Raw genomic sequence first — 71,714 nt, forward strand, 5'->3', positions numbered from 1 at the left:
ACTACAAGATAAACCGATCCTGCAGGTTCGGACCTCGATGGAGGGGGAGAAGCAGCACCCTCGGCGTCAACATCACCTTCGGCGAAGTCCAACGGAGCCTCGAACGGCAACACAGTCGAGGATCTCTGCTCCGAAGGACGACGTCAGCACCACGCTCGGGCCATCGCCGCCAGGGTCTCCTCCAGGAGTCCGGCTCGAGCAGACAGCTCAGTCGGCCGCCCCAAAGCCTCAGCCAGCTGTCCCCTGCGGACATCAGCCCGGCTCATGGCCTCGGCAACTCGACTCCGGCGCTGGTCCCGCCAGTGGACGGCCCAGTCAGGCTTCGGCCGATGAAGTCTTCTTTTCGAGCCAACTCTGCATCTGTCCACGCTGACACCGCTGCCTCCGGCTCCAGCTCATCGAAGAGCGGCCGAGGGTTCCTTTAACTAAGCAAGAGAAGCCTCGGGCGGCAAGGCCGACCGAGCCGAGGGACTCCTACGCCTCCGGGATACGGATACCTCACTCGTCACCTTTGCACGAGGCAACTCACACTTGGTGAAGCGGTTTAGTTAGCTGACAGGCGAGTCCTAGTGCTCGGAATGAGGGAAAAACATGGCTTCACGCCAAAAATACATACATGTTCAAGCCCCGACAGCCACAATGAACAAACACCGGCACTCAAGGTGCCATTACAAACGGAACTCCGGTTCCGCCCCCGCGGGTATGAACAACCTCCACACCGGAGAGCCTGCGGGGCGGCAAGCTCCGGGAGACTCGCCAGCGACCTCTGCAGCAGCAGCCATGGTCCCAGGACGGACGCAGCCACCGGAAGGCTCTCGTTCGCATCCCCACTCGAGGGAAGCGAACCAGGCATTAAATCCAAAGAGCCGGAGGTCGGTCCATGGGTGGCGCTGACGGCCTCGACGGTGGAGAAGCTTTCTCCAGCTGCCACCACGTCAGCACCGACGACGGCGTCCGCCTGTCCACCAACGCCGCACCAGCGAGCGCGGGCCGCTCCAAAGCGCATCGGCAGGTCCTCGCTCCCGTCCTCACCACGAAAGCGAGGACAGAGGACGGAATGTTGCATCCTAGCTGGGCAGCAACAGTTCGCCTTCCCCGGCATGGCTAGAGGACGCCTCCTCCGCAGAGCTGGAGGATGGTTTCCACCACCAGAAGCTGGAAGAAGAGGTGGCCAGCCGACCCGTGCGGGAGGTAGAGCCCTGGCTCACCTCGCTCTCCGCCCCAGTAAGGATGATGAAGATCCTTGAAGCTGAGGGCGGGGCAGAGATCGCAGCCCGGCTTGCTTCTCCCCACCCAGGAGCTGGTGGTCACCGTCTTGGGTGACCACCGGTGGGGGGATGCGGCCGGGCTGCCTAATGAAAATCCTTGAAGCCGAGCGATGGCTGAAAGGTACCAACTTCCGTGAAGTTGCGTTCCTCCAACGACAGCGAGACAGAAGCGACGCGAGTGTTCCCCATCTGGGGGCTCGGAAGGTGGAAAGACGTGATGCATGAGGGGAGCGCGAAGACATGGTTGCCTTTCAAGGGGGTCACACTCCTTTAAAAGGCAATTCTCCCCACTTGCGTCCTCAGCCGTCGCGGGCTGAGTCTTCTCCAACACGCTCCAAGGTTTTCCCCCTACGACACGGGGGCTGGGTCCCACACGTCATGCAAACTGGCCCAGGGCAGAAGAAGCCAAACCGCCACGCACGGTGCGCGCAACTACCTAGCGGTTACGAGCATTCCTCCACTTTCGCCCAGGCCAGCGGGTGAAAGGGCGGGCCGCCATGCAGGCGGCATGCAACCGCACCCAGGGGGCGCACCCTTTCGACTTCAACGCGTCCAACATGGAGGTCCAGGCCCACACGTCATGTAACCGGCGCGCCGGTTACTACGCGCAAGAAACTGCACCGCCACTCGCGCCAGTACCGCGCCTTCTCGACTGTGGAACTAGTGCCGCGACTCGAGGCGACCCTGCGCATGACCCGACAATGCCAACCGAGCACATCGGTCGCGGGTCAGTCAGCCGCGGGAGAGGGCACGGCGGTCGATACGGCCAGAAATGGGCCAGCAGTAATGGCGATGGCAGGCGGGCGGAAGCGGCAGTCAAGTCGTCAGCAAGCTCACATCCCCTCCTGGGATAGCGAGAGGACCCTCTCCCACGACGTGAAGACGACGCGTCCACGTTCCGTTCCTCGAACGGCTCGCGCACGCACAACGGCCGCCCCGTGAACCACTCGTCCCGTCGCATTAACTCTGCGGCAGGACAGGCGACACCTTTGGCAGGCGAAGCAGGCGACGCTTCACCTCCGCCATAATGACCGCGTCAAAAAAGGTGCGCCATGTCATTCGATTTCGTATCCTTTTCCACTTCCTCTTTCTCTCTCTTGCCTCAGGGATCGGGAAAGGGGATACTCCGAAAGGGATCCTTCTCTGTGAAGGAAGCGGGCCCCGAGCCCCCCTACTGATCAGAGGTTCGAAGGCTGGCCCCTCAGAAGGGTTCAACAGCCGCCTTAGAGCACTCGGGCTCCGCGCCCACTACTGGTCAGAGGTTCGAAGGCCGGCCCCTCGGAAGGGTTCAACGGCCGCCTCAGGCCACTCGGGCTCCGCGCCCACTACTGATCAGGGGTTCATAGGCTGGCCCCCGAAGGGTTCGACAGCCACCTCAGACGCAGAGCGAGGGATGACACAGGGTACGTTCGATACATACCAAGGCTCGGGCTACGCTCCCGAGGTACCCTACGACATTTCCGAGACCAATGGGAACGATTTTGTAACGGAATCCCACCAGAGGGAGGCATCGAGCCCTCGGACCCCGTCAAAAGGGGACCGGTCCGGCAAATCACCCGCAGGTACTTTTGGAGCGTGCCTCCGGGCCACTAGCCGACCCCTAACAAATGGGGCACGGGCGTCCACTCGGATCACCCGTTAGCAACTCACTGGAGACACCATGTTCGGCGCCCTCCGAGGGCAACATGGCGCTTCCCCCCTCCTCCTTGCGGAAAGGCGACGCAGGGGCATATGTAAAAAGCCGAGTCTGTCCCTGACCGTTCTCTCGCTCTATGCGGAGGCTCGGAGGCTGCTCTCACAAACCCGGCTCCGGCCAAACCGTTGACAGCGTCAACATACCAGCCCGAGAACTTGGGACTCGACTGTGCACCCGGGCTACGGCCAGTTCGCATGACGGAACAACCAGACTAGCCAAAGCATTGTGAAACGCACTAAGACCTCGAAGGAGTCAAACCACTCCTCCGAGGCCTCGGGGGCTACACCCGGCGGGTGCGCTCGCGCGCACCCACCGGAACGAAACACAACCGAGAAAGGCCGGTCCCCTTGCAAAAAGTGCGACAAAAGCCTCCAAGCGAGTATCAACACTCCCTTCGAGGCTCGGGGGCTACTGTCGGGGACCATAATTAGGGGTACCCCCAAGACTCCTAATCTCAGCTGGTAACCCCCATCAGCACAAAGCTGCAAAGGCCTGACGGGTGCGATTAAGGTCAAGACTCGGTCCACTCAAGGGACACGATCTCGCCTCGCCCGAGCCCAGCCTCGGGCAAGGGCAGCCGACCCCGGAGGATTCACGTCTCGCCCGAGGGCCCCCTCAAGCAATAGACACACCTTCGGCTCGCCCGAGGCCCGGTCTTCGCCAAGAAGCAACCTTGGCCAGATCGCCACGCCGACCGACCGTATCGCAGGAGCATTTAATGCGAGGATCGCCTGACACCTTATCCTGACGCGCGCCCTTCAGTCGACAGAGCCGAAGTGACCGCAGTCACTTTGCCGCTCCACTGACCGGTCTAACAAGAAGACAGCGCCGCCTGCGTCGCTCCGACTGCTGTGCCACTCGACAGAGTGAGGCTGACAGCAGCCAAGTCCGACCTCGGGCGCCATAGGAAACTCCGCCTCGCCCGACCCCAGGGCTCGGACTCGGGCTCGGCCCCGGGAGACGACGAACTCCGCCTCGTCCGACCCCAGGGCTCGGACTCGGCCTCGGCTCCGAAAGACGACGAACTCCGCCTCGCCCGACCCCAGGGCTCAGACTCGGGCTCGGCCCCGGAAGACGACGAACTCTGCCTCGCCCGACCCTAGGGCTCGAACTCAGGCTCGGCCCCGGAAGACGACGAACTCCGCCTCGCCCGACCCTAGGGCTCGGACTCGGGCTCGACCCTGGAAGACGACGAACTCTGCCTCGCCCGACCCTAGGGCTCGGACCCAGCCTTGGCCTCGAACGACAGTCTCCGCCTCGCCCGACCCGGGGCTCGGACTCGACCTCGACCTCGGAAGACAGACTCGACCTCGACCTCGAAGGAGCCTCCACCTCGCCCGACCTAGGGCTCGGACCGACCACGTCACAAGAGGGGCCATCATTACCCTACCCCTAGCTAGCTCAGGCTACGGGGAACAAGACCGGCGTCCCATCTGGCTCGCCCCGGTAAACAAATAATGATGGCGCCCCGCGTGCTCCGTGACGACGACGGCTCTCAGCCCCTTACGGAAGCAAGGAGACGTCAGCAAGGACTCGACAGCCCCGACAGTTGTCCTTCCTCAAGGCTCCAGCGCTCCTCCGACGGCCACGACATCACATGAACAGGGTGCCAAGACCTCTCTGGCTGCCACGACGGCATGTACTTAGGGCGCTAGCTCCTCTCTGCTAGACACGTTAGCACACTGCTACACCCCCCATTGTACACCTGGGCCCTCTCCTTACGCCTATAAAAGGAAGGACCAGGGCTCTCTTACGAGGAGGTTGGCCGCGCGGGAGGACGCGCAAAGTCCCTCGCTCTCTCCCACGCGGACGCTTGTAACCCCCTACTGCAAGCGCACCCGACCTGGGCGCAGGACAACACGAAGGCCGCGAGTTTCCCCTTTTGCCTGTCTCCCTCCTCTTTTTCCCCCTTCGTGCTCCGTCTCGCGCCGACCCATATGGGCTGGGACACGCGGCGACAATTTACTCGTCGGTCCAGGGACCCCCCGGGGTCGAAACGCCGACAACATTAGTCATAGCACATGAAGGAGATATGATCAAAGGTATATAAATGAGCTATGTGTGCAAAATATCAATCAAAATTCCTAGAATCAAGAATATTTAGCTCATGCCTAAATTTGGTAAATGTTTTATCATCTAGAGGCTTGGTAAAGATATCGGCTAATTGTTCTTTGGTGTTAATATATGCAATCTCGATATCCCCCCTTTGTTGGGATCCCTCAAAAAGTGATACCGAATGGCTATGTGTTTAGTGCGGCTATGCTCAACGGGATTATCCGCCATGCGGATTGCACTCTCATTATCACATAGAAGAGGAACTTTGGTTAATTTGTAACCATAGTCCCTAAGGGTTTGCCTCATCCAAAGCAATTGCGCGCAACAATGGCCTGCGGCAATATACTCGGCTTCGGCGGTAGAAAGAGCTACAGAATTTTGTTTCTTAGAAGCCCAAGACACCAGAGATCTTCCCAAGAACTAGCAAGTCCCTGATGTGCTCTTTCTATCAATCTTACACCCAGCCCAATCAGCATCTGAATAACCAATTAAATCAAAAGTGGATCCCCTGGGGTACCAAAGGCCAAACTTAGGAGTATAAACTAAATATCTCAAGATTCGTTTCACGGCCCTAAGGTGAACTTCCTTAGGATCGGCTTGGAATCTTGCACACATGCATACGGAAAGCATAATATCCGGTCGTGAAGCACGTAAATAGAGTAAAGAACCTATCATCGACCGGTATACCTTTTGATCTACGGATTTACCTCCCGTGTCGAGGTCGAGATGCCCATTGGTTCCCATGGGTGTCTTGATGGGCTTGGCATCCTTCATCCCAATCTTGGTGAGTATGTCTTGAATGTATTTCGTTTGGCTGATGAAGGTGCCCTCTTGGAGTTGCTTGACTTGAAAGCCTAGAAAATACTTCAACTCCCTCATCATTGACATCTCGATTTTTGAACCATGATTCTACTAAACTCTTCACATGTAGATTTGTTAGTAGACCCAAATATAATATCATCAACATAAATTTGGCATACAAACAAATCATTGGCAATTGTTTTAGTGAATAGAGTAGGATCGGCTTTTCCGACTTTGAAGCCATTAGCGATAAGAAAATCTCTTAGGCATTCATACCATGCTCTTGGGGCTTGCTTGAGCCCATAAAGCACCTTAGAGAGTTTATACACAAGGTTAGGGTACTCACTATCTTAATAGCCGGGAGGTTGCTCAACATAGACCTCCTCCTTGATTGGTCCATTGAGGAAGGCGCTTTTCACGTCCATTTGATAAAGCTTAAAGCCATGGTAAGTAGCATAGGCAAGTAAAATGCGAATTGACTTAAGCCTAGCTACGGGTGCATAGGTTTCACCGAAATCCAAACCTTCGACTTGTGAATATCCCTTGGCCACAAGTCGGGCTTTGTTCTTTGTCACCACACCATGCTCATCTTTCTTGTTGCGGAAGACCCACTTGGTTCCTACAACATTTTGGTTAGGACGTGGAACTAAATGCCATACCTCATTCCTCGTGAAGTTGTTGAGCTCCTCTTGCTCGCCAACACCCAATCCAAATCCCTTAATGCGTCTTCTACCCTGTATTGCTCAATAGAAGACACACAGGAGTAATGTTCACAAAAATGGGCAACACGAGACCGAGTGGTTACCCCCCTTATGAATATCGCTGAGGATGGTGTTCACGGGTTGATCTCGTTGGATTGCTTGGTGGACTCTTGGGTGTGGCGGTCTTGGACCGTCATCATCTTCCTTGTCTTGATCACTGGCATCTCCCCATTGATCATTGTCCTCCTCTTGAGGTGGCTCCTCTTGATCTTCATTTTCATCATCTTGAGCTTGATCCTCATCTTGAGTTGGTGGAGATGCTTGCATTGAGGAAGATGGTTGATCTTGTGTATGTGGAGGCTCTTCGGATTCCTTAGGACACACATCCCCCAATGGACATGTTCCTTAGCGTGACGCATGGTGCCTCTTCATCATCTAGCTCATCAAGATCAACTTGCTCTACTTGAGAGCCGTTAGTCTTATCAAACACAATGTCACAAGAAACTTCAACTAGTCTAGTGGACTTGTTAAAGACTCTATATGCCCTTGTGTTTGAATCATAACCAAGTACAAAGCCTTCTACAGCCTTAGGAGCAAATTTAGATTTTCTACTTCTTTTAACAAGAATAAAACATTTTCTACCAAAGACTCTAAAATATGAAACATTGGGCTTTTTTCCGGTTAGGAGTTCATAAGATGTCTTCTTGAGGATTCCGTGAAGATATAACCGATTGATGGCGTAGCAAGTGGTGTTGACCGCCTCGGCCCAAAACCGATCCGAAGTCTTGTACTCATCAAGCATGGTTCTTGCCATGTCCAATAGAGTTCTATTCTTCCTCTCCACTACACCATTTTGTTGTGGCGTGTAGGGAGAAGAGAACTCATGCTTGATGCCCTCATCCTCAAGGAAGCCTTCTATTTGAGAGTTCTTGAACTTCGTCCCGTTGTCACTTCTAATCTTTTTTATCCTTAAGTCGAACTCATTTTGAGCCCGTCTCAAGAATCCCTTTAGAGTCTCTTGGGTTTGAGATTTTTTCTGCAAAAAGAACACCCAAGTGAAGCGACTATAATCATCCACAATTACAAGACAATACTTACTCCCGCCGATGCTTATGTAAGCTATCGGGCCGAATAGGTCCATGTGGAGTAGTTCAAGTGGCCTGTCGGTCGTCATGATGTTCTTGTGTGGATGATGGACACCAACTTGCTTCCCTGCTTGACATGCGCTACAAACCCTATCTTTCTCAAAATGAACATTGGTTAGTCCCAAAATGTGCTCTCCCTTTAGAAGCTTATGAAGATTCTTCATCCCAACATGGGCTAGTCGGCGATGCCAGAACCAACCCATGTTAGTCTTAGCAGTTAAGCAAGTGTCGAGTTCAGCTCTATTAAAATCATCTAAGTATAGCTGACCCTCTAACACTCCCTTAAATGCTACTGAATCATCACTTCTTCTAAACACAGTAACACCTATATCCGTAAAAAGACAGTTGTAACCCATTTTACATAATTGAGAAACAGAAAGCAAGTTGTAATCTAAAGAATCTACAAGAAAACATTGGAAATAGAATGGTCAGGTGATATTGCAATTTTACCAAGTCCTTTGACCAAACCTTAGTTTCCATCCCCGAATGTGATAGCTCTTTGGGGATCTTGTTTTTTCTCATAGGAGGAGAACATCCTTTTCTCCCCTGTCACGTGGTTTGTGCACCCGCTATCTGTCGGCGTTTCGACCCCGGGGGGTCCCTGGACCGACGAGTAAATTGTCACCGCGTGTCCCAGCCCAGATGGGTCAGCGCGAGATAGAGCACAAAGGGGGGGGGACAGCAAAGGGGAAACCCGCGGCCTTCGTCTTGTCCTGCGCCCAGGTTGGGTGCGCTTGCAGTAGGGGGTTACAAGCGTCCGCGTGGGAGAGAGCGAGAGCGAGAGAGAGAGACTGTGCGGCGGCCCGTTCTCCCGCGTGGCCAACCCTCTCGTACGAGAGCCCTGGACCTTCCTTTTATAGGCGTAAGGAGAGGGCCTAGGTGTACAATGGGGGGTGTAGCAGTGTGCTAACGTGTCTAGCAGAGAGGAGCTAGAGCCCTAAGTACATGCCGTCGTGGCAGTCGGAGAGGTTTTGGCGCCCTGTTCATGTGATGTCGTGGCCGTCGAAGGAGTGCTTGAGCCCTGTGGAAGTACAGCTGTCGGAGCTATCGGATCCTTGCTGACGTCTCCTTGCTTTTGTAAGGGGCTGAGAGCCGCCGTCGTCATGGAGCACGCAGGGCGCCATCATTACTTGTTTACCGAGGCGAGCCAGATGGGACGTCGGTCTTGTTCCCCGTAGCCTGAGCTAGCTAGGGGTTGGGTAATGATGGCCCCCCTATGACGTGGTCGGTCCGAGCTTGAGGTCGGGCGAGGCGATGACTCCTCCGAGGTCGAGGTTGAGTCCGAGCCCTTGGGTCGGGCGAGGCAGAGTCCGTCGTCCGAGGTCGAGGCTGAGTCCGAGCCCTGGGGTCGGGCAAGGCAGAGTCCGTCGTCCGAGGTCGAGGCTGAGTCCGAGCCCTGGGGTCGGGTGAGGCAGAGTCCGTCGTCCGAGGTCGAGGCTGAGTCCGAGCCTTGGGGTCGGGCGAGGCGGAGTTCGTCGTCCAAGGTCGAGGCTGAGTCCGAGCCCTGGGGTCGGGCGAGGCGGAGTCCGTCGTCCGACGTCGAGGTTGAGTCCGAGCCCTGGGGTCGGGCGAGGTGGAGCTTCCTATGGCGCCCGAGGCTGGACTTAGCTGCTGTCAGCCTCACTCTGTCGAGTGGCACAACAGTCGGAGAGCCGCAGGCGGCGCTGTTTTCCTGTCAGGTCGGTCAGTGGAGCGGTGAAGTGACTGCGGTCACTTCGGCCCTGTCGACTGAGGAGCGCGCGTCAGGATAAGGTGTCATTCGATCCTTGCATTGAATGCTCCTGCCATACAGTCGGTTGGCGTGGCGATCTGGCCAAGGTTGCTTCTCCGCGAAGCCTATCCGAGCTAGGCCTCAGGCGAGTCGAAGGCGCGTCCGTTGCTTGAGGGGACCCTCGGGCGAGTCGTGAATCCTCCTGGGTCGGCTGCCTTTGCCCGAGGCTGGGCTCGGCCGTGGCGAGATCGTGTCTCTTGAGTGGACGGAGCCTTGACCGGAATCGCGCCCATCAGGCCTTTGCAGTTTTGTGCTGATGGGGGTTACCAGCTGAGATTTAGGAGTCTTGGGGGTACCCCTAATTATGGTCCCCGACAGTAGCCCCCGAGCCTCGAAGGGAGTGTTAGTACTCGCTTGGAGGCTTTTGTCGCACTTTTTTGCAAGGGGATCGGCCTTTCTCGGTTGCGTTTCGTTTCGGTGGGTGCGCGCGAGCGCACCCGCCGGCTGTAGCCCCCGAGGCCTCAGAGGAGTGGTTTGACTCCTTCGAGGTCTTAGCGCGTTTCGTGATGCTTCGGCCGGTCTGGTTGTTCCCTCATGCGAACTGGTCGTAGCCCGGGTGCATAGTCAGGTTCCAAGTTCTCGGGCTGGTATGTTGACGTTGTCAACGGTTTGGCCGGAGCCGGATTTGCGAGAGCAGCCCCCGAGCCTCCGCACAGAGCGAGAGGATGGTCAAGGACAGACTCGGCTTTTTTCATACGCCCCTGCGTCGCCTTTCCGCAAGGAGGAGGGGGGAAAGCGCCATGTTGCCCTCGGAGGGCGCCGAACATGGTGTCTCCAGTGAGTTGCTAACGGGTGATCCAAGTGGACGCCCGTGCCCCGTTCGATAAGGGTCGGCTAGTGGCCCAGAGGCGCGCTCCAAAAGTACCTGCATGTGATTTGCCGGACCCGGTCCCGTTTGATAGGGTCCGAGGGCTCGATGCCTCACTCTGATGGGATTCCGTTACAGAATCGCTCCTACTGGTCTCGGAAATGTCCTAGGGTACCTCGGGAGCGTATCCCGAGCCTCGACCATGTATCGGACGTACCCAGGGTCATCCCTCGCTCTGTGTGCTCTGAGGCGGCTGTCGAACCCTTCGGGGGGCCAGCCTACGAACCCCTGATCAGTAGTGGGCGCGGAGCCCGAGTGGCTTGAGGCGGCTGTCGAACCCATCCGAGGGGCCAGCCTTCGAACCACTGACCAGCGGTGGGCGCAGAGCCCGAGTGCTCTGAGGCGGCTGTCGAACCCTTCCGAGGGGCCAGCCTTCGAACCTCTGATCAGTATGAGGGCTCGGATCCCGAGTGCTCTGAGGCAACTGTCGAACCCTTCCGAGGGGCCAGCCTTCGATCCTCTGATCAGTAGGGGGGCTCGGGGCCCGCTTCCTTCGTGGAGAAGGATCCCTTTCGGAGTATCCCCTTTCCCGGTCCCTGTAGCAAGAGAGAGAAAGAGGAAGAGGAAAAGGATACGAAATTGAACGACGTGGCGCACCTTTTTTGACGCGGTCATTATGGCGGAGGTGAAGCGTCGCCTGCTTCTCCTGCCAAAGGTGCCGCTTGCCCTGCCACAAAGTCAATGCGACGTGACGTGTGGTTCGCGGGGTAGCCGTTGTGCCTGCGCGAGTCGTTCGAGGAACGGAACACGGGCGCGTCGTCTTCACTCCGTGGGAGAGGGCTCTCTCGCTGTCCCAGGAGGGGACGTGAGCCTGCAGACGACTTGACTGCTGCTTCCGCCCGCCTGCCGCCGCCATCACTGTCGGCCCATTTCTGGCCATATCGACCGTCGCGCCTTCTCCCGCGGCTGACTGACCCATGACCGATGTGCTCGGTTGGCAGTGTTGGGCCATGCGCAGGGTTGCCTCGAGTCACGGCACCGGTTCCGCAGTCGAGAAGGCGCGGTAGTGGCGCAAGTGGCGGTGCAGTTTCCCGCACGTAGTAACCGGCGCGTCGATTACATGACGTGTGGGCCTGGGCCCCCATGCTGGACGCGTCGGAGTCGAAAGGGTGCGCCCCCTTGGTACGGTTGCATGCCGCCTGCATGGCGGTCCGCCCTTTCACCCGCTGGTTTGGGCGAAAGTGGAGGAGTTCTTGTAACCGCTGGGCAGTTGTGCGCTCCGCGCGTGGCGGTTTGGCTTCTTCTGCCCTGGGCCAGCTTGCATGACGCGTGGGACCCAGCCCCCGTGTCGTATGGGGAGGACCTTGGAGCGTGTTGGTGAAGACTCAGTCTGTGACGGTTGAGGACGCAAGTGGGGAGAGTCGCCTTTAAAAGGACGGTGACCCCCTTGGATGGCAACCATGTCTTCGTACTCTCCTCATGCATCGCACCCTTCCACCTTCTGAGCCCCCGGATGGGGAGCGCCCGCGGTTCTTCCGTCTTGTCGTTGTTGGAGGAACGCAACTTCGCGGAAGTTGGTACCTTTCAGCCATCGTTCGGCTTCAAGGATTTTCATCAGGCAGCCCGGCTGCATCCCCTCGCCGGTGGTCACCCAAGACGGTGACCACCAGTTTGATGGTGGGGAGAAGCGAGCCGGGCTGCGGCCTCTGCCCCTCCCTCAGCTTCAAGGATGTTCATCATCAGTGCCGGGGAGGGGTGTGCGCCGAGTTGGGGCCTGTCTCCGCGCGGGCAGCGGCCCGCTCCTTCCCTCAGTGATCGGGGGGAAGGGTGTTCGCCGTCCGCGGCGCCAGCAGCTGCCGCGTGTCTGGCTCTCCGGCCTGAGCGGCTTCGGCGCTGCTTCCGGTGCCACCTCCCACCGAGGCAGCCGAAAGAGGTTTCTCTGCCGACGAGATAGCCGGAGCCACCCGTGGACTGACCTCCGACTCTACGGCCTTGGTAGCTTGTCCTCGCCCCTCGAGTGGGGTCGTGGGCGAGGACCTTGTCGCAGCAGCGTCTGCCCTGAGGTCATCGCTGCTGCTGTTTGGCCACCCAGAGCGGAGGTCGTTGTCGCTGCTGCTGGAGCGGGCGGCTGTGAGCCACCTGGGGTTTCGTCGCCCCGCAGGCCCTCCAATGTGGGGGGTTGTTCGTACCTGCGGGGGCGGAACCGGAGTTCCATTTGTAATGGCACCTGGAGTGCCGGTGTCTGTTCATTGTGGCTGTCGGGGCCTGAACATGTATGTATTTTGGCGTCAAGCCATGTTTTTTCCTCATTTCGAGCACTAGGACTCGCCTGTCGGCTAACTGAACCGCTTAACCAAGTGTGAGTTGCCTCGTGCGAAGGTGACGAATGAGGTATCCGCATCCCGGAGGCGTAGGAGTCCCTCGGCTCGGTCGGCCTTGCCGCCCGAGGCTTCTCTTGCTTAGTTAAAGGAACCCTCGGCCGCTCTGCGATGAGCCGGAGCCGGAGGCAGCGGTGCCAGCACGGACAGAGGCAGAGTTGGCTCGGAAAGAAGCTTCGTCGGCCGGAGCCTGGCCGGGCCGTCCACTGGCGGGACCGACGCCGGAGTCGGGTTGCCGAGGCTGTGAGCCGGGCTGACGTCCTCGGGGGACAGCTGGCTGAGGCTACGGAGCGGCCGGAGAGCCGTCTGCTCGGGCCGGGTTCCCGGAGGAGACCCTAGCGGCGATGGGCCAGGCATGGTGCCGATAGGTTCCTTCGAGGTGGAGATCCTCCGACCGTGTTGCCGTCCGAGGCCGTGTCGGATTCCACCGAAGGTGGAGTCGACGCCGAGGGTGCTGCTGCTCCCCCACTGATGTCTGATCCTGCAGGAGCAGTTTATCTTGTAGTGTGCGTATGTTTTTTGGCGGCCGCCGAGGCCCAAACATATCGTCGTCGTGTTGTAAAGCTGTGTTTCTTTTCCCCTTGTTTCGAGTATCTGGACTTATTTGTCGGTAACAGAATTGTTTGTCCGAGCGAGAGTTACTTTTCACGGAAGGTGATGAGTGAGGTATCTGTATCCTGGAGGCGTAGGAGTCCCTCGGCTCGGTCGGCCTTGCCGCTTACGTGTACACTTACCCGTCCGTAGGATTCTGTTATCGATATAGTCGAGAAGGCACGAAAAATCGTTTCGGCAGAAAAGTTTTCGGGCATTAAGACTTGTTCGGTCAGCGGAATCGCTTATCCGAGCGTGAGTTACTTATCGCAGAAGGTGATAAGTGAGGTATCCGTATCCCGAAGGCGTAGGAGTCCCTCGGCTCGGTCGGCCTTGCCTGCTTACATGTACTCCGTCGTTTTCAGGATCCCACTTTCGAAGTAGTCGAAAAGCACGAAAGACGTTCTGGTAGAAAGACTTTTTCCGAGGAAAATTTTGACGCAGAAGGGGTGCCCCCCTTCTAGCCCTCGAGGGAGGGTCGGGCTTTGCCGAGGAAAGGCTGACCCTTCCTTGATGGTTAGACTTTGTTGGCGTATGTAAACGAGATGTATGAACGACTTGAAAACATCTTAAGGGTAGAAACGACGTAGCTGTCGGATGTTCCAAGCGTTGCTGTAGACCTTGCCTTGACTGTTGGCCAGCTTGTATGTTCCGGGCTTCAAAATCTTGGCGATGATGAATGGCCCTTCCCAAGGAGGCGTGAGCTTTTGGCGCCCTCGGGCGTCTTGTCGTAGCCGAAGCACCAAGTCGCCCACCTGGAGGTCTCGGGACCGAAACCCTCGGGCGTGGTAGTGTCGCAGGGACTGCTGATACCGCGCCGAGTGTAGTAAGGCCATGTCCCGAGCCTCTTCCAGCTGGTTCAGTGAGTCTTCTCGGTTGGTTCGGTTGCTTCAGTCGTCGTACGCCCTCGTCCTCGGGGAACCGTATTCTAAGTCTGTGGGCAAGATGGCCTCGGCCCCATAGACTAGAAAAAACGGCGTGAAGCCCGTGGCTCGGCTCGGCGTTGTCCTCAGACTCTAGACCACCGAGGGGAGTTCCTTCATCCATCGCCTGCCGAACTTGTTGAGGTCGTTGTAGATCCGCGGCTTGAGTCCTTGCAGAATCATGCCGTTGGCACGCTCTACTTGCCCGTTCGTCATGGGGTGAGCTACGGCGGCCCAGTCCACCCGGATGTGGTGATCCTCGCAGAAGTCTAGGAACTTTCTGCTGGTGAACTGGGTGCCGTTGTCGGTGATGATGGAGTTCGGGACCCCAAAGCGATGGATGATGTTGGTGAAGAACGCCACTGCCTATTCGGACCTGATGCTGTTTAGGGGTCGGACCTCGATCCACTTGGAGAATTTGTCGATAGCGACCAGCAGGTGCGTGTAGCCCCCGGGTGCCTTCTGCAAGGGATCGACGAGGTCCAGACCCCACACAGCGAACGGCCAGGTGATGGGTATTGTCTGCAGAGCCTAAGCGGGCAGGTGGGTCTGCTTTGCGTAGAATTGACACCCTTGGCAGGTGCGTACAATCCTAGTGGCGTCGGCCACCGCGGTTGGCCAGTAGAAACCCTGTCGAAAGGCATTTCCAATGAGGGCTCGAGGTGCTGTGTGGTGATCGCAAGCCCCCCGAGTGTATTTCTTGCAACAACTCCTGACCTTCGGCGATGGATATGCATCGCTGGAGGATGCCTGAGGGGCTGCGGTGGTAGAGCTCCTTCCCGTCACTCAGCAAGACAAACGACTTGGTGCGCCACGCCAGCCGCCGAGCTTCGGCTCGGTCGAGGGGTAGCTCTCCTCGGTGGAGATATTGCAGGTACGGGGTCTGCCAGTTTCGGTTAGGCGTGACCCCATTCCGCTCTTCCTCGACGCGCAGTGCCTCACCCTCGGGGGCCGAGGGTGCCTCGGGCTGAGCCGAGGGCACCTCGGGCAGGGCCGAGACCTCCTCGGGCTCTGGCGTGTCGTCAGTCTTGACTGAGGGTTGATGTAGGTCTCGGGAGAAGACGTCGGGAGGGACCGTTGTCCGCCCCGAGGCTATCTTAGCCAGCTCGTCCGCAGTCTCGTTGTATCGTCGAGCGATGTGATTGAGTTCGAGCCCGAAGAACTTGTCCTCCAAGCGCCGAACCTCATCGCAGTAGGCTTCCATCTTCGGGTCGCGGCAATGGGAGTTCTTCATGACTTGGTCGATGACAAGCTGCGAGTCGCCACGAGCGTCGAGGCGTCAGACCCCTAGCTCGATGGCGATGCGCAACCCGTTAACCAAAGCCTCGTACTCGGCCACATTGTTGGACGCCGAGAAATGGAGGCGCAACACGTAGCAGAGGTGCTTCCCGAGGGGTGAGATGAAGATCAGGCCCGCGCCCGCTCCTGTTTTCATCAACGACCCGTCGAAAAACATGGTCCAGAGTTCCGGTTGGATCGGAGCTGCTGGAAGCTGGGTGTCGACCCATTCAGCCACAAAGTCCGCCAAGACTTGGGACTTGATGGCCTTCCGAGGAGCGAACGAGATAGTCTCACCCATGATCTCCACCGCCTACTTTGCGATCCTACCCGAGGCCTCTCGGCACTGGATGATCTCCCCCAGGGGGAAGGATGACACCACAGTCACTGGATGAGACTCGAAGTAGTGTCACAACTTTCGCCGCGTCAGAATTACCGTGTACAGTAGCTTCTAAATTTGCGGGTAGCGGATTTTGGTCTCGGACAATACTTCACTGATGAAGTAGACCGGCCTCTGACGGGCAATGTGTGCCCCTCTTCTCGTCTCTCGACTACGATCACGGCGCTGACCACCTGAGTGGTAGCGGCGACGTAGATCAAGAGGGCTTCTCCGGCAGCGGGGGGCACCAGGATGGGCGCGCTTGTGAGGAGCGCCTTTAGGTTCCCGAGGGCTTCCTCGGCCTCGGGGGTCCAAGTGAAGCGCTCGGTCTTTCTTAAGAGGCGATACAGAGGTAGGCCTCTTTCGCCGAGGCGCGAGATGAAACGGCTCAGGGCCGCAAGGCATCCCATGACCCTCTGTACTCCTTTCAAGTCCTTGATGGGCCCCATGTTGGTGATGGCCATGATTTTCTCCGGGTTGGCCTCGATGCCCCGCTCGGAGACGATGAACCCCAGGAGCATGCCTCGGGGGACTCCGAAGACACACTTCTCGGGATTGAGTTTTACGCCTTTCGCCTTGAGACACCGGAATGTCGTTTCAAGGTCGAAGAGGAGGTCAGAGGCTTTCCTCGTCTTGACTACGATGTCATCGACGTAAGCCTCGACCGTTCGACCAATGTGTTCCTCGAACACGTGGTTCATGCACCTTTGGTATGTCGCACCCGCATTCCTCAAACTGAATGGCATAGTAACGTAGCAGTACATGCCAAAGGGTGTGATGAAAGAAGTCGCGAGCTGGTCGGACTCTTTCATCCTGATTTGGTGATACCCTGAGTAGGCATCGAGGAAAGACAGGGTTTCGCACCCAGCAGTGGATTCCATGATTTGATCGATGCGAGGCAGAGGGTAGGGAACCTTCGGACATGCTTTGTTTAGACCAGTATAGTCTACACACATCCGCCATTTACCTCCTTTCTTTCTCACAAGCACAGGGTTGGCAAGCCATTCGGGATGGAATACCTCTTTGATGAACCCTGCATCCATCAGCTTGTGGATCTCCTCGCCTATGGCTCTGCGCTTTTCTTCATCGAATCGGCGCAGAGGCTGCCTCACGGGTCGGGCTCCATCTCGGATATCCAGCGAGTGCTCGGCGACATCCCTCGGTATGCCAGGCATGTCCGAGGGACTCCACGCAAAGACTTCGGTGTTCGCGCGGAGAATGTTGACGAGCACTGCTTCCTATTTGGGGTCGAGCTCGGAGCCGATCCGGATCTGCTTGGGGGCATCGTTGCTGGGGTCGAGAGGGGCAGACTTAACCGTCTCAGCTGGCTCGAAGTTGCCGGCGTGGCGCTTCGCATCTGGCGCCTCCTTGGAGAGGCTCTCCAGGTCAGCGATGAGGGCCTCGGATTCGGTGAGGGCCTCGGCGTACTCCACGCACTCCATGTTGCATTCGTACGCGTGTCGGTACGTGGAGCCGACAGTGATGACCCCGTTGGGCCCCGGCATTTTGAGCTTGAGGTAGGTATAGTTGGGGACGGCCATGAACTTGGCGTAGCATGGCCTCCCCAGCACTGCGTGGTAGGTTCCTCGGAACCCGACCACCTCGAACGTGAGGGTTTCCTTTCGGAAATCGGAGGGAGTCCCGAAGCAGACGGGCAGATCGAGTTGTCCAAGGGGTTGGACGCGTTTCCCGGGGATGATCCCGTGAAAAGGCACCGCGCTGGCCCGGATCGAGGACAGATCGATCTGCAGGAGCCCGAGGGTCTTGGCGTAGATGATGTTGAGGCTGCTCCTTCGTCCATGAGGACCTTGGTAAGCCTGATGTTGCCGATGACGGGATCGACAACGAGCGGGTACTTCCCTGGGCTCGGCACGCGGTCGGGGTGGTCGCCCTGGTCGAAGGTGATGGGCTTGTCGGACCAGTCTAGGTAGACTGGCGCCGCCACCTTTACCGAGCATACCTCCCAGCGCTCTTGCTTGCGGTGCCGAGCCGAGGCGTTCGCCACTTGCCCACTGTAGATCATGAAGCAGTCATGGACCTCGGGGAACTCCTCTGCCTTGTGATCCTCCTTCTTGTCGTTGTTGTGGGCTCGGCCACCTTCCGCCGGTGGCCCGGCCCTGTGGAAGTGGCGCCGAAGCGTGACGCACTCCTCAAGGGTGTGCTTGACGGGACCCTGATGATAGGGGCACGGCTCCTTGAGCATCTTGTCGCACAGGTTGGCGCCTCCGGGAGGCTTCCGAGGGTTCCTGTGCTCGGCGGCAACGACAAGGTCCGCGTCGGCGGCGTCGCGTTTCGCTTGCGACTTCTTCTTGCCTTTCTTCCTCGCGCCGCGCTGAGCGGACGCCTCGGGGACGTCTTCCGGCTGGTGCCCCTGAGGCTGCTTGTCCTTCCGGAAGATGGCCTCGACCGCCTCCTGACCAGAGGCGAACTTGGTGGTGATGTCCATCAGCTCGCTCGCCCTAGTGGGAGTCTTGCGACCCATCTTGCTCACCAGGTCGCGGCAAGTGGTGCCGGCGAGGAACACGCCGATGACATCCGAGTCGGTGATGTTGGGCAGCTCGGTGCGCTGCTTCGAAAATCGCCGGATGTAGTCCCGGAGGGACTCTCCTGGCTGCTGGCGGCAGCTTCGGAGATCCCAGGAGTTCCCAGGGCGCACGTATGTGCCCTGGAAGTTGCCGACGAAGGCTTTAACCAAGTCGTCCCAGTTGGAGATCTGCGCAGGAGGCAGATGCTCCAGCCAGGCTCGGGCAGTGTCGGAGAGGAACAGGGGAAGGTTGCGGATGATGAGGTTGTCATCGTCCGTTCCACCCATCTGGCAGGCCAGCCGGTAGTCCGCGAGCCACAGATCCAGCTTCGACTCCCCCGAGTACTTGGTGATAGTAGTCGGGGTTCGGAACCGGGTCGGGAACGGCGCCCGCCGTATGGCCCGGCTGAAAGCTCGCGGACTGGGTGGTTCGGGCGAGGGGCTCCGATCCTCCCCGCTGTCGTAGCGTCCCCCACGCCTGGGGTGGTAGCCTCGGCGCATCTTCTCGTCGAGGTGGGCTCTACGGTCGCGGCGGTGGTGCTCGTTGCCGAGGCGACCCGGGGCCGCAGGCGCGGTGTTTCGCGTGTGCCCGGTGTGGACCGAGGCTTCCCGCATGAACCGGGAAGTCGCGGCGCGATGCTCCGGGGGGTACCCCTGCCTTCGGGAGGCAGAGCTCTCGGCCCGTCGGACCGCGGCATCTTCCAGGAATTCTTGAGCTCTCCCTGGATACGCCGCCCCTCGGTGGTGGATGGTTCCGGCATCGCTCGGAGGAGTATCGCTGCTGCAGCCAGGTTCTGGCCGACCCCACTAGAAGCCGGGGGTAGCCTCGCCCTGGCATCGTCGGCGATGCGGTGCTGGACGTCCTGGGCCAGATGACGCGCTTCTTCGGCCGGTGCTCGGCCTGCCCACTCCTGCCCGATATTTTGCCGAAGCTGCACAAGTTGTCCTGCTTCCTCGTCGAGCCTGGCCTGTACCTCGTGGATTTGCTCGAGCTGTGCGTCCTGACCCCCCGCAGGGACTGGGACCACAGCTAGCTCCCGAAGGATGTCAACGCGAGGCGCAGGCCTAGGGGGATCACCGTCCTCCGGCATACCAAGATGGTTGCCTTCGTCGAGACCCCCTAGATCGATGTGGAAGCATTCGCGACTTGGGCCACAGTCCTCGTCGCCGAGGCTGTGGCTGCTATCGGAGCCATCGGAGAGGCAGTAGTCACATGCGATCAAAAAGTCCCGCATGGCACTGGGATTATCGAGCCCGGAGAAATCCCAACCAGAGTCGGGCTCGTCATCTTCCTCGGAACCCAGAGGCCCATAGGTCGAGACGGCCGTCAGCCGGTCCCAGGGTGACCGCATATGATACCCCGGAGGGTTTGGACATGCCTTTATAAAAGCGTCCACCGCAGCAGGGTCGCTTGGTGGGTCGCAGCTGAATTTGAAAGGCATGGGACGGGAGACAGACGATACCTCTTGATCGACGGGTGGTGACGAAGTCGCGTCAGGGACGGACTACACTGTTGTCTCAGGTACGAGGCTAACGCCCAGCAAGTCCTTCACGAGCGTGCTGGCGTCGTCCGTCTGCTTGGGGTTGGCGTGTTGCGGGGAAACGGCGCTCGTCTTTGTCTCAGACGCGAGGTCGATGCCCGACGTGTCCTCCGCTGGGGCGCCGGCGCCGTCGACTCGCTCGACAGCCGACGAGGTGCCGCCTCCTGCTTGGCCATGCCTGCCCCGCCTCCTCCTCCGTCGGCGGGGAAGGTGACGGGACAGACCCAGATGTTGCTCTTCCGCCACGTGGGGAAGACATCGTCGATTCTGCCGCCGGCGGGCGGGCTGACAGCCGCCATTGTCGTCGTCGCGCGGCGGAGGAAGGAGTATCATGTCGTACCTGCCGTCGAGGGACATGAACTCAAGACTCCCGAAACGAAGCATCGTCCCGGGTTGGAGAGGTTGCTGGAGACTACCCATCTGGAGCTTGACGGGAAGCTGTTCATCAACACGCAGCAGGCCCCTATCTGGCGCGCCAACTGTCGGTGTTTCGACCTCGGGGGGTCCCTGGATCGACGAGTAAATTGTCGCCGCGTGTCCCAGCCCAGATGGGTCAGCGCGAGACGGAGCACAAAGGGGGGGACAACAAAGGGGAAACCTGCGGCCTTCGTGTTGTCCTGCGCCCAGGTCGGGTGCACTTGCAGTAGGGGGTTACAAGCGTCCGCGTGGGAGAGAGCGAGAGCGAGAGAGAGACTGTGTGGCGGCCCGTTCTCCCGCGCGGCCAACCCTCTCGTACGAGAGCCCTGGACCTTCCTTTTATAGGCGTAAGGAGAGGGCCCAGGTGTACAATGGGGGATGTAGCAGTGTGCTAACGTGTCTAGCAGAGAGGAGCTAGAGCCCTAAGTACATGCCGTCGTGGCAGTCGAAGAGGTTTTGGCGCCCTGTTCATGTGATGCCGTGGCCGTCGGAGGAGTGCTTGAGCCCTGTGGAAGTACAGCTGTCGGAGCTGTCGGATCCTTGCTGACGTCTCCTTGCTTCCGTAAGGGGCTGAGAGCCACCGTCGTCATGGAGCACGCGGGGCGCCATCATTACTTGTTTACCGGGGCGAGCCAGATGGGACACCGGTCTTGTTCCCCATAGCCTGAGCTAGCTATGGGTAGGGTAATGATGGCCCCCCTGTGACGTGGTCGGTCCGAGCCCAAGGTCGGGCGAGGCGATGACTCCTCTAAGGTCGAGGTTGAGTCTGAGCCCTGGGGTCGGGCGAGGCAGAGTCCGTCGTCCGAGGTCGAGGCTGAGTCCGAGCCCTGGGGTCGGGCGAGGCGGAGTCCGTCGTCTAAGGTCGAGGCTGAGTCCGAGCCCTGGGGTCGGGCGAGGCGTAGTCCGTCGTCCGAGGTCGAGGCTGAGTCCGAGCCCTGGGGTCGGGCGAGGCGGAGTCCGTCGTCCGAGGTCGAGGTTGAGTCCGAGCCCTAGGGTCGGGCGAGGCGGAGTCCGTCGTCCGGCGTCGAGGTTGAGTCCGAGCCCTGGGGTCGGGCGAGGCGGAGCTTCCTATGGCGCCCGAGGCTGGACTTAGCTGCTGTCAGCCTCACTCTGTCGAGTGGCACAACAGTCGGAGCGGCGCAGGCGGCGCTGTTTTCCTGTCAGGTCGGTCAGTGGAGCGGCGAAGTGACTGTGGTCACTTCAGTCCTGTCGACTGAGGAGCGCGCGTCAGGATAAGGTGTCAGTCGATCCTTGCATTGAATGCTCCTACGATACGGTCGGTTGGCGTGGCGATCTGGCCAAGGTTGCTTCTCCGTGAAGCCTGTCCGAGCTGGGCCTCGGGCGAGTCGAAGGCGCGTCCGTTGCTTGAGGGGACCCTCGGGTGAGTCGTGAATCCTCCTGGGTCGGCTGCCTTTGCCCGAGGCTGGGCTCGGGCGTGGCGAGATCGTGTCTCTTGAGTGGACGGAGCCTTGACCGGAATCGCACCCATCAGGCCTTTGCAGCTTTGTGCTGATGGGGGTTACCAGCTGAGATTTAGGAGTCTTGGGGGTACCCCTAATTATGGTCCCCGACACTATCAATTATCCAACTTGAGCCCCCGGATGCATAAACCTACAAAACAAATTTAGGCCTTGTTCTTAGGTACCCAAACGGTCTTGGGTCCTTTCACATTAGAAACAAGCACCTTGGGTACCCAAACACAAGTCTTTGACCCCTTGTGTTTGCCCCCAACATATTTGGCAACTATTTTGCGTGATTTGTTAGTTAAAACATATGAAGCATCAAAGGTCTTAAATGAAATATTATGATCATTTGATGCAATACGAGTTTTCTTCTTATGCAATTTAGCATGAGTTGATTGTCTAGAACTAGATGCCTCACTCTTATACATAAAAGCATGATGAGAGCCAGAGTGAGACTTCCTAGAGTGAATTCTCCTAATTTTGTGCTCGGGATAACCAGCAGGGTATAAAATGTAACCCTCGTTATCTTGAGGCATGGAAGCTTTGTCCTTAACAAAGTTAGACAATCTTTTAGGAGGGGCATTAAGCTTGACATTGTCTCCCTGTTGGAAGCCAATGCCATCCTTAATGCCTGGGCGTCTCCCACTATAGAGCATGCTTCTAGCAAATTTAAATTTTTCATTTTCTAAGTCATGCTCATTAATTTTAGCACTAAGTTGAGCTATGTGATCATTTTGTTTTTTAATTAAGGCTAGGTGATCATGAATAGCATCAACATTAATGCCTCTACATCTAGTGCAAATAGTAACATGTTCAACGGTAGATGTAGAGGGTTTGCAATCATTTAATTCAACAATCTTAGCATGTAAAATAGCATTCTCATTTCTAAGATTGGAAATAGAAACGTTGCAAACATCTAATTCCTTAGCCTTAGCAATCAATTTATCATTCTCAAACTTAAGGCTAGCAAGAGATTCATTCAACTTGTCAATCTTAGCAATTAAACTAGCATTATCATTTCTAAGATTAACAATTGACTCATCACAAACATTTGATTTCTCAACCTTAGCAATTAATTTGGCATTTTCATTTCTAAGGCTAGAAATAGTGTCATGGCAAGTGCTAAGTTCACCAGTTATTTTCATTTTTCTCTACCTCCTGAGCATAAGCATTTTTAGTCTTAACATGCTTTTTGTTTTCCTTAATAAGGAAATCCTCTTGGCTATCCAAGAGTTCATCCTTCTCATGAATAGCACTAATCAATTCATTTAATTTTCTTTTTGTTGCATGCTAAGATTGGCAAAAAGAATAAGCAAGTTGTCCTCATCATCACTAAAATTATCCTCATCACTAGAAGTTGCATACTTAGTGGAGGATCTTGATTTTACCTTTTTCTTCTTGCCATCCTTTGCCATGAGGCACTTGTGGCCGACGTTGGGGAAGAGGAGTCCCTTGTTGACGGCGATGTTTGCGGCGTCCTCGTCGGAGGAGGAGTTGGTGGAGCTCTCGTTGGAGTCCCACTCCCGGTAAACATGGGCATCGCCACCCTTCTTCTTGTAATACTTCTTCTTTTCTCTCATCTTTTCCTTCTTGTCGTTATCCCTGTCACTATCACTAGATAAAGGACATTTAGCGATAAAATGACCGGGCTTACCACATTTGTAGCAAACCTTTTTGGAGCGGGGTTTGTAGTCCTTCCCCCTCCTTTGCTTGAGGATTTGGCGAAAGCTCTTGATGATGAGCGCCATCTCCTCATTGTCGAGCTTGGAGGCGTCGATGGGGAGTCTACTTGATGTAGACTCTTCTTTCTTCTCCTCCGTCGCCTTGAATGCTACGGGTTGCATCTCGGGTGTGGAGGAGGTGCCTTGCTCGATGATTTTCTTGGAGCCTTTGATCATCAATTCAAAGCTCACAAATTTTCCTATAACCTCCTCGGGAGACATTAGCTTGTATCTAGGATCACCACGAATTAATTGAACTTGTGTAGGATTAAGAAATACAAGTGATCTTAGAATAACCTTGACCATTTCATGGTCATCCCATTTGGTGCTCCTGAGGTTGTGCACTTGGTTCACCAAGGTTTTGAGCCGGTTGTACATTGCTTGTGGATCCTCCCCTTGGTGAAGCATGAATCGACCGAGTTCTCCCTCGATCGTTTCTATCTTGGTGATCCTTGTCACCTCATCCCCTTCGTGCGCGGTCTTGAGCATGTCCCAAATATCTTTGGTGGACTCTAACCCATGCACTTTGTTATACTCCTCTCGACTTAAAGAGGCGAGAAGTATAGTTGTTGCTTGGGAGTTAAAGTGTCGTATTTGGTCGGCCTCATCCGAGTCATAGTCTTTATCCCCCACTTGTGGTACCTGCGCTCCATACTCAACAACATCCCATATACTTTTGTGGAGTGAGGTTAGATGACCTTTCATTCTAGCACTCCACATAGAATAATCTTCACCCTCAAAAACGGGTGGTTTTCCTAATGGAACGGAGAGTAAAGGAGTATGTTTAGGAATGCGAGGATAGAGTAGGGGAATCTTACTAAACTTCTTGCGCTCATGGTGCTTAGAAGTGACGGATGGCGTGTCGGAGCCGGAGGTGGAAGGCGACGAAGAATCGGTCTCGTAGTAGACCACCTTCTTCATTTTCTTCTTCTTGTCACCACTCCAGTGCGACTTGACGCGGGGAGGTGATTCCTCCCTCTTCTTGTTGGTGGACTCCCCTGGTGGAGCCTTCCCGTGGCTTGTGGCGGGCTTCTCACCGATCACCATTTCCTTCTTGGCGTGAGCTCCCGACATTACTTTGAGCGGTTAGGCTCTTAATGAAGTACCGGGCTTTGATACCAATTGAAAGTCGCCTAGAGGGGGGTGAATAGGCAAATCTGAAATTTATAAAGTTTAAGCACAACTACAAGCTGAGGTTAGCGTTAGAAATGTAAACGAGTCCGAGAGAGAGGGCGAAAACAAATCACAAGCGAATAAGAGCGGATGACACGGTGATTTATTTTACCGAGGTTCGGTTCTTACAAACCTACTCCTCGTTGAGGTGGTCACAAAGACCGGGTCTCTTTCAACCCTTTCCCTCTCTCAAACGGTCACCTAGACCGAGTGAGCTTCTCTTCTCAATCAAACGGGACACTAAGTCCCCACAAGGACCACCACACAATTGGTGTCTCTTGCCTTGGTTACAATTGAGTTGGAAACAAGAAAGAAGGAAGAAGAAAAGCAATCCAAGCGCAAGAGCTCAAATGAACACAAATGTCTCTCTCTCTAGTCACTAATTTGATTGGAGTGATTCCGGACTTGGGAGAGGATTTGATCTCTTTGATTGTGTCTTTCAATGAAGTCTAGAGCTCTTGTATGAGGTTTGATGGCTGAAAACTTGGATGCCATGAATGGTGGGTGGTTGGGGTATTTATAGCCCCAACCACCAAAGTGACAGTTGGTTAGTGCTTCTGTCGCATGGCGCATCGGACAGTCCGGTGCGCCACCGGACACTGTCCGGTGCGCCAGCCACGTCACCCGGACGTTGGGTTCTGACCGTTGGAGCTTCTGACAGGTGGGCCACCGGACAGTCCGGTGGTGCACCGGACAGTCACTATTCACTGCCCGGTGCGCCTTCTGGCGTTGCTCTAACTTCTACGCGCAGGCGCGCACTGTTCACTTTTACTGTTCCATTGCAGACGACTGTTGGCGCTGTGTAGCCGTTACTCCGCTGGCACACCGGATAGTCCGGTGAATTATAGCGGAGCGGCTCCCAGAATTCCCGAAGGTGGCAAGTTCTGAGTCGGGTTCCCTGGTGCACCGGACAGTCCGGTGCCCCAGACCAGGGCTGCCTTTGGGTAGTCTTTTGCTCTTTTTGTTTGAACCCTTTCTTGGTCTTTTTATTGGTTTGTTGTGAACCTTTGGCACCTGTAAAACTTATAATCTATAGCAAACTAGTTAGTCCAATTATTTGTGTTGGGCAATTCAACCACCAAAATCAATTAGGAAAAGGTGTGAGCCTATTTCCCTTTCAGGATGTCTACCATCATGACTTCTATTGTTCCCACTACAACTCCAGACGAAGAGACAAGCAGAGGGGACAGGACGACCCGTCCTCCTACTCCCCTATGCAAGACGACGGGTCAGGCTACGCCGGGGCCTTCGCCCACACACTAGCAAGATGGGGTGATGGCAGTGACCAAGAGAAGATATGTGCCCACCTCAAGAGAAGATATTGGGCCACCAGCTCTATCCGTTGCTTCGCGCTTCGTATTATTGTAACTTCTGAATCCACCTGTTGGAGCCTAGCTCCCTTGTACGTGCTCCACTTGGCCTATAAAAGTGAGGACACATGTGTTCCTAAGGGAGAGGACACACTGACTCAAACTCTCAGGGGAAGCTCTCTGGGGTTGAGGACATCTTCATACAAGCTTTCTCAAACTCTTATCAATACAACTCATAATGGAGTACGGTATTGCGCTCCGTCAGCTCGAACTACTCTAAATTTTATGTATACTCATGTTCATCCTTCTAAACAGACAAAGCTTAAAGCCCCCTCCTCATCTCATCTTAGTATCATGACGAATGCATTCAGCTACCCGACTAGGTTTTTATGTTTCGTTAGTGCAATTTTTCTATTTTACACTACCTACTGCGGACAAACTTATAGTATGTGTCGGTACCCTGAATCAGGGGTACCCTCTTCTACAGCAAGAAGACGTCGCACCCGTGCGACACCTCCAGGCCACACGGAGAACGGCACCCGACCCCACCGCATGGGCAGGTCTAAAGGCACCACGTGACAAGGAAAGGTAATACATCCCAGGACGTATTACTGGGTCTGGACCTCCACAGTAGGACACCGGACCCCTATGCCTACAAGTCCGGAGCTCCCAAGAAGGCATGTCGGGTCCCTCGGGAAGGCCCTAGGTCCCTCCGAGTAAGGTCCGAACCTTAGCAAGGTCCTGGGACGGGAAGGACCCCGGCTTGAGTAAGGGTCCGGTGCTGACACGCATCCAGGCCCTTCCCTACGCTCCCTGCTCAGACAGAGATCCGCTGCTGTTGCGTGGCTTGTGGCCCGTGACATAAGCCAACGGGTTGTGCCTGACGTAAGGCCCATAACGCCGTGTAGCCTCTGCATTTATTACGGAAAGGACGCGCCGCCTGCCACCACACTGACGGGCGACGGGCCCTCTCAGCATTTAATGTGTCCTGTCCAATCCTCTCGCAGGCGGTGTCTGGGCCATCCAGCAGACGACGCGCCTGACCAGTCTGTTGGCAAACAGTGCGCCCGTGCCGAGCGGCGCACTGTACTCATCATCCCTTCTACAAGAAGCTTCCCCTGCACACCGAGGATACATAGATCTCGGATGTCAGGGCACAAGAAGATTGCTCTAGAAGCAAACATTTGTAACCCCAAGTGCTATATTCTTTATGTCCCTGGACCCACATGTCGGGGCCCAGTATCTTTGTGCATGCCCCCCTTCAGCTATAAAAGGGGAGGCATGCGACATTACAAACAGATCCAAGCTTAGACTCACTCAGACACTCACAAGTTCATACAAGCTCTCAAGCAATACATCACATAGTGGAGTAGGGTGTAACGCTCCGGCGGCCCGAACCACTCTAAATCCTTGTGTGTTCTTGTGTTTCCACTCAGCTTCCAACTAACAAGCAAAACGCCGAGGCCCCTCCTCATCTTAGGATTTAGGGCGGGTGCACTCTGCCACCCGGCCGGAGATTTCCTCTCCGACATTTGGCGCGCCAGGTAGGGGGCTAGGAATTAGGTTTTTGTTGGTTTTCTCGCTCAGCATGATGGTGCAAATCGTTGAGCACCGTGCCGAGACTTTGGTAGATTTCGCGGTGGAAGGAGAAGCTGCTTCTTCTACACCGCAAGCTCCCAACCACCCCGTGCTAGGCACTACTGCTGTGCACACCGCACGACAGCACACGGCTGCACAGACGTACCGGACTCCATCGAGGGCGACTCTGGGAGCATTGTCAGCGGCCAGGGAGTTGTTGCGACACCCTCCAAGCTCTACGGCCTCACCGGGGGCAATGAAGCAATGGCGGGACGATGTCGACCGACTACTCGGTATGGCACATTCTACCTCGACCAGGTCGAGGACGCGGTCATCCCGGCGCCAACACGAGGCGTCGGTATCTGTGCGCTCGCCCTCAGTAAGGGGAGCACAGACCAACGACCTCCGGGCAGAACTCAACCACAGGCGTGCGAGAGAGGATGCCCGGGTCTCCTTGGAAAGGGCACGCGAGCGCCGCCAAAACATCGGGGGTCGCAAACTCGATCAAGACTTCGCTGCGGCAGCACCGCAGACACCAATGGGCACCCGGTCCCAAGTGGGTGTCCCCCTGGCCGGCGTGGGCTGCGCCGCTCTCGCGGACCATCTATGCGCAGCGTCTTGGCCGCCCAAGTTCAGGCCGCATCTGCCGGAAAAGTACGACGGAACGTCAAATCCGTCAGAGTTCCTGCAGGTGTACGTCACCGCCATCACGGCAGCAGGTGGAAACACCACTGTGATGGCAACATATTTTCATGTTGCCTAGTCTGGACCTACCCGGACCTGGCTCATGAACCTCGCCCCGGGGTCAGTTTACTCCTGGGAAGAGCTCTACACGTGGTTCGTTGTGAACTTCGCCAGTGCCTACCAGCAGCACGGTGTGGAGGCCCACCTCCATGCGGTGAGGCAGGAGCCCGGGGAGACTCTCCGGAAGTTCATCTCCCGCTTCACCAAGGTGCGAGGTACTATACCTCGTATTTCTGATGCTTCCATCATCACGGCCTTCCGACAGGGAGTACGTGATGAAAAAATGCTGGAGAAGTTGGCCACACATGACGTGGAAACTGTCCCCAAACTCTTCACTCTGGCCGATAAGTGCGCCAGAGCCGCTGAGGGCCGTGCATGGCACTCGGCCCCACAAACCGGAGCTGCCCAGTCGGGTGGCTCGGGCGCCGTCCCCCGGGACGGAAAGAAGAAAAAGAAGAAGGATCGCGACTACCAAAAGCCGCGTTCCACCGCTCTGGTTGTCGCAGCCACGACCGGAGGCCAGGACGATCGCAACAAACGTCCACGACCGCAGAGGGGTAACAGCGGCTCATGCCCTGTACACACCAACGGTCGCCACAGCGCTGCGGAGTGTCACGAGATCATTGATCTCGTGAAGCGTGTTAGTGAGCGGCGCGAGCAGTCTCCCAAAGACGGCTCCCCACCTCGTCGCTGACCTGGCAAAGAAAAGGTGGACGACGGTGAGGTGGCCGCGGCTGAACGAGACCTCGGGTATCAGCCACCCGAAGGGGACCTGAAGGATGTCTTCACTGGAGGCTCCTACTCCGGTGGAGACAACTAGACGGACCCCAGAGGAACCCCGTGTTCCCCAGTCTACAGAGCTGAAGCTTGCCTTCCTCCGGAAACCCTTCCAGATTCCCACGGGTCCGGTACACACAGGAACGGCCCCAACTAAAGGCGAGGGATCCCGTGTCAAATGCAGATGGGGACCCAGGGTCGGGACCTAGCCCTACGACAAGTACCAAACCAAGAAGGGCTCCACAACTCTCCCCCGGCTGGGAAGGACCCTTCAAGGTAACGGGAATACACCGACCCGGGGGCAACCACCTAGCTACGACTGAAGGAGTGCCTTACCCCGATGCCAAAACATCCCTGTAAGTTCTATCCATAGAGCAAGTCTGAGGGGTCGAATTTGTTTCCCTTTTGTAACTAGGTAAAGCATACGTGTACGACAATCCGGTGGGTCTGCCCCCATAAACCCGGTCTATTGGTCTGCACACATGCATGACGAGTTATAAATAAAAACTACCCCCTCAGTTGTGCCCCTATGATAGATCCATCTCACTGCTCCATGGTCTTACCTTGTAGTTTTTCAGATAATACTATTTATCTAACCCACCCGTACGGCTTCAATCTGTTCTGACATGACGACATTCGAATTGAGCAGCCAGGCTTGCAGTTTAGGGCCCCCGATACGAAAGTTGGGAGGTCCGACAGCCTGGGGGCTGGCTCCAGAGAATGGGACCCCGTTCCATGGGGTGGTCCGGAGCCAGTGTGGTCGCTTAGCCTGGTTCCGTACCCGAAAGCCTACACACTCCACCACTCCGTGACGGGTACCTAGTATTTGGGGCTATAAGTCATGTGTGTCCAACAACCTCGGGACCGGAACTAGATAACAGACATTAGTATCCTAGGGTGGTCCGGAGCCCGTGTAGCCGCTCAGCCTGGTCTCGTACCGTGGGCCTGCACGCTCCACCGCCCTGCGATAAGTGTCCTAGTATATAGAGCTGCGACCCTAGGGGTCCGGACATGCAACTTGGCCACCCGGGCTGAAACCTGTGAGTCCCGAGCATGTATCAAAGGATGGCTAATGTCAGACAGGGGACCCTATGGGTGTACTACTAACGCTGAAGCTGTGTATAGATCCAGACCTCGGTGAGGCTGCCTCCCGAGAATTGTTGACAACCTTTTCAGATACACTGGTATCCAACCTCAACAAATCAAGCCTGCATCCAAGGCGGGGGGCCAGGTACCAAGGAGGAGTCAACAATGTCGCACACAGCAGAAACAAGTTGAAAATAGATAAGTGCTAATACTGCTTAAATAGTACTCTTGAGTACCTTACAAAAAAGCGAAAGTATTACATCTGTTTTCAAGTGGAGCCCTAGTTCCATCTCTACTCTGCAGGAATGAACTACCTCCACACAAGTAGGGCCGCGGGATAGCTAGCTCCGAGCGGCTCGCCAGCGGAGGCGACCACCTCAGCACCGACAGCGGCAGCCACTTCTGCACCAACGACTCGCCAGCAGTGGCGGCCACCTCAGCACGTACGCCACTGCGAAAAGGTCCTCGCCCCCGTCTTCCTACGGGGGGCGACAACGAGGCCATTAAAGCCAAAGAGTCGGAGGCCCGGCGGCAGGTGGCACTGACGGTCTCGCCAGCGGAGGCAACCACCTCTGCAGTGGGGAGCCTCACCAGCGGCAACGACCACCTCAGCACCGACGACAGCGGCCACTTGCGCACCAGTGTCGTACCGGCGAATGGTGGCCGCCCCAGCGCGCGCGAAGAGGTCCTCGCTCCTGTCCTCACTGTGGGAGTGAGGACACGACCATCCAAGAACGCGTCCACCGCCCCCACGGCGTACGACGTCTTGTACGCCCCCCGGTGCGGTCGCTGGCATGGGAGAAGCCGTAGATGTGGCGGACCTGCGCACGGCGCGACCGTCGCCCGTGCGGTGGACGGGCAGCCACCCCCCAACCTAACGGTAGGAGGCAGCGTCGGAGGCGGCGCCAAGGCCATCCAAGCCGGGGAACCGGGAACGCGGCAGCCGGCAGCACCCGCAGTTGGCCGGTCCCGCATACCCGAAGTTCGCCTCCTCCGCGAGGCTGGTGAACGCCCTTCTCCCCCGAATGCTGGAGGAAGAAGCGGGCCACCAGCCCATGCGGAAGGTGGGACCCCAACTCGGATCGCCCTCCTCCCTAGCGCGGATGATGAACATCCTTGAAGCTGAGGGCAGGGGAGAGGCTGCAGCCCGGCTCGCTTCTCTCCACCACAAGGCTGGTGGTCATCCCTCTAGATGACCACTGGCGGGGGGTTGCAGCCGGGTTGCGTGATGAAAATCCTTGAAGACGAGCGATGGCGGAAGAGCGCCAACCCCCACGGGGTTGCGCTCCTCTAACAGCTTCAAGAAGAAGACAAGACCGGCCGCACCACCACGAGCGCGAGCTCTCCGGCGGTGATATCGTCGGAGGGGGCGACCCTGACGTGGATCCCCCTAGAGAACACCGACGCACCCCATCTGGAGAACCGGAAGGCGGAAGGGCGCGATGAATGCGAGAGAAGCAAGGTATGGCTACTACCCGGGAGATCGATCCCTTTTTAAAGACAGATCTCCCCACTCGTGCCCCGAAGCGTCACGAGCAAAGTTTCCCCCGACGTGCACCAGGGTTACCGCCCTATGACACGGGGGCCAGGCCCCACATGTCATGCAGACTGACCCGAAGCACGAAGAAGGCGAACCACCGCACAAGAAGCGTGCAACTGCCCCGCAGTTATGCGCCCCTTCATTTTCGGAGAAACCAGCGGTCAGGAAGGAGAACCGCCGCACAAGGAGCATGCAACTGCCCCACGGTTAAGCGCTCCCTCATCTTCGCTTTAACTAGCGGTCGAAAAGGCGAACCGTCGCGCAAGAAGCGTACAATCGCCCCGCGGTTATGCACCCCCTCAGCTTCGCCGCAACCGGCAGCCTAACATGTGGGCCCAGGCCCACATGTCATACAACTGGCGCGCCGGTTACCGGGTGCAGAAGAATCGCACCGCCGCTCGCGCCAATGCCACGTCTTCTTAGGGCCGCCATGGAAGACTGAAAAGATAAGTTTTCAGAACCAGTGCAGCGACTCGAGGCAGCCCGCGCATGACCCAGTACGAAAATCACGGGCCAGTCAACCGTGGGAATAGGCGTGGCAGTCGGCATGACCCTAAGCGGGCCAGCTGTAATTGAGCCAACAGGCACGCAGGAGCAGCAGGCCAACCGCTAATCAGACTCTGGCCCCACCGGCAAGCTCGCATCCTCCCCTGAGGCGGGCCCGGGGGCCACTGTCGGTACCCTGAATCAGGGGTACTCTCTTCTACAGCATGAAGACGCCGCACCCGTGCGACACCTCCACACCACACGGAGAACGGCACCCGACCCCACCGCATGGGCAGGTCTAAAGGCACCACGTGGCAAGGAAAGATAATACATCCCAGGACGTATTACTGGGTCCGGACCTCCATAGTAGGACACCGGACCCCTATGCCTACAAGTCCGGAGCTCCCAAGAAGGCATGTCGGGTCCCTCGGGAAGGCCCCAGGTCCCTCCGAGTAAGGTCCGGACCTTAGCAAGGTCCCAGGACGGGGAGGACCTCGGCTTGAGTAAGGGTCCGGTGCTGACACGCGTCCAGGCCCTTCCCTACGCTCCCTGCTCAGGCAGAGACCCGCTGCTGCTGCGTGGCTTATGGTCCGTGACATAAGCCAACGGGTTGTGTCTGACGTAAGGCCCATAACGCCGCGCAGCCTCTGCATTTATTGCGGAAAGGACGCGCCGCCTGCCACCACACTGACGGGCGACGTGTCCTCTCAGCATTTAATGTGTCCTATCCAATCCTCTAGCAGGCGGCGTCAGGGCCATCCAGCAGACGACACGCCTAACCAGTCTGTTGCCAAACAGTGCACCCGTGCCGAGCGGCGCACTGTACTCATCATCCCTTGTACAAGAAGCTTCCCCTGCACGCCGAGGATACACAGATCTCGGATGTCAGGGCACAAGAAGATTGCTCCAGAAGCAAACATTTGTAACCCAAAGTGTTATATTCTTTATGTCTCTGGACCCACATGTCGGGGCCCAGTACCTTTGTGCATGCCCCCCTTCAGCTATAAAAGGGGAGGCATGCGACGTTACAAACAGATCCAAGCTTAGACTCACTCATACACTCACAAGTTCATACAAGCTCTCAAGCAATACATCACACAGTGGAGTATGGTGTTACGCTCCGGCGACCCGAACCACTCTAAATCCTTGTGTGTTCTTGTGTTTCCACTCAGCTTCCAACTAACAAGCAAAACGCCGAGGCCCCTCCTCGTCTTAGGATTTAGGGCGGGTGCACTCCGCCACCCGGCCGGAGATTTCCTCTTCGACAGTATGTATTGTGGACTAGGGCTGTCGATGCGAGGTGAATATGTTGAGTATGAGGTTGGCCCGCGTATGCATGCGCAACGTTGAAGTGACGAGCAAGCCATCTAGCGTAGACAAATTGAATTTCTATCTTAATGGAATACAATAGGAAAATCTAATAGGACATGTACAATGAATGTATTGAGTTGTGTTTTCGAGTATTTCTAAAAAGGTAAATATAAAAAGTTAAGACATGTATCTTAACAAAGACACGGTGTCTTGACTCAATGCTCGAGACAGAAACTAATTGATTGGTCAATTTATTTATTAAATGTTCCGATTGATGCAATGAATATAGCAAGACACATGTTTTAGACACGTCCAGTATTATATTATGTTTTAGGTGTGTCTTATACTTGGAGTGACGTACAACAATGTCAGAATTGTACATGCCCTTATACTTTTTATGAACCAACTAGAAAACACCTCTGTTAACCGATCAAATATCTTGTAACCTTATCCTTGGACTATATAAGAAGGGATAGAAAAAACATAATATTCATCTATACTAGTGCATAGCTACAATCATCAACCCCCTGTAAACTTGAGCATATGAATAAAAAGATGTACTCTAAATTGGACATATGGTACCATGTACCTTAACCCATATAAACCCTATGTCTTGTATCCTAGCCTTCATATTCCCTATGCATAGATACACTGATTCATATTGCAAGAGTAAATACTTCTGGCGTAAACTCTGTAGTAAAGATGGTTTGTGGCATAAAAATAGATATTTAAAAGGTCAGTCTTTAGGCCAAATAGATTAAAAAAACAGGAGACATGTGGAAGGTTTAAATTTGTTAGCAGTGACCAAATAAGTGTGAGAGGATAGATGGTTGGGAAACGAGGCTTTCAAACTCCAATAATACCCAAAAAAATTAATATATGTGCACAAAATAGTAGAAAAATGTGGCCGAAGTGTGTTCAAATCCAATCCACTTAATGTTAGTTCTCGGAGCACATTAGTGGAAAACAAGCTAGTAAAATGGTGTAGTTTGGTTGCCTGATTACCAAACAATTCTCTGTATGAGGGTACAAATGAATCTGTATGGAGTTCAAATAAAAATGGGTCTTTCACTATTAGATCTATGTACGAACTTTTGACTAATAACTGGGCTAAAGTTCCAGAAATAAACGGCATATAAAATTCCACTTAGAATCAAAGTTTTTTTTTGTGGCTTCTAAGGAGTAATCCAAACAAAATCAACCTAGTTAGAAGACACTGGAACTTCAGGTTGATTTCCCTGAACTTTAGGTTCCGGGTACCGGCCTACAGTCTCGTACCGGACTGTTACCAACAGTCTTGGGCTGTTGTTGGGTCTATAATTAACTTCAATATTTTTGTAGACCGAATTTATTATATACACATATATATGCTACTAATGTTGCACTCCGAAACGGTACCCGGAATGCATCGGTATCGGCACGTTCCGTTCCAAATTTCCAAAAGACAAACCGGAAAGACCTGGTTCAGCTTTTTTCTGACCAGCTTTTCTGAAAATCTAGCTGTGGGGAGAATCTGGCTGTGAGGAGAATCTGAGTATCATTACGATTACGTGTGGAGGAAGATAAAGTTGTTTAGAGGGCTCAGGATCTATAAAGTGACGGATTCCTACTATTACAACGACTCAACCGATTATGTGTTTATATTGATTTTGGATGGTTTTTATCCTAATGAATTATATAGAAGCTGGCTAAAAAGCTGAGCGTTTGGCAGTCCGCAGCAGCTTTTGGTGCCCAGAAGCTGCCAGAAGCCGAAACAAACAGCCACATACGGTTAAACGAATGGATCCTGCCAAGCGACGACGTAACGGTACCAGGCTAGTAACACGTCATTGGTCTACAAAGAGGCACGCCCCGTGGAGCCCATTTGGCAACTAAACTGCCCAAGGGCTGGACGGCCGCCGGCCGGCCTCGGCGCGCGTGGCCCCTCGAGAATCCAACGGCCGGCCATGTTGGGCCCGCGCCGTCCCGCCCACCAGATCTGCGGTGTAGCCCATGGATCCTCCAACTCTACGGGCGCCCAACAAACCGCATCGCGTCCCTCTCACGCCTGCACCTGCACCGCACGCACCCAGATCGGAACAAAAGCTGCTGAGTGCTGACCCAACCACAACCAGTATTTAAGAGTGCGTTTGGTTGCAATGATAGGATGGGACGGGATGAAACGATCCCTCGAATAAAGTTGTTTGGTTTAGCTCAAGAATTGAGACATGACTATTTCAGTGTTGTTCCCAGTTGTCTTAGTTATCTCTCAAAATTAGAGGGACGAGAGAGGACGCCAGGGGACGTCCCTGTCCTTGATGTCCCGTAACCAAACGCACCCTAAGTCGTTTTTCATGGATCAACATTAGTAAGCTTGTGGACTCAAGAATTTGTGCGCTTGTAACTATGCACGTAATCTAGCTGCTCTAATAAGTACTACCTCCATACCAAAATATAAGTTATTTTAAGATTTTTGGAAAGTTAAAGTTTTTAAAGTTTAAATGAAAGTACAGCAAGAATTTTAAAGATTTATAACACAAAATAAATATAGTATGAAAACATATATAGGTCCTGTTTGACACAACTTATTTTTAGCTTTTTCATAAATTTAAGCAGAAGTTCTGCCAAACAGGTAGCTTCTGCAATAGCTTATCAGTTTAGCTGCTTCACAGAATACACTAAAAGCAGCCAACAAACAGAAGTTGCTTTTCACCAGCTTATCAGATAAGCTGCTTTTTCAACAAGCTGTAGCTGTGCCAAACAGGGTCTTAATGGAGAATATAATAATAAACATTTAATATCATAAATGTTATTATTTCATTATATAAATTTGGTTAACTTTTAAAAACTTTAACTCTCAAAATTTTTTGGATTGATTTATATTTTGGAGCGGAGTGAGTAAAAAAATCGGACTAGGCGCGGATGATGATAGCACACGGAAATGTTTGGGCCGGCGTGTCGGCGACCCATTTCCTCAGCATTGATTTCGTTTTATTGTGGGCGAGGTCCGTGTGTCTCTGTGTGCGCAACACTCCAACCCGCGCATTAAAAAAGCGTCCTCCATCCCGCTAGATCCAGCCAATGGGCGACGCCCACCGTTCCCACCGGCGGTGTCCGGTCGATCCGGCCCCCCGCGCAACAGGAACCGATAAGCCCAATGTCCCGACAAGCACCTCAGCCGCCACGTGCCGGTCCACGCCCGGGCATCTCGCTCCCGATAAGGGCTTGTTCGGTTCTACCCTAATCCATATGGATTGAGGGGGATTGAGGGGGTTTCAATCCCTAGTAAATCAAAATCTCTCCCAATCCGTATCAATCCCCTCCAATCCATATGGATTGAAAATAACCGAACAAGCCCTAAGGCAGTACAGTGCGGGTGTGTGGCCACGCCACCAACCTCCCGTATAAATATTTCACTTACCCCCTCGAGATCCAGAAGAATCGCACACTCCGCCTTGCTTCACACTCGTCACCCTTTTCCCGTTTCGAGGACCCGGAGCGCTGCGCTTTTGTGCCCTCGGTTGGGATTTCTGCTCGCAGGGAGTCGGAAGGAGGACGAGCTTCTGTCGGTGGACGGAGTAGGTTCTGCAGGGCCGAGATGGTGGTGCATCTGGTGCTTGCTTGAGTTGCTGCCTCGTGAGGTTCGATCGGGTTTTGCTGGTGTCTGCTAGTAAGTATAGGAGCTTAATCGGAAGGAAGCAATACTGGAGGAGACGATGAGCTTCGGTGCCGTGGACATGGAGGAGGAGAGCGGCGCCGCGGCGGCGGCCGCAGCGGTGGAGGAGATCCGGCGGCTGCCGGCCGAGGTGAACTGGGAGATGCTGGACAAGTCGCGGTTCTTCGTCCTCGGCGCTGCGCTCTTCTCGGGCGTGTCTGCGGCGCTGTACCCGGCCGTGGTGGTCAAGACGCACCTGCAGGTGGCGCCGCCGCCGCAGGCGGCCACGGCGACGGCTGCCGCCATCCTCCGGCGGGACGGCCTCCGGGGGTTCTACCGCGGGTTCGGCGCGTCGCTGGCCGGCACGGTGCCCGCGCGCGCGCTCTACATGGCGGCGCTGGAGGCCACCAAGAGCTCCGTCGGGTCGGCCGCCGTCCGGCTGGGCGTCTCGGAGCCCGCGGCGTCGGCCGCCGCCTCCGCCGCGGCCGGCGTGTCCGCGGCCGTCGCGGCGCAGGTGGTGTGGACCCCCGTGGACGTCATCAGCCAGCGGCTCATGGTCCAGACCCCGGACGCCTGCCGCTACCGCGGCGGCGCGGACGCCTTCCGGAAGATCCTCCTCGCGGACGGCGTCCGCGGCCTGTACCGCGGGTTTGGCCTGTCCATCCTCACCTACGCGCCGTCGAACGCGGTGTGGTGGTCCACCTACGCCGTGGCGCAGCGGTGCCTGTGGCGCGCCGTGGGGACCGAGCGCTCCGAGAGCTGCGCCTGCCTGATGGCCGTGCAGGGCGCGAGCGCGGCCCTGGCCGGGGGCACCGCGGCGCTGGTGACGATGCCGCTGGACACCGTGAAGACGCGGCTGCAGGTGATGGAGGCCGACGCGGCGGCGCGGCCCACGCTGGCCAGCACCGTGCGCGGGCTGCTCAAGGAGGGCGGCTGGGCGGCGTGCTACCGTGGGCTGGGGCCCAGGTGGGGGTCCATGTCGCTGTCCGCGGCCACCATGGTGACCACCTACGAGTTCCTCAAGCGGCTCTCCGCCAAGGAGGGCTCCTTGGGCTAGATCCTTCCTTGGCCGTCCTCAAGCGACTCTACGGTATCGCCCGCGCGTCTCCGCCGTCCTCGAAGTCGAAGATCGACGCGATCGATCGATCCATGGGGATGAAGTTAATGATAATTAGGATCCTCTTCTCTCTTGTACATATTGCTCATCAGGTTTATTTCCCGTCGTTCTTGTTTCCTTAGATCCGGCGCTATAGAGGGTGGGCAGGAAGAAGAACTAGAAGGGGTTTTAGGATGCAGAATTTTGCTGGCCTTTGCTGTGGCCCTGCTGCCGATGCCGATGATGATGATGAAAACCTGCGTGAAATGCAGAACTTGTATCCAAAGCTTGCGTCGATTTCCCTGTCCAGTACAGTACTCCGATGTCTTGCATCTGCCAATGGATAGCTCTCAGTGGTGGTAGCTCTAGCCGCGTCAATGTCATGGCGTTGCTTCATGGAATGGAAGACCCGATGCGCTTCTGCTGTCGCATCGCTTCGTCTTTTCTCCATTTTCTTCGCTTCGTTGTACACGCAGTACCCGGGGGTGGAGTGGAGAGCTTGGCCCGGGACAGCGAGGGCGAAGAAGAATTGTACCACTGGACTTTTTTATTAATCCATCGGCTTGCTGTAGCCTGCACCGCGCGTCCGCCCGTCGATGAACCTCTTTCAGGATTCCCGGAACCTGGGAAGAAAAAGGAAAAAAAAGAGAGCATGGAGACGCGAGAAGGGTTATTTGAGAATCATTGGTGAATCAAGTGGCGAACGGTTCGAATTCGGTTACTTGAGAAGACTTGGAGGATTAAAAAGCTCTAGGGATTTGGTGAAAAAGGGTCTAGAAATTCCTGAGCACAACACAAGGCGGGCAGGTGGTGACGTTTGCTAGGCTGCATGTGATAAGCCGTGCTCCCCAGTTCTGTCTCACACATACACGCCGGCGCTTGTTTGACTCGTTTGATATACATCAACCGGACAAACCTTCGAGAAACCAGGCCGCCATCTAAACTCTCATTAGCGACTGCAGATCACCGTAGAGTGCCAGCCAGTACGGTAAATAGGCAGGTGCGCCGCGGGCCAAGATAATAACTGCCGTCTCGGTGCAGTCCAGCGGGCCACAGTCCGGTCCGGTCCTTCCCCTCCGAACCAGGCGTCCACGATCGGGCCCGGGTCCGGCGGGGTGGGTGCGGCAGGGCCCCCCGGGGGCGGGGACAGCTTGGCCGTGGCAGGCAGAGTGGCTCGGTTCTCTCGATGGATTTCGCGCTGTCTCGACCTCGACTCGATTGATGATAGGCTACGAACTCTAGTAGGTAACGACGGATCAGTTGTCGCGTGCTAGTACGAATCAGGAGGTGGCTGGCTTCTGGTCCCTCCTGCCTAATGATCTCATCCACATATGGATGGCCTCCATGGCACCTTGGATCTGGATTAGCTGCCGGATGGTTTCTTATTATTATTATTATTTGACACGACATCAGGTCGTCGCATCAGCATTCCTATCTAATTAGACTAAATTTATAATCTTTTTGTAGTTTAAGTGGGGACTCTTTGGAGTGTAGCTACACGAGGAAAGGAAGTTGGTAGATATCAAAGAGACCTTAAACATATGTACGGCCTTGTTTGAGGCTAAATTAATCTCACAAAATTACAAATACATTTAGATAAGTCATTCTGTTTCTTTGTTTAGATTTAAAATATTTTCAAAGCCTCTTAAATTTATGTTATAAACTATAACTCCAAGCTGAAGTTGGAATCTAGATGTAATACCCAAATAGTGAGGGTAATAAAATGTACAAGATAAGAGAAATATAAAAGGGTGATTTGACCATTGATGTTGTTATTTTCATTTTTGTACATTTCAAATCATGAGGTTAACCCTGACTACCAATAAAAAATAATATTAAATAAAAGAATGTGCATCATGCTCGGTTTTACTTGATTACGCATTTGTGGATAATAAAAAAATAAATAAATGTGTCATTAACAAGATGTTAATGGACACATAAAGTTTTACTTCTACATTTGAAAACAAAACTCTAAAGAAAAGAGGAGGAATATAAAATAAAGATAGAAACATGAAAACATAAATATATCCTTAAAGTGTTACATTTATTTTGTGCACATGACCTGTGAAATCTGCAAATCAATTTGGAAATCAAATAGTATGTTTGAAGTTAGAAAAAGGGAATTCAAAAATAAAAAGGAAAAATAGAGAAGGAATTCTAACCTACATGGGCTGGCCGCCTCACTTCTGGCCCAGCAAACCATTCCAGACGCGCGGCCCATATCCCATTCCACCACGCGTGCGCGACCATCTTCCATGCGGGGCCCACTGCTCGGTCTCTGCGGCGCGCGCCGCGTGCACCAGAATGGATCGCCGACCGTCTGGGTCCACTGCCCAACGTCCGTCGCGCTCACGTCTCCACTGATCAGTGGGTCCCTACCGTCATCGCTTTCCCCACGGGCGACTCGCAACAAACCATGCACGCGCCGTGCACGAACTGCGGATCTCACGCGCGGATTCCGGGTGGTGGGTCAATCTCGCGCCGACTTTGTGGTGGTGGGCGGCTATAAGTCCTAGCCTTGCAGAGCCCGCTCTCCGTTTCTCCACCGCGCCAGATCGCCATCATCCATAACTCCGGGAGCAAGTGGGAGCCAAGCGCCGCCTCGAGTGCATCCGTCTGCGTTGTCGCTCGGTTCGGAAAGAACGGCGCAGGAGCTTCGACGTCGCGTGAGGAATTTGTCAGCAACTTCCCTGCGCAAAACCCCGGGCAGCTTCGTCTGGAATTTCTCATCGGTGTGCGCCACACGACGAGGTCCGCTGCAAGCTAGGGGCAGCCCGCTACTCGCCGTGAAACCTGGTATGGGAACGCCGAGCGTCTTTCCTGCTGTATATTCTACGTAAATCCAGACTCGGGGGAGAGTTAGGTCGCCGGGGAATGGATTGGGCCATTCCCGGTCATGGCGCCGCCGTGGGCGGGATTGCTCCGCCGGGGCATGCGATCGCTGCCGCGGCTGTTGTTACTGAGGGTTAGCGTGCACCGTTGGATAGGGTGTATGCAACTACGATTAAACCCGGTGCGTACCGCTTCGGGGTTGAGGGTGAGCCGTAGGATGCGATCGGACGGACCAGATCCGACCACAATTCTTTAAATTCGTGTAGTTGGTTTCCAATCCGTGGGTCGCGGATGAATACCGATTCACGGGATAGGGAGATCTAATCCTGGGCACTGAAAATAGATCTCACGGCAAGTAGTTCACCGTACCCCCTTCGGCCCTGGAATCTTGCATAAGAGCCCCTGCGTTTAGTCGAATTAGAACCCGCTGTCCAGTGGGGAGTTTACTGAGTCTAGAGTTTTCTTGTGCCAAGCCCCCTGCTGTCTCTGGTAATCTTGCGCCCAGTCCAGAGCCGACTGTAAATTGAATAATGAATTAGAAATAGATTTTTAATATGAAAATAAACCCTAGAATTTGTATAATCCATAGAAAATTCATATGAACCCCGAATTAATCCATTCCAATTTCTAAAATTTTGTAATATTATTGTCTATCATTTAGTGTCTCTGTTTTGACTTAAAAACAGTAAGAAAATTAATTCCTCATTTAATCCTATTTCAAGTATATTCAACCTTAGGAAATTCATAATTTGAAATCCATAACTCTAAATTTAATGATTCCAGTTCCTATAATCTTATTTTAATATGTAGATTTTTATCATGTATTTTATTTACATGTTTGATGTGATGTTGATTTTTGCTATACTATGTATGTATTGTGTTGATGCGAGTAGATGAGCAAGCCACCGTGGATTCTGAGGTTCAGCAAGTAGAAGTAGCTGAGCAGGAGCTCATTGAAGGCAAGTTGTGCCCTTGATCACTTACTTTTTCCCAGCCATGTTCTTATTAATTATAATGATCTACATAGGTTAATTTTGATGGGTTCCAATAGGTTACCTAGTTTTGGTTATCTTTATACCTTATTCACTCCTAAAATATTTTTGGGTAGTACCTACTATTGCTTTATGTGGATTGGGTATGGAGATACAATATTCATGATTACTCTTTTATTATCTTTTTATTACTACTGTTCATGTTAAGATCATTAAATTAATGGAAACATGGAGCGACCACCCGGGAAAACAGTGCTACCACAAGGGTTTAATGGGACGCCCTTGGCTGATTAACTAGGAAAGCTAGTGGAGGTTTTCCTTACCCAAAAGGGGCAAGGGCAGTAGGGGAGTGGTCAGTGTAGGGAGGTCCTTGGGTTGATTTTGCTGCGATGGCGGTCAGGCGAGGGATTCCTGCACTGGAGCTTCCTATAAACTGTAGCGGGATTTCTGAAGCTAGTGGAACTTTGTAAAGGCCTCGTAGTGTTACCCTGCCTCGCCTCCTCGGTAGAGGTGTATGGGATTGGTCGTCTCTTGGCAGATGGGTAACATGACTTGTGGGTAAAGATGCGCAACCTCTGCAGAGTGTAAAACTAGTATACTAGCCGTGCTCACGGTCATGAGCGGCTCGGACCCTCACATGATTAATTTATGGAACTTAAATTTAATTTGACATTTGCATCGCATTTGGGATTATTTTACTATTATTTTTTTTATTATTATTATGGTTTGGTATTTACTTACACTTAGTAATTGCTAATAAAATTTTGACCAACTTATAAAAGCAATGCTCAGCTTCAGCCTCTATTTCATTGATCAGCCTTACACTTCATGAACTCCCACCTTTGGTGAGTTCATGCCGCATTATTCCCCATGACTTGTTGAGCTATGAACGTATGTGAGCTCACTCTTGCTGTCTCACACCCCCACAGGAGAAGAACAGGTGGTCGAAGAGGAGCCGCCTAACACCGAGGCATTCGACTTTATCTAGGTGGCGTCTCCCAGTCAGCTTTGTGGCGCCAGGGAATAATATTTAGTTCGCTTTACTTTATCATTTATCTTTGTAAGTCTTCCGCTATGTAATAAGTACATTTATGATATTTATGACATTTATCTCTATGCACTCTGTTATTATATGTGTTGTCTTCTCTGGCGCATATATGAGATGCACCCGGATTTGTCCCTTAAATCCGGGTGTGACACTAGAGTAGTGCCAAACACACTTGTACTATCATCACTAGCTACTCGAGAGGGAGGCCACCGTATCTAACCTAATCATCCATACACAAATTGGAGAGGGGACATGTCCCAACATTAGGTTTTGATCACTATGGGAGCCCAACGCCCACCACCGGGAGATCTGAATCACCGTGATCCATTAGTGTAGGTCGATAAGCCAATAAGCTTGTTGCGATGGTAGTTCAAGGAGGCATGTGGATGGGTTCTAGATGAGAGCAATCGTCGGCGTGCTACCACTCTAACCATTCCTCCTATTCAACTCTCTCGTATATACTTTTTTATTATATGTCGTGGTTTCGGAAACTGGGGACAATAGATTTGTGTCACACCCGACTTTAAGGAACAAAGCCAGGTGCATCTCATACATGCGCCAAGAAGACAACATATATAATAACAGAGTGTATAGAGATAAATGTCACAATAACATCAGAGTATTTATTACATAGCGGAAGACTTATTACAAAATAAAATAATAAATATAAAATGAACTAAGGATCGTTGGCGCCAATGTCAACTGAGAAACGCCACCTAGATCAAATCATACTCCTCGCCTTGTGGCTCCTCCTGAACCACCTGCTCTTCTCCTGTGGGGGGGGGGGGGTGTGAGACAGCAAGGGTGAGCTCACACATGATCATCGCTCAACAAGTTGTGGGGAATAATGTGACATGAACTCACCAAAGGTGGGAGCTCATGGAGTGTAAGGCTTATCAAAGAGAATGGTTAAAGCTGAGCATCGCTTTTAATGTTGGTCAAACTTTTATTAGCAATTACTAGATGTAAGTAAATACCAAACCTTAATAAATAATAGAACAAAATTAATAATAAACCCATGCATATGCAAATGACAAAATTGAATTTAAGTTCCATAATTTAATCATCAGAGAGTCCTGAGCTGCTCATGACCGTGAGCTCGGCTAGTATACCAGTTTTACACTCTGCAGAGGTTGTACCCTTTACCCACAAGTCATGCTACCCATCTGCCAAGGGGTCGCGAATCCCATACACCTCTACCTAGGAAGCGCGGCAGGGCAACACTACGAGGCCTTTACAAAGTTCCACTAGCTTCCGAAAACCCGCTACAGTTTATAGGAAGTTCCAATGCAGGGTTCTTGGCTGACTGCCATCGCAGCAAAATCAACCAAGGACCTCCCTACACTGACCACTCCCCTACTGCCCTTGCCCCTTTCGGGTAAGGTAGTCTTCCACTAGCTTTCCTAATTAGTCAGCCAAGGGCGTCCCATTAAACCCTTGTGGTGGCACGTGGTTCTCAAGTTAAGCTCTATGTTCCAATTAACATTAATGAACTTGACATGAACATAAATAGAATAACAAAAGAATTGGAACATAGAGGTAATAAATGATTATCCCAAAGCCAGGTAAAGCAATAGCAAACTACCCAAGTGAATCAGGGGTAAACAAGGTAATGAGATAAACAATCTAGGGTGACCTATTGGGTCCCATCAAAATTAACCTATGCATGAATAAGTGATATTAAAGAACATTATTGGATAAAAAGTGGTCAAGGTCACAACTTGCCTTCAATGAGCTCCTGCTCAGCTACTTCAACCTGCTGCTCACCAGGATCCTCAGCAACGGGCTCTTCTACTCGCCACAATACAAACAAGCACAGTGCATATAGAGAAATTAACATTACACCAAACATATAAAAAAAATACACAGAGATATTCTACACATTAAAATAAAATTCTAGGAACAGTAATCATAATTTTTGGAGTTATAGAATTTAAGTTACGAATTTTCAAAGGTTTCATGTGTTTTAAATAGGATTAAGTGAGAAATAAATTCTCTTACTGTTTTCATGACAAAACAGAGGCTCTAAGTGATAGAGAATAAAATTATAAAATTTTAGGAAGTTGAATGGCTCAATTTGGACCAGAGATGAATTTCCTATGAATTTTATAAGTTCTAGCAATTCTTTTCATATTAAATATTCAATTTCTATTTCATTTATATAGTTTAAATAGGCTCTGGACTGGGCCTCAAATCTAGAGAAACCCAGGGGGTTCTGGGTAAAATCTGCTAAGACACACAACGCTGTGCACGGACTGTGGGTTGGTTTCAATTTTCTGCAAGGGCTTAATTGCTAATTTGACCGGCCGAAGAGGTATGGGCCAATCTCGGCCATTGGATTAGATTTGCACGGCACAGATTAAATCCCTAGGGTAACGAAACGGTATGCTCTATAGCTTCTTGGATCACAGATCAATGGCTCACATTAATTTGCGCACAGGGATGCATCATGGCCATCTATCAACAACTCAACGGTCTAGCTCGCCCCAGACGAAGCGGTAGCCATAGATATAATCCGGCCCCCTCTATTCCCAGATCAACGGCTGGCGTGCATCTTCCTCCTTGGGCCTCACCATGGCAACGCAAGCGCTCTGGACAGCGGCGCCCGCGGGACCTTGCCACCAGCTCACCCTCACCACGAACGCAATCAAATCCATTGGCTATTGGCTAATGAAATCAACGAACCAGGCTAGAGATCATACCGGTGAGCGAGGCGACAATGGGGCATGCCCCCGGGAGTACGCAGATGTATGGCGGAGGAGGGATCGTGACACACCGTACTCCGATGAACAACCCACTGGAATTCCTTGCACTTGCGCCTGATGATTCGCACGCGCGCGATTCCAATCCAACTGCGAGTCCCCGCGGCTCCACACCGAGCACCGACCAGCGGCCAGGCGAGATGTCAAGCGCGGCGGCCACAGATTCTATCCTCCCAGGGGGTCATGGCGGCTTCTAGGGATTAGGATTAACCTAGGCTTAATGGGTCAGGGAGGAGGTGAGGGAGGCGACCAAGCTTTTATCCCCCAGAGGGGTTAGCGGGGACGGTTGAGAGCAGCTGAAAGCTCGCTGGTGGGGAGGAGAAAAAAAATCTGCGGCAAAAACGCATGTTCGTTGTAGCGTGCGGGGAGTGGAAGATCTACAGGACCTTGATCACGGGCCCACCTGTCATTCCCAGAGCGTGCGCAGGAGATGACGGAGAGAGCACGGCGATAGTGGGCCGGCTCGAGAAAAAGAACAGGACTGGGGTGAAGCTTCTGCCAAACGGGGCCCACCGATCAGCGCAGAATGAAGGCGCGCGTGCCAAGAGTCTGACGGGAGGGGCCCGGATGTCGGCGCCGGTCTCCAGTTGGGCCACACAGTAACGCTGGATGTGGGCCGAAAGCAAGGTTTTGGCCCAGATGCGGGCCAAGTTCCCTTTTCTTTTTTTTAATCTTATTTTCTGTTTTCTTTTCTTATTTTGAATCTCAAATTCAACTTGGTGACAAAATTTGTATTCAGATTAAATGTTTCCCCTAGACCATACCAAAGTATGAAGCAGTTATTTGTTCATAGATTTATTTTGTATAGTATGATATTCCTTTCTTTCCCCCTTTTTCCTATTTTGCTAATTCTCCTAAATTCCAATTTGAGGCACTAACATATTTTTTTCTTTACAATATATATATTTTTATTATATTGTCATAAAATGCACACCCAATAAAATCCAGCATGATGCAAAATTTTGTGGCATATCTTTTATTTATATTTTTTTAAATGAGGTGTTCACATATCATGATAAGTATAGATCACAAAATATTGGGCTCTCCTCTATTTTCACTATTTACATTTTTTTGGGTATTACAAATCCTACCCCCCTTAAAAAGAATCTCGTCCTCGAGATTTAAGAAGAACGAGGGAAAAGATGGGGAAATTCTATACAAAGCTCTTCTTCTGTTTCCCATGTTGCTTCATCTTCTCTATGGTGACTCCATTGCACTTTGCACATCTTTATGACCTTGTAACTTGAGTCAAAGTGTCATTAATCTTAATAGGATATTCCGTATAAGTCAAATCACTCCAAACATTGAGCTCTTCCGTTGGTAACTGTTCCTTAGGGACACAGAGGCACTTCTTAAGTTGAGACACATGGAATACATTATGCACATTAGTTAGATTATCAGGTAGCTCGAGTTGATAGGCTATCTCTCCAACTCTCCTAAAGATCAAGAATGATCCAATATAGCGAGGGGACAATTTGCCCTTGACTTTGAATCTCCTCATCCCACGAAGTGGTGACACCTTGAGATACACATAATCTCCTTCTTCAAATTCCAGTGGTCTCCTTCTATTATCAGCATAGCTCTTTTGCCTGGTTTGAGCCACCCTCAAATTCTCTCGAATTATACGGACTTGTTCTTCTGCTTCTTGAATCAGTTCGGGCCCAAAGAACTGTCTCTCTCCAGTCTGATCCCAATATAGAGGAGTCCTGCACTTCCACACATATAAAGCTTCAAAAGGTGACATCTTCAGACTGGCCTGATAACTATTATTATACGAGAACTCAGCATACGGTAGACTTTTATCCCAACTTCCTCCATGCTGAAGTGCACAAGCTCTCAACATATCTTCCAATACTTGATTAGTCCTTTCAGTCTATCCATCAGTCTGAGGGTGATAAGCTGTACTAAAATTCAACTTCGTACTCATATTCTCATGAAAGCTTCTCCAAAATCTTGAGGTAAACTGTGAACCTCGATCAGACACGATCTTCTTTGGTACTCCATGTAAACACACAATCCGAGCCATATATAACTCTGCTAGGTGAGAGCCTTTATAAGTAGTCTTTACAGGAATAAAGTGAGCCACTTTAGTCAATCTATCCACAATCACCCATATAGCATCATATCCTTTCTGGGTGCGAGGCAATCCAGTAATAAAATCCATACCAATCTCTTCCCACTTCCACTCGGGTATCTTCAGTGGGTGCAGTAGTCCAGCTGGCCTCTGATGTTCAGCCTTAACTCTTTGACATACATCGCACATAGCCACATGTGCAACCACATCTCTCTTCAATCCATACCACCAATATTTCTGCTTCAAATTCTGATACATCTTGGTACTACCAGGATGAATAGAATAATCCGAGTCATGCGCCTCCTTTAAACTAGTCTCACGAAGGCTTTCAATATCAGGAACACATATCCTGTCCTTGAACCATATGGTGCCTTGCTCGTCTTCCGTAAATTTCGGAACTCGACCTTCAGTAATCAGATCCTTGATCTCTTTTATTTTAGCATCACCAATTTGTCCTTTGCGGATCTCTTGCTCCAAAGTAGGTTCCACATCAATAGTAACTCCTTCAGTATGAGCAACAATCCCCAGGTTAAGTCTCCTGAAATCCTCAACAATCTCATCGGGTAGCTGGGCAACAATAGCTGAATGAACATGGTCCTTGCGACTCAAGGCATCTGCAACCAAATTTGCCTTGCCCGGGTGATAGTGAATCTCCAAATCTTAAGTGCATGCACAACGGCTGCCAATTCCAAGTCATGAGTGGGGTAGTTCAATTTATGTCTTCGTAACTGACGAGACGCATAGGCAATCACATGTCCTTCTTGCATGAGCACACATCCTAAGCCTTGGCCACATGCATCACAATAGATATCAAATCCTTTCTGTAGGTCTGGCATAACCAATACTGGTGGCGACATCAATCTTTTCTTCAATAGATCAAAGCTGTCTTGACACTTCTCGTCCCACTTAAATTCTCTTCCTTTCTCCAAAAGCGAAGTCATAGGTTTAGCAATCTTAGAAAATCCTTCAATAAATCTCCGATAATAGCCAGCAAGTCCCAAGAAACTCCGAATCTCCGTAACTGTAGTGGGTACTCTCCACTCCATTATATCCTTAACCTTAGCAGGATCCACTGAAATTCCTCCATTAGAAATGATATGACCAAGAAATGGCACCTCGCCAATCCAAAACTCACACTTGCTAAACTTGGCATATAGCTGGTTATCTCGTAGCTTCTGTAGCACCAACCTTAGATGTTCCTCGTGATCACTATCACTCTTGGAATAGATAAGAATATCGTCGATGAATACCATGACGAATCTGTCCAAATACTCCATAAACACCTTATTCATCAAGTTCATAAAATAAGCTGGTGCATTGGTTAATCCAAATGACATAACAGTAAACTCATATAATCCATATCGGGTTGAGAAAGCCGTCTTTGGAATATCTGATGGTCTAATCTTCATCTGATGGTATCCCGATCGGAGATCAATCTTCGAGAATACCCTAGCTCCTCTCATCTGATCAAACAAATCCTCAATACGGGGTAATGGGTACTTGTTCTTCACCGTGACATCATTGAGTGATCTATAGTCCACACACATCCGTTGCGATCCATCCTTCTTCTGCACAAATAACACCGGTGCTCCCCAAGGTGAGGAACTCGGACGAATATACCCAGCCTCTTGTAATTTTGTTAACTGCTTCTTCAGTTCCTTTAGTTCTTCTGCGGAGATCCTATATAGCCATTTAGAAATAGGAGCAGTCCCAGGTAAGAGATCAATGACCAACTCAACTTCAAATCTTTGTCCTTTGGAACTGGTGAGTTCTACGATTCGCTTAGTACAGTGTATATACTGCCTTTGCCTTTCTTAACCATGACATACCAAGGATCACGTCTATAGTGCTCTCTTCTAACACTATAGGGGTAGCCCATCTGGGTTAGGAACACAGGGTAAGAAAGAAAGGATTATAGACAAGGCGAGTAATTACGAGGGATGTTACTGTGGGGGATTTTATTAGCTAAGCAGATTAATATCTTACCTACCATAGCTAATTCAATACCTTATGGTGGTACATGCTAAGATGTCCATCTATAATAATTCAATCAATCAAAGAAGCAAATCAGGCATTTATCATCAGCACAATCAACTAATCTTTTTTTTAAATAAAGAAAATAGTTTTAAATTTTGTCTTGGGTTCCCTATCTCTTAAAAGATCATAGTGGTAGGATTCCAAGGTGTGAAATCCATCATGTCTTAGAGTAGAAAAGGTAAGAATGATCAGAGTAGAAAAGCAAAAGGTGAGACAAGATCAAGATGAGATGAGTATAGAATGAATCAGAATAAGGTAAGTAGTGAAGGGTTTGTCCATTTCTATCTAGGTCTCGTTCTACAGTCAACATTTCCTCTGATACCACTTCTGTCACACCCGACTTTAAGGAACAAAGCCAGGTGCATCTCATACATGCGCCAAGAAGACAACATATATAATAACAGAGTGTATAGAGATAAATGTCACAATAACATCAGAGTATTTATTACATAGCGGAAGACTTATTACAAAATAAAATAATAAATATAAAACGAACTAAGGATCGTTGGCGCCAATGTCAACTGAGAAACGCCACCTAGATCAAATCATACTCCTCGCCTTGTGGCTCCTCCTGAACCACCTGCTCTTCTCCTATGGGGGGGTGTGAGACAGCAAGGGTGAGCTCACACATGATCATCGCTCAACAAGTTGTGGGGAATAATGTGACATGAACTCACCAAAGGTGGGAGCTCATGGAGTGTAAGGCTTATCAAAGAGAATGGTTAAAGCTGAGCATCGCTTTTAATGTTGGTCAAACTTTTATTAGCAATTACTAGATGTAAGTAAATACCAAACCTTAATAAATAATAGAACAAAATTAATAATAAACCCATGCATATGCAAATGACAAAATTGAATTTAAGTTCCATAATTTAATCATCAGAGAGTCCTGAGCTGCTCATGACCGTGAGCTCGGCTAGTATACCAGTTTTACACTCTGCAGAGGTTGTACCCTTTACCCACAAGTCATGCTACCCATCTGCCAAGGGGTCGCGAATCCCATACACCTCTACCTAGGAAGCGCGGCAGGGCAACACTACGAGGCCTTTACAAAGTTCCACTAGCTTCCAAAAACCCGCTACAGTTTATAGGAAGTTCCAATGCAGGGTTCTTGGCTGACTGCCATCGCAACAAAATCAACCAAGGACCTCCCTACACTGACCACTCCCCTACTGCCCTTGCCCCTTTCGGGTAAGGTAGTCTTCCACTAGCTTTCCTAATTAGTCAGCCAAGGGCGTCCCATTAAACCCTTGTGGTGGCACGTGGTTCTCAAGTTAAGCTCTATGTTCCAATTAACATTAATGAACTTGACATGAACATAAATAGAATAACAAAAGAATTGGAACATAGAGGTAATAAATGATTATCCCAAAGCCAGGTAAAGCAATAGCAAACTACCCAAGTGAATCAGGGGTAAACAAGGTAATGAGATAAACAATCTAGGGTGACCTATTGGGTCCCATCAAAATTAACCTATGCATGAATAAGTGATATTAAAGAACATTATTGGGTAAAAAGTGGTCAAGGTCACAACTTGCCTTCAATGAGCTCCTGCTCAGCTACTTCAACCTGCTGCTCACCAGGATCCTCAGCAACGGGCTCTTCTACTCGCCACAATACAAACAAGCACAGTGCATATAGAGAAATTAACATTACACCAAACATATAAAAAAATACACAGAGATATTCTACACATTAAAATAAAATTCTAGGAACAGTAATCATAATTTTTGGAGTTATAGAATTTAAGTTACGAATTTTCAAAGGTTTCATGTGTTTTAAATAGGATTAAGTGAGAAATAAATTCTCTTACTGTTTTCATGACAAAACAGAGGCTCTAAGTGATAGAGAATAAAATTATAAAATTTTAGGAAGTTGAATGGCTCAATTTGGACCAGAGATGAATTTCCTATGAATTTTATAAGTTCTAGCAATTCTTTTCATATTAAATATTCAATTTCTATTTCATTTATACAGTTTAAATAGGCTCTGGACTGGGCCTCAAATCTAGAGAAACCCAGGGGGTTCTGGGTAAAATCTGCTAAGACACACAACGTTGTGCACGGACTGTGGGTTGGTTTCAATTTTCTGCAAGGGCTTAATTGCTAATTTGACCGGCCGAAGAGGTATGGGCCAATCTCGGCCATTGGATTAGATTTGCACGGCACAGATTAAATCCCTAGGGTAACGAAACGATATGCTCTATAGCTTCTTGGATCACAGATCAATGGCTCACATTAATTTGCGCACAGGGATGCATCATGGCCATCTATCAACAACTCAACGGTCTAGCTCGCCCCAGACGAAGCGGTAGCCATAGATATAATCCGGCCCCTCTATTCCCAGATCAACGGCTGGCGTGCATCTTCCTCCTTGGGCCTCACCATGGCAACGCAAGCGCTCTGGACAGCGGCGCCCGCGGGACCTTGCCACCAGCTCACCCTCACCACGAACGCAATCAAATCCATTGGCTACTGGCTAATGAAATCAACGAACCAGGCTAGAGATCATACCGGTGAGCGAGGCGACAATGGGGCATGCCCCCGGGAGTACGCAGATGTATGGCGGAGGAGGGATCGTGACACACCGTACTCCGATGAACAACCCACTGGAATTCCTTGCACTTGCGCCTGATGATTCGCACGCGCGCGATTCCAATCCAACTGCGAGTCCCCGCGGCTCCACACCGAGCACCGACCAGCGGCCAGGCGAGATGTCAAGCGCGGCGGCCACAGATTCTATCCTCCCAGGGGGTCATGGCGGCTTCTAGGGATTAGGATTAACCTAGGCTTAATGGGTCAGGGAGGAGGTGAGGGAGGCGACCAAGCTTTTATCCCCCAGAGGGGTTAGCGGGGACGGTTGAGAGCAGCTGAAAGCTCGCTGGTGGGGAGGAGAAAAAAAATCTGCAGCAAAAACGCATGTTCGTTGTAGCGTGCGGGGAGTGGAAGATCTACAGGACCTTGATCACGGGCCCACCTGTCATTCCCAGAGCGTGCGCAGGAGATGACGGAGAGAGCGCGGCGAGAGTGGGCCGGCTCGAGAAAAAGAACAGGACTGGGGTGAAGCTTCTGCCAAACGGGGCCCACCGATCAGCGCAGAATGAAGGCGCGCGCGCCAAGAGTCTGACGGGAGGGGCCCGGATGTCGGCGCCGGTCTCCAGTTGGGCCACACAGTAACGCTGGATGTGGGCCGAAAGCAAGGTTTTGGCCCAGATGCGGGCCAAGTTCCCTTTCCTTTTTTTTTAATCTTATTTTCTGTTTTCTTTTCTTATTTTGAATCTCAAATTCAACTTGGTGACAAAATTTGTATTCAGATTAAATGTTTCCCCTAGACCATACCAAAGTATGAAGCAGTTTGTTGGGTCCATGCTTCGTCGCCGAAGGTCTTATAGAGAGAAGCGATCCTCGGATGAAGCTGTTTGTGTAAGATAGCCGAAGGTTCCTTTTCGTAAAGCTTCGGCATTGCAAACCGACTTAAAGATAGAATGACCTTTTAGTCCATAAATGTCTAAGTCAATGTTGTAAGTTTTTATAAGGGGCATACTTGTAATTCCTCACAGGCTGCGTCCTGTGCCTATAAATAGTGAACAGTATTCCGTTACTGTTCACGCATTCTGATTTTTGCAATCGCATCATTCGGAATACAATCTTTGTCAAGGCAAAGGTATCATTGTATTTAATGATTCAATATATTAAGTAAATATAATACGATACATTTGTGATCCATTCATCTATTTTTGTACCTTTTATTCTACATCATTTTACAATGTTTATTGAAAGCTTATTACGAAGGTTCAGCTTCGTAATAATACTTTCATCAACCTTCGTCCAAGACCCATTATCCTCAAAGGAATAATGCTTCACGGACGAAGGACAGTATCATTTAACATTTTATGTTGCCTTGTTCTTAATTCATAGCATTTAAGAGCAAGTCTCCAACATTGGCGCCCACCTCCGGTGAACTCACTTCCACTTTTTGAGCTGATGGCTTCGTTCAACGACCAAGCTGGAGCTACTTCGGACCCGAAGCTGGTGCTACCGATCACAGGTGGCTCGTCCTCAGAGCCAGCTAACAAGAAACAGAAGAAGGAAGCACAGAGAAGGGTACATCATGTTGGGGTGCAAGGACCCTTCATCAAGACAAGATGGTCTCACATTCCTATTACCTTCTCCCAAGAGGACCTTCAGCTCAAAGATTACCCACACAACGATGCCATGGTTATCTCTTGTGTTATCAAAGGATTTCTGGTCCACAATGTCTTGGTTGACACAGGCAGTGCAGCTGACATCATATTTGCTAAAGCCTTCAGACAAATGCAAGAGCCAGAAGATAAGATTCATGATGCTACACATCCTCTCTGTGGCTTCGGAGGAAGACAGATTGTAGCACTGGGCAAGATCACCATGTCAGTGACCTTCGGATTCATCAACAACACTAGAACTGAGCAAGTTGTGTTTGACATTGTTGACATGGAATATCCTTACAATGCAATTATTGGTCGTGGTACTCTTAATGCCTTCGAAGCAATCCTTCATCCTGCTTATCTTTGCATGAAGATACCTTCGGATCAGGGACCCATTGCTATCCATGGAAGTCAGGAAGCCGCAAGAAGGGCCGAAGGTAACTGGACTGACTCAAAAGCAATCCATAATATAGATGGAGCCGAAGCTTGTGAACAGTACAAATTCAGAAGGGAGAAAGCAGCTTCAGCAGATCAGCCGAAGCCCATGCTCTTATGTGAGGACATAGCAGAGCAGAAGGTGCTGTTAGGCTCTCAACTATCCGAAGAGCAGGAAAAAACCTTGATAAGGTTTTTGTTCAATAACAAAGATGTTTTTGCATGGTCAGCCAATGATCTATGCGGAGTTAATAGGGATGTCATTGAGCACTCGCTCAATGTCGATCCATCTTTCAGACCCAGAAAGCAAAGGCTTCGGAAAATGTCAGATGATAAGGCCGAAGGTGCTCGCAACGAAGTCAAAAGACTCCTCAGTGCAGGAGTTATCAGAGAAGTGAAGTACCCAGAATGGCTGGCTAACACTGTTATGGTAAAAAAGGCCAATGGCAAGTGGCGAATGTGTATCGATTTTACAGATCTTAACAAGGCTTGTCCGAAGGATGAATTCCCACTACCAAGGATAGACTCTTTAGTTGATGCAGCAGCTTCGTCAGAGCTCATGAGTCTGTTAGACTGCTATTCAGGCTATCACCAAATTTGGATGAAGAAGGAAGATGAGCCGAAGACTAGCTTCATCACTCCAAGTGGCACATATTGCTATCTTCGGATGCCTGAGGGGCTCAAAAACGCTGGAGGAAGTTTCAGCCGAATGACTGCGAAGGTTCTTCAATCTCAAATAGGCAGAAATGTGTTAACTTATGTTGATGACATCATTGTCAAAAGCACGAAGCAGGAGAATCATATTGCTGATCTGCAGGAGACCTTCGCCAGTTTCAGGCAAGCTGGTTTGAAGTTAAATCCAGAAAAATGTGTCTTCGGAGTGAAGAAGGGAAAATTTCTTGGATGCTTGGTTTCAACAAAGGGAATTGAAGCCAATCCAAGTAAAATTGAAGCTATACTTCGGATGGAGCCACCAACTACAAAGAAGGGGGCTCAAAGATTGACAGGAAGGTTGGCATCTCTCAATAGATTCATATCCAGATCGGCAGAGAGAAATTTACCATTCTTCGAAGTACTGAAGTCGGCCGAAGTCTTTCAATGGGGACCAATCCAGTAGAAGGCTTTCGAAGAACTGAAACAGTATTTGATAGATCTAACAACATTGACTCCACCAATGCCAGGGGCTCCTTTATTGTTATATGTGGCAGCTTCGCACTCAGCGGTAAGTGCAGCGCTTGTTCAGGAGAAGCTTGATGGTCAAGTCAAAAGGCAGGCCCCAATATATTTTGTTTCCGAGGTACTTAGTTTATCAAAGAAAAATTATACAGAGTTGGAAAAGATACTGTATGCTGTCTTGATGGCCTCCAGGAAGCTTCGGCACTATTTCCAAGCTTACAACATAATTGTTCCTTCATCACAACCTCTGAAGGATATTATGAGGAACAGAGAAGCTACTGGAAGGATTGGAAAATGGGCTGCGGAGCTCAATGAATTTTGTATTGAATATGTTCATAGATCTTCGATTCAGTCGCAGGCACTGGCAGACTTTATTGCTGATTGGACACCAGGGGCTCAGGAGGAGGAAACAAATAAAGACAACGAAGCCTGGATAGTGTTCTGTGATGGATCTTGGGGAACCTTCGGAGCAGGAGCGGCTGCTATGTTGGTTTCACCTTCCAAAGTCAAAACCTGTTATGCGGCAAAACTTGATTTTAATTGCACAAATAACATTGCTGAGTACGAAGCATTGATTTTAGGTCTTCGGAAGTTAAAAGCAATGGGAATCAGAAGGGCCATACTTAAAACTGATTCCCAGGTTGTTTCGGGTCATATTGACAAAAGTTGTAAGGCTAAGGATCCGAAGCTTGAAAAATATCTGGATATGGTTCGAAGAGTCGAAGCTTCCTTCGAAGGGTTTTCTGTCAAGAATATCCCTCGAGGACAAAATGAGCATGCTGATCTGCTAGCTAAGTCAGCAGCACAGGGGCTGCCTTTACCTTCGGACGTGTTCTTTGAAACAATAAAAGCACCTTCGGTGGAACTCCTTGAAAGAGCAGTTCTTAATATATCTCCTGTTTTTAGTGAAGATTGGAGAACTGAGATCATCTCTTACCTTCAGGGTAAATTTCTTTCAGATGACGAAGCTTATAACAAGAGAATAGAGGCAAGAGCTCGTCCATATGTCATGATAGAAGGGGAGTTGTACAAACATGGAGTTTGTGCTCCGTTGCTCAAATGCTTATCCAGAACCGAAGGTATAGAGTTAATGAAAGAAATACATGCAGGCCTGTGTGGATCTCACATCGGATCTAGGCCGTTACTTGGAAAAATTTTCCGTCAAGGATTTTATTGGCCGAAGGCAGCTTCGGATGCAGCAGAATTGGTTCAAAAGTGCGAAGGTTGTCAGAAGTGTGCAAGAGATCAAAAACAACCTTCGTCCTTGACACAGCTCATACAACCCACTTGGCCATTGCAAAGGTGGGGCCTTGACTTGTTAGGTCCGTTACCACCGGCCCAAGGGAATTTGAGATATGTTGTGGTAGCTGTGGAATATTTTTCTAAATGGATTGAGGTGAAGCCTTTAGCCACAATAACTTCGGCTACCGTCCAAAAGTTTTTCTGGCAGAATATTGTTTGTCGTTTCGGGGTGCCAAAGGCTATCACTGTGGACAATGGAACACAGTTTGATTCCGAAGCTTTCAAAGATTTCTGTGACCAAATTGGTACGAAGATCCATTTTGCATCAGTCAGGCACCCGGAGTCAAATGGACTCGTTGAAAGAGCCAACGGCATTATAATGACAGGAATAATGAAGCTAATCTTCAATCAACCTAGAGGAAAATGGCCAGATCAGTTAACCAAAGTGGTGTGGAGCCACAACACAACAACATCAAGGTCTACAGGCTTCACTCCATTTAAGTTATTATTCGGTGACGAAGCAATAACTCCAGAGGAAGCTAAAGCCGGATCAATAAGGATAGTAGCTTCGGCAGAATCAGATTCCGAAGCTGCTTATTCTATAGAAAAAGATGCTTTAGAAGGGATCAGACTGCAAGCCGTGGAGAATATTAATAAATATCAAGCTGAAACAGTCAAATGGCGGGATAGAAAGGTTCGGCTAAAAAATATTGAGCCAGGGCACTTGGTACTTCGGAGGGTGGCCAACCCTGAAACAGTGGGCAAATTGCAGTTGAAATGGGACGGGCCTTTCTTAGTAGCATCTTCGTCAAGGCCCGGTTCATACAGATTGAAGGATATGGACGGCAATGACATTCCTAGGTCTTGGAATGCGGATGAGCTTCGGCGATATTATGTATAATTCGATGTAATTTTTCACATTTTTATTTTTTCTTTCATGGCACCCTTTTCCTTTCCAAAGGGGGAGAAAGGTTTTTAATGGGGCCAGCATATGTAATTTCCTTTTTTAGTTTTATAAGAGTAAAATCCCCCAAAGAATGTAAATGTAAAAGCTGAGATCGCACCATCGAGTGCCGAAAAGTAAAAACGAAGAAGCTCCAAAGACGTTCCTAAGGGAATGCAGAGCTTACAGCGAAAAGTCAACGCTGATTCCGCCAAAAGTAAAGGCGAAGAAGCTCCAAAGTCGTTCCTAAGGGAATGCAGAGCTTACAGCGAAAAGTCAACGCTGATTCCGCCAAAAGTAAAGGCGAAGAAGCTCCAAAGTCGTTCCTAAGGGAATGCAGAGCTTACAGCGAAAAGTCAACGCTGATTCCGCCAAAAGTAAAGGCGAAGAAGCTCCAAAGTCGTTCCTAAGGGAATGCAGAGCTAAGGTGTGATTGTTTTTAAGAAAATAATGGCTATGAACATAGCTTCGGATACGTGTTTGGCCATTCATTTGCACAACACATTACATCATAGCATTTGCATTCATAAACATTCATCTAGGCATATGTAGGATAATCATCTTCATCGCATAAAATGATTGCTTCGGTAAGAAGAGAAAAAAGAAAGGGAAGAAGAGCTTCGTGCACAAAAAAGAGGGGAAACTGTTGTTTTTATGAAGGAGAGCTTCGGGAAAAAGAAAATTGTTGTTTTCTATGCTTCGTTGCGTACGAAAAGAAGGGAAGGTGTTTTTCGCCTTCGGCTCAAAAAAGGAAATTTCGTCCACATCAAAGCATTTTTCATATATCAGTGAAAGGTTAAGGATATATTACAAGGTATGAACAGTATACATGGAAGTTTTGTTTACATTTACAAAAGTTATCTCAAAAGTTTTTCAAGTACTACCTGCAGTTTACTATCTAAATCTCCAAGGAGCTTCGGCTTCGGCGTTATTATTGATCATCAGCTTCGGCTTCGTCATTCTACATGAATAAGGTCATTGGAAGTTAGAATCAAGTTTATAGGAAAAGGTAAGCATAAGGTATGATTTCTTACTGGATCAAGGTGGCTACGAGCTTCGTCTCCAGCTTTCTCTCGACCACCTTTTGTCCATATCATTTTTACAAATCGATTCGAGATGCTTCGGGCGAGATCAGGGATGTCATCCAGGATTGATGGTGACAAAGTAAAATTTGGCCTATTGACAATTTTCCCATGATCACAGCCAGCCTTCATGAAGGCTGCAGCAGTCCCTCGAGAAGCCACCCAGGCACAGAAGTCACCATGCCCAGCTATGACTTCGTCGAGCTCATCAATCTCCCCCTCAATGTGTTCGAAGGTTTTTGGTAGATCTTCAGCTGAGGGGGTAAATTTTTCGCTGCTAGCTCCAACTGAATGAAAAATCTTTCTTAGTCGTTGAATGCACTTGTTGCTAAATTCTAGGCACTTTTCTTGAAGATTTGTGAGTAGTTTTCTCAAATCCGAATTTTGCTGGGCTTCGGCTTCAAGTTTTGCATTGAGATCTTGTTTTTCATGTTCGAACTGCTCAGACTGGCGGAGAAGCTTCGAGTTTAGTTCTGATATTTTTGCTTCAGCTTCCGCCAGTAAGCCTTCGGCTGCCTGGAGCTCAAAGTTCTTTTTCTCAAAAGCATCTGATTGCTCCTTTATTTTGTTTTCCAAATTTCCGATTATAATTTCATGCTTTTTATCTTCAAGATCTTGCTGCATTTGCAAGGCTTTGCTCAATAGCATACTCTACACAAACACAACCTTCGTCAGACATGTTTTTATTAGAAGCAATAAAAGTTAAGGGACAAGTCATTTACCTTGAAGTTGGAGTAAAACAAACTACCAACGACATGTTGTCGTCGGTAGCGGCTGATATCTGCTTCTAGCTTCGGGAATCCAATACTCTTGGACAGAGTACTAATAACTCTGGCCCCTGTTTGGTCCCGAATACACTCTAATTTCTCATCATCAACACCTCCGAAGAGGAGTGCCCCAGGTTTGTATCCGCAGGATTGGGCATACTCTTTAAGCTCTTCTATTTCAGCTTTTGTTAGATGTTCTCCAACTAAGTTTTGGAACGCGAAGGCTTCGTTTTTTGAAGCTTCGTCAGCAATTTCTTTTCCTTTCTTTGACGCTACGGTCACAGTTTCTCCGGCAGCAGTAGCAGCTTCTTCTGCAGCCATGTCTAGCAGCATTTGGTCAATATGTTCAATTGTGCTCTCTAAATTCAAATCTTCAGCTGAGGTAACTTCGGCGGCTGCGGCCTCCGAAGGTGCAATTTCAATATCTGCTCCCTCTGCAGCCGCTCGTGTTTTTTGGGCCGAAGCTCTTGGCGGCGTTTTGTCAATTACCTCTGTCACGGTAATGATTCTTTGTTTCTTTGCCTTGATTGTTTTCCTTGATTTCTCGGGCTCCTTGTCCTTCTGAAAAAACTTTGTCAGTTGAGGACCCAGTGGACTTAGCTTCGCAGGTAAGGATTCAGTCATTACCTTCAGAATTTCCTCAACAACAGCAGCAGAAGGCGATGCGGGGGTTTCTTCTGCTTCGGATATTTGTTGCTTCGGAGAAGAAGTTTTCTTTTTCTTTTGCATTTTCTTCTTTATGGGTTCTTTTTCACCTTCATCTAAGGCTTCAGTTGCCCTTTTCCTTTTTTGGCCCCTGGCACCTTTGTTCAGATCTTCGTAGTCTGGGTATTCGAAGCCCAGGGCGTCCAATACTCGATTCAGCCTTTGTTTTGGACGGGTGCCGAAGGCTGCAGTCATCAATTGATCTTCTTTCTTGGAATAATTACCAAGTATTTCGTTGCACATCACTTCAATCGTATCTAGCCACTCTTGGCAAGGAGCTTTAAAGTATTTCTTAAATTTGAAGTAGTAAGGCAAGCGTACAAGTTCACCTTTTTTCTTTTCCCCCTCCAGCTTCGGCATTTCCCACTCTTTTACACTAGGGAAAACTTTGAAAGCCAAGAATTCCTGGACCAGGTCCCTTGTACTGATATTCTCTGCAATTATTTTGAATTCATACATTGCTTTTTGAGTTGGACCCTCTGGTAACATGTGGCACTGAGGGCGGGTTTCTCCGAAGGTCAGTTCCAGTGGGCTTTGCACAAGCTTTTCTTTATCATCATCAACCTTAACATAGAACCATTCCGATTTCCACCCTGCTGCCCATTTGCTTCGGTAGCTGATCACAGGATACTTTGTAGTTTTCCGATAAGCAAAATTATAGCAACCAAAGTTGTCATGTAATCCATCCTTTCTAGCCTTTGTCTGATAGTGCAGTTCATGAACTCGGCAAAAGCTGTCCGCAAACGGTTCCACCGCCTGGCTTCGGAGTGCCCAAATATAAACACTAAGCCTAACGATAGCGTTAGGGGTTAGCTGGTGAAAATAGATTCCAAAATTCTTCAATATCTCTGCAATAATCCCATGAAGGGGGAATCTCAACCCAGCCTTTAAGAAGCTTTTAAAAATAACAATTTCATCTTTCTCCGGCTTTGGGGTAGACTCTTCTCCTCCGAAGCGTAGTAGCTTCTTTTGATTTTCAGTAAAATAGCCTGACTTTACCATCTTGGACAAATCAGCCTTCGAAACAGTAGATTTCCCGAAGTCCAAATGGCTGGGTTTGCTTGGCGTAGCAAGGTGATAATCATCTTCGGGGTCAGTTTCCTCAGCATCTTCTCCTTCTGCTTCAACAATTGTTTGTTCTGCATCATCAATAGGAGCCCTTTCCGAAGTCACTAACCCGGATCGTTGCATGGCTTCGGAGATAGGGACAGTCTCCGAAGCTTCCGTTTCGTCCCCCTCACGTTCAACCCTGGCAGTAGAGCGGACTCTGGCCATTTAGCTATGAACTTGTGAAACTTTAATACTTTTTTCCTCCGAAGCAGGCTTCAAGATGGAGCTTCGTTCGATTATGACAAACAAGCTTCGGCGACGGTTAAAAATTTTGGCAGCAAAACAGTGCAAATAGCAGTAAATGCTGTGGTAACTTCACACCTACTCGTCTGTTTATATAGTGCCGCAGGTAAGAAGGCGAAGCGCCAGAAGTTTTACACCAGGCGGACACCCGCTCGCACTCGCTGAACGGTGGGCCGCAAAGACTGAACAGTAATTCTGCACGGTGGGGCCGCCACGCGCAGGGAAATTGAATCGTTTCTCGACAACGAGCTCAGGGAAGGTGTTTTTGAGACCTTCGGCGCTCCGAAGCTTAAGAAACTTTTTTCACGGATCAAGCTCGTTACGAAAAACGATCTAGCACCGCGAAAGGGGCTACTGTTGGGTCCATGCTTCGTCGCCGAAGGTCTTATAGAGAGAAGCGATCCTCGGATGAAGCTGTTTGTGTAAGATAGCCGAAGGTTCCTTTTCGTAAAGCTTCGGCATTGCAAACCGACTTAAAGATAGAATGACCTTTTAGTCCATAAATGTCTAAGTCAATGTTGTAAGTTTTTATAAGGGGCATACTTGTAATTCCTCACAGGCTGCGTCCTGTGCCTATAAATAGTGAACAGTATTCCGTTACTGTTCACGCATTCTGATTTTTGCAATCGCATCATTCGGAATACAATCTTTGTCAAGGCAAAGGTATCATTATATTTAATGATTCAATATATTAAGTAAATATAATACGATACATTTGTGATCCATTCATCTATTTTTGTACCTTTTATTCTACATTATTTTACAATGTTTATTGAAAGCTTATTACGAAGGTTCAGCTTCGTAATAATACTTTCATCAACCTTCGTCCAAGACCCATTATCCTCAAAGGAATAATGCTTCACGGACGAAGGACAGTATCATTTAACATTTTATGTTGCCTTGTTCTTAATTCATAGCATTTAAGAGCAAGTCTCCAACACAGTTATTTTTTCATAGATTTATTTTGTATAGTATGATATTCCTTTCTTTCCCCCTTTTTCCTATTTTGCTAATTCTCCTAAATTCCAATTTGAGGCACTAACATATTTTTTTCTTTACAATATATATATATTTTTATTATATTGTCATAAAATGCACACCCAATAAAATCCAGCATGATGCAAAATTTTGTGGCATATCTTTTATTTATATTTTTTTTAAATGAGGTGTTCACATGTCATGATAAGTATAGATCACAAAATATTGGGCTCTCCTCTATTTTCACTATTTACATTTTTTTGGGTATTACAATTTGTGTTCGGTGGGGATGCAAGCACAAACTCACTTCGAATGGTGGATCACGGGGACTCGAGCAAGGAACTGAGACACTGGTGTTATACCGGTTCAGGCTTTCGCCCCTAGTTCTGTGTAGTGCTGATAGTAGTATTGCTTTGAGGCGTGTCATAACAAGTGTGCTTGTGTGGGAAGGAGAGGGCTCTGACCTTTTATATCTCAAGGGTATGACCTTACCGAGGAGATCTATTTTCTACTAGAGAGAGAGAGAGATTGGCTCCTCCGTGTTGTTGTGGTGGGTCCTCCGTAGGGTCGTGCATAGCCGTACTCTTCATATGGCGTATCGTCTTGCTCAATTGTCACACGGCCTCCTATAGCTAGTCCGTTGCTGACACCTCATAGTAGTGCACGGGTGGTCCCTCGAGTAGTCCCACGAAGTGGTTGTGTGTGGCGTGGTTCTGCCTATCGTCATGGGCCTACATCATCCTCTAGTGTGTGTAGACATACACCCCGGTATGGTGTACCTGTTATGTTTTTTCGGGTATGTGGGGTCACTATAGAGACTCCGACGCTGAGGCCCTTATGACCGAGGTTGACTGGCCCCATGAGTCACGGAGGGTATATCTGTGGGCGCATGTGGGGGTGTTCCATCGTGTCAGCTAGAGCCCTTTGGGTACTGTATGTATGGTTCGGACGTGGCTTGGTGATGTTGCGTCTTATTGCAGCTGCCGCGGGCTGGCAACATTGACATGTGTTCACTTCTTGTGGATCAACTTGGCGAGTACTTGGTCATTCACCCTGCCTCGCAGATTTCCTCGACGGGAACTTGGTCATTCACCCCGCCTCGTAGATTTGCTCGACGGGAACTTGGCCGTTCGCCCCGCCTCACAGACTTGCTCGGCAGGGATTTGATTGGTAAATGCACCGAAGATAGGCTTATGGGCCTTGCCTTGGGTACCCTGTTCTTGGGTACCTGACATTATATTTAATACATTCTTAGTGCAACTCCAACAAATCCTTAAACTCATGTCCCAATTCTATTTTTTGGAGAAAATAGAAAAACATTCCTCCAACAAACTCCTATCTCACCTCCTTATACTCACGCACACGTAAAGAACCCGCTCGGTAGCACAAACATTTGTGGGTTCTAGGGCTCCCGATCAGCCTCCTCTACTATGTTTTTGCGCATTCTATCTAGTTCGCGCCTCTGCCCATCTCCCCCACTCAATTTTGTAGGGCATAACTGAGATTGTGGTTCATGCGGCGACGACCCTCTCCGTCAAGCGTTCGTCATCGTCGATGGAACTGCCTAGCATCTGCCACCACCTTACGACTGCCCTTCAACCCCAACGCCAATCAGGCACACACCTATCTACTGTTGTGTCGGCGTTTTGAGACCGGGGGGTCCCTGAGCCGACGAGTGAAGTGTCGCCGCGTGCCCTAGCCCAGATGGGTCGACGCGGGGCCGAGCGCGAAGGGGGGAAAGCGAGGAGGCAGGAGATGGGTCGTGAGAGAGGTGGAAGTCCCGCGGCCTTCGTGTTCGTCCCGCGCCCAGGTCGGGTGCGCTTGCAGTAGGGGGTTACAAGCGTCCACACGGGGGAAGGAGCGAGCGGCCTCACGCGAGCGCCCGTCCCGTCCTCGTCCCCGCGCGGCCGACCCTCTCTAAGAGGGCCCTGGTCCTTCCTTTTATAGGCATAAGGAGAGGATCTAGGTGTACAATGGGGGTGTAGCAGAGTGCTACGTGTCTAGCGGAGGGGAGCTAGCGCCCTAAGTACACGCCATCGTGGCGGCCGGAGAGATTTTGGCGCCCGGTGTGTGATGTCGTGGTCGTCGGAGGAGCGCTGGAGCCTGAAGGAGGGACAGCTGTCGGGGCCGTCGAGTCCTTGCTGACGTCCTCTTGCTTTCGTAAGGGGGCCGAGAGCCGCCATCGTCAGGGAGCGTGCGGGACGCCATCATCGCCTATCTGGCGGAGCGAGCCAGATGGGACGCCGGTCTTGTTCCCCGTAGCCTGAGTCAGCTTGGAGTAGGGTAATGATGGCGCCTCCTATTGACGTGGCCGATCCGCGTCCTAGGTTGGGCGATGTGGGGGCTCCTCCGAGGTCGAGGTCGAGGTCGTCTTCCGTGGCCGAGGCCGAGTCTGAGCCCCTGGGTCGGGCGAGGCGGAGTTCGTCGTCTTCTAGGGCTTAGCCGGAGTCCGAGCCCTGGGTCGGGCGGAGTGGAGTTCGCCGTCTTCCGGGGCTTAGCCCGAGTCCGAGCCCTGGGTCGGGCGGAGCGGAGTTCGCCGTCTTCCGGGGCTTAGCCCGAGTCCGAGCCCTGGGTCGGGCGGAACGGAGTTCGCCGTCTTCCGGGGCTTAGCCCGAGTCCGAGCCCTGGGTCGGGCGGAGCGGAGTTCGCCGTCTTCCGGGGCTTAGCCCGAGTCCGAGCCCTGGGTCGGGCGGAGCGGAGTTCGCCGTCTTCCGGGGCTTAGCCCGAGTCCGAGCCCTGGGTCGGGCGGAGCGGAGTTTCCCACGGTGTGTGGCCGGGCCCGACTGCCTGTCAGCCTCACTCTGTCAAGTGGCACCGCAGTCGGAGCGGCGCAGGCGGCGCTGTCTTTCTATCAGACTGGTCAGTGGAGCGGCGAAGTGACGGCGGTCACTTCGGCTCTATCAGCTGAGGGGCGTGCGTCAGGATAAAGGTGTCAGACCACCTTTGCATTAAATGCTCCCGCAATTTGGTCGGGGTTGCTTCTCGGCGAAGACAGGGCCTCGGGCGAGCCGGGAACGTGTTTGCCGCCGAAGGGGGCTTCGGGCGAGGCGGAGATCCTCCGGGGTCGGCTGCCCTTGTCCGAGGCTAGGCTCGGGCGAGGCGTGATCGAGTCCCTCGAATGGACTGTTCCCTGACTTGATTGTACCCATCAGGCCTTTGCAGCTTTATGCTGATGGGGGTTACCAGCTGAGAATTAGGAGCCTTGAGGGTACCCCTAATTATGGTCCCCGACAGTAGCCCCCGAGCCTCAAAGGGAGTGTTAGCACTCGCTTGGAGGCTTTCGTCGCACTTTTTTGCAAGGGGACCAGCCTTTCTCGGTTGCGTTTTTGTTCCGGTGGGTGCGCGCGAGCGCACCCGCCGGGTGTAGCCCCCGAGGCCTCGGAGGAGTGGTTTGACTCCTCCGAGGTCTTAACGCCTCGCGCAATGCTTCAGCTGGTCTAGTCGCTCCCTCATGCGAGTTGGCCGTAGCCCGGGTGTACGGTCGGGTCCCAAGTTCTCGGGCTGGTATGTTGACGCTGTCAACGGTTTGGCCGGAGCCGGGTTTGCGAGAGCAGCCCCCGAGCCTCTGCACAGGTCGAGAGGGCGATCAGGGACAGACTCGACTTTTTTATATACGCCCCTGCGTCGCCTTTCCACAAGGAGGAGGGGGGAGAGCGCCATGTTGCCCTCGGTGGGCGCCGAACATGGTGTCTCCGGTGAGCTGCAAGCGGGTGATCCGAGCGGACGCCCGTGCCCCATTCGTTAGGGGTCGGCTAGGGGCCCAGAGGCGCGCCCAAAAGTACCTGCGGGTGATCTGCCGGACCCGGTCCCCTGGCGACGGGGTCCGAGGGCTCGATGCCTCCCTCTGATGGGACTCCGTTACAAGATCGTTCCCGCTGGTCTCGGAAATGTCCTAGGGTACCTCGGGAGCGCAGCCCGAGCCTTGGTTATGTATCGAACGTACCCACGGTCATCCCTCGCTCTGTGTCTGAGGCGGCTGTGAACCCTTTGGGGGCCAGCCTTCGAACCCCTGATCAGTAGTGGGCGCGGAGCCCGAGTAGCCTGAGGCGGTCGTTGAACCCTTCCGAGGGGCCGGCCTTTGAACCTCTGACCAGTAGTGGGTGTGGGGCCCACGTGCTCTGAGGTGGCAGTTGAACCCTTCCGAGGGGTCAGCCTTCGAACCTCTGATCAGTAGGGAGGCTCGGAGCCTGGTTCCTTCACAGGGAAGGATCCCTTGTGGGGTATCCCCTTTCCCGGTCCCTGTTGCAAGAGAGAGAAAGAGGAAAAAAGGAAAAGGATACGAAATCGAACGACGCGGCGTACCTTTTTTCGACGCGGTTATTATGGCGAAGGCGAAGTGTCGCTCGTTTCTCCTGCCAGAGGCGCCGTCTGTCCCGCCGCGGAGTTAATGCGACGGGGCGAGTGGTTCGCAGGGCAGCCGTTGCGCGTGCGCGAGCCGTTCGAGGAACGGAACACGGGCGCGTTGTCTTCACGCCGTGAGAGAGGGATCTCTCGCTGCCCCCGGATGGGACGTAAGCTTGGCTGATGACGTGACCGCTGCTCCTGCCCGCCTGCCACCGCCATCACTGCCAGCCCAATTTTGACCGCATTTGACCATCGCGCTTGGCTGGCATTGCAGGGTTGCCTCGAGTCGCGGTATTGACTCCGCAGTCGAGGAGGCGTGGTAGTGGCGTGAGTGGCGGTGCAGTTACTCACACGTAGCGACCGGCGCACCAGTTGCATGACGCGTGGGCCTGGTCCTCCAAGCTGGGCGCGTAGGGAGTCGGAGAGGTGCGCCCACTTGGCGCGGTTGCATGCCGCCTGCGTGGTTGCCCGTCCTTTCGCCCGCTAGTCTGGGCAAAAGTGGTGGAGTGCTTGTAACCGTTGGGCGGTTGCACGCACCGCGCACGGCGGTTTGGCCTCTTCTGCTCTGGGCCGGCTTGCATGACGTGTGGGACCTGGCCCCCGCATCGTAGGGGAGGACCTTGGAGCGTGTTGGAGAAGACTCAGCCCACGACGGCTGGGGACGCAAGTGGGGAGAGTCGCCTTTAAAAGGAGGGTGACCCTCCTGGAAGGCGACCGTGTCTTCGCGCTCCCTTATGCGTCGTGTCTTTCCACCTTCCAAGCCCCCGGATGGGGGATATCCGCCACCTTTCCGCTTCGTCGTTGGAGGAACGCAACTCTGCGGGAGTTGGTACCTTTCAGCCGTCGTTCGGCTTCAAGGATTTTCATCATGCAGCCCGGTCGCACCCCTCCGCCGGCGGTCACCCAAGATGGTGACCTCCAGCTTGATGGTGGGGTGAAGCGGACCGGGCTGCTGCCTCCGCCCCGCCCTCAGCTTCAAGGATCTTCATCACCCTTGCTGGGGCGGAGGGCGAGGCGAGTTGGGAGGCCGCCTCCGCGTGGGTCGGTAATGAAAGGGAATTAGGTTTACACCTAGTCCCTAATTAATTTTGGTGGTTGAATTGCCCAACACAAATATTTGGACTAACTAGTTTACTCTAGTGCATAAGTTATACAGGTGCTAAAGGTTCACACTTAGCCAATAAAAAGACAAAGTATTGGGTTCAACCAAAGAGCAAAGGGACAACCGAAGGCACCTCTGGTCTGGCGCACCGGACTGTCCCACACGTCATGCAAGCACTCCAAGATTCGGATTGGGTGATGGCAATGCAAGAGGAGCTCAACAATTTCACGAGGAACGAGGTATGGCATTTAGTTCCACGTCCTAACCAAAATGTTGTAGGAACCAAGTGGGTCTTCCGCAACAAGCAAGATGAGCATGGTGTGGTGACAAGGAACAAAGCTCGACTCGTGGCCAAGGGGTATTCATAAGTCGAAGGTTTGGATTTTGGTGAAACCTATGCACCCGTAGCTAGGCTTGAGTCAATTCGTATATTATTGGCCTATGCTACCTACCATGGCTTCAAGCTTTATCAAATGGACGTGAAGAGTGCCTTCCTCAATGGACCAATCAAGGAGGAGGTCTATGTTGAGCAACCTCCCGGCTTTGAAGATAGTGAGTACCCTAACCATGTTTATAGGCTCTCTAAGGCGCTTTATGGGCTCAAGCAAGCCCCAAGAGCATGGTATGAATGCCTTAGAGATTTCCTTATTGCTAATGGCTTCAAAGTCGGCAAGGCTGATCCTACCTTATTCACTAAAACTCTTGACAATGATTTGTTTGTATGCCAAATTTATGTTGATGATATCATATTTGGGTCTACTAACGAATCTACATGTGAAGAATTTAGTAGGATCATGACAAAGAAATTCGAGATGTCGATGATGGGGGAGTTGAAGTATTTTCTAGGATTCCAAGTCAAGCAACTCCAAGAGGGCACCTTTATTAGCCAAACGAAGTATACTCAAGATATTCTAAGCAAGTTTGGAATGAAGGATGCCAAGCCCATCAAGACACCCATGGGAACCAATGGGCATCTCGACCTCGACACGGGAGGTAAGTTCGTGGATCAAAAGGTATACCGGTCGATGATTGGTTCATTGCTTTATTTATGTGCATCTCGACCGGACATTATGCTTTCCGTTTGCATGTGTGCAAGACTCCAAGCCGACCCTAAGGAATCACACCTTACGGCCGTAAAATGAATCTTGAGATATTTGGCTTATACACCTAAGTTTGGGCTTTGGTACCCTCGGGGATCCACATTTGATTTGATTGGTTATTCGGATGCCGATTGGGCGGGGTGTAAGATTAATAGGAAGAGCACATCGGGGACTTGCCAGTTCTTGGGAAGATCCTTGGTGTCTTGGGCTTCAAAGAAGCAAAATTCGGTCGCTCTTTCTACTGCCGAAGCCGAGTATATTTGAAAGGGAAATGTGCCCTTGGGCCATTTCTAAGTATTTTGGTGATTGAGTGCCAACACAAGTGCTTAAATGTGAATCTATGCCCATGGATGGACAAAGTGCAAATCAAGAGAAAAGGTATGTTTCTAAGTCTTAGTACATTGGTTTTATGTACTAATATACTTGTCTAAGTATCAGAAACAGAAAGAAGAAGAAACGAGAAGAGTTGGCTGTGTACAGCCAAAAGGCTGTTTCGGTCTGGGGCACCGGACTGTCCGGTGCTGCACCGGACAGTGTCCGGTGCGCCAGACTGCCTCGAGCGAAGTGGCCGCTCTCGGGAATTCGCCGACGGCGTACGGCTAAAATTCACCGGACTGTCCGGTGTGCACCGGACTGTCCGGTGAGCCATCGGTCGGCCGAGCCAACGGTCGGCCGCGCGATCTGCGCGGGACACGTGGCCAAGCCAACGGTCGGAAGGGGGCACCGGACTGTCCGGTGTGCACCGGACATGTCCGGTGCGCCAACGGCTCCAAATCTGCCAACGGTCGGCTTCGCCATTTAAGGAAAGAAATCTGGCACCGGACAGTGTCCGGTGTGCACCGGACTGTCCGGTGCGCCAGACGACAGAAGGCAAGGATGGCCTTCTAAATTTGCTCTCAACGGCTCCTAGCTGCCTTGGGGCTATAAAAGGGACCCCTAGGCGCATGGAGGAGCACACCAAGCAACCTTAGAGCATTCTTGATCATCCACACTCAGTCTTTGCGCATTCGTTTGTCATTCTCAGTGATTCGAGCTCCGTTCTAGTGAGAACTTTGAGATAGTCTTTTGAGCTCGATTCTTGGCCGTGTGTGTGCGCATTTTGCTGGGGATTTGTGTGTGTTGCTTCCTTCCCTTACTCCGTATTTCTTTGTGAATCTCAAGTGTAAGGGCGAGAGACTCCAAGTTGTGGAGATTCCTCGCAAAACGGGATATTGAAAGGAAAAACATAACACTGTGGTATTCAAGTTGATAATTGGATCACTTGAGAGGAGTTGAGTGCAACTCTCGTCCGTTGGGACGCCACAACGTGGAGTATGCAAGTTTTGTACTTGGCCGAACCACGGGATAAACCACTGTGTCTTCTCTGTGTTGATCTTTTGTGGTATTGTGTTCTGTTGAGACTCATCTCTAGCCACTTGGTGATTATTGTGCTAACACTTAACAAGTTTTTGTGGCTATAAGTTTAAGTTTCCCAGGATCACCTATTCACCCCCCCCTCTAGGTGCTCTCAATATTGCCGCAGGCCACTGTTGCGCGCAATTGCTTTGGATGAGGCAAACCCTGCGGGACTACGGTTACAAACTAACCAAAGTTCCCCTTCTATGTGATAATGAGAGTGCAATCCACATGGCGGATAATCCCGTTGAGCATAGCCGCACTAAACACATAGCCATTCGGTATCATTTTCTTAGGGATCACCAACAAAAGGGGGATATCGAGATTTCATACATTAACACTAAAGATCAATTAGCCGATATCTTTACCAAGCCTCTTGATGAACAAACTTTTACCAAACTTAGGCATGAGCTCAATATTCTTGATTCCAGGAATTTCTTTTGCTAATTTGCTCACTTTGATGGAGAGGTCTACGGATTTTGGAGCCACAAAATGCGTACTCACCTGTTTTCTCTCCATCCAAGCATTTGGGAGATTGTGGAAAGTGGAATGAAATTTGATAGCTCGGATAGCCCTGTGTTTATTAATGAACAGATTCATAAAAATGCACAAGCTACTACTGTGTTGCTAGCCTCTTTGTGCAGGGACGAGTATCACAAGGTGAGCGGCTTGGACAATGCCAAGCAGATCTGGGACACCCTCAAGATCTCTCATGAGGGAAACGACGTCACCTTGCTCACCAAAATGGAGTTGGTGGAGGGCGAGCTTGGACGGTTCGCGATGATAAGGGGCGAGGAGCCGACACAAACATACAACAGGCTCAAGACCCTTATCAACAAAATAAGGAGCTACGGGAGCACGCGATGGACGGACCACGACGTCGTCCGCCTAATGCTAAGGTCATTTACCATTCTTGATCCTCATTTGGTAAACAATATACGTGAAAATCCCAGGTACACCAAGATGTCG

General features: G+C 51.6%; 1 protein-coding gene across 1 annotated transcript; it reads left to right on the forward strand.

Annotated features, from left to right (window-relative positions):
- Positions 1 to 36,748: 36,748 nt before the first annotated feature.
- Positions 36,749 to 38,637, forward strand: LOC100384216 (uncharacterized). Its single transcript, XM_020545207.3, has one exon. It carries the CDS (start codon positions 37,161 to 37,163, stop codon positions 38,154 to 38,156), a length of 996 nt encoding a protein of 331 aa, XP_020400796.1. The 5' UTR covers positions 36,749 to 37,160; the 3' UTR covers positions 38,157 to 38,637.
- Positions 38,638 to 71,714: the final 33,077 nt, after the last annotated feature.

The sequence above is a fragment of the Zea mays genome, chromosome 1, assembly GCF_902167145.1.
Source record: "Zea mays cultivar B73 chromosome 1, Zm-B73-REFERENCE-NAM-5.0, whole genome shotgun sequence".
NCBI lineage: Eukaryota > Viridiplantae > Streptophyta > Magnoliopsida > Poales > Poaceae > Zea > Zea mays.

Excerpts from the sequence above, each read along its gene's own strand:
- LOC100384216 (XM_020545207.3), top strand. The coding sequence starts at position 37,161 with ATGAGCTTCGGTGCCGTGGACATGGAGGAGGAGAGCGGCGCCGCGGCG.